Consider the following 72,089-nt stretch of genomic DNA (forward strand, 5'->3'; position numbering starts at 1 on the left):
GTACTCGCTCATCTCTACTAACACAATGTCGCGTTAGTGTCGCCGGGCCATGATTGAAGGCATGGACGGTACATGCCTCCATGGCTCCATTCACTGAGGCCAATGAGAACGGTCTGCAAAATAGACAGGAATAGGACGTATCCTGGAGTTTTGTTCCCGACTCATGGTCCATACATGGACTGTGAAAATACACAAGTGTGTGTATGGGGCCATAGAAATGAATAAGTCAGTCTGCTAGCCCAGGGTTATATGCACATAAACACAATAAATCTGCTCAAAACCCCCAGTTTTAGATAAAGGAATGATCATACCACATTTTGTAGGCTGCTCAGAAATTCCACGACTGAAGAGGAAGTGGTATTTAAGATGGTCTTCAGTTAGCATTGTTTAAGCTATGAGTAAGGGACATATCTTATTGTCCCGAAACGCATAAGCAGTGTTTGTATTTGCAATATGGATCTATTTTTGTAAAGATTTTTTAATATAATTCAGTAAAAGTCAAGTTTTATCTATTTTTTGGCGCTGGAATTTTTATTACGGAACTTGTTATATGCACATGACCAGAGTGGTTTTACTGTCTGCAAATAGTGATCCGTAAGCCACAAAAAACATGTTTGCATTGCATCAGTATGTTATCCGCAATCATGGATTCACAGAAAGACTTACATGATCTTCTACTCTTATATCCATAACTCTTTTTGCAAATACGGATGAGAATGGGACCAATTCCATAATTTGCTGATAGGTTCTGTGACTCGGACACTGATCAGTAAGAACTACTGATGTGTATATGGGGGCCATAGAAATAAATAATTCCATATATTATCTGCAAATGTGGATCCGCAATTGTGGACAATGTATGGAATACAACTACATTCATTGGCAAGGCATCCTGCATCCTGTAGTAGATTTATGGTCTGCATACACTGATCCATTATCAACACAAAAACATGCCTGCATTGCATCAATACATCATCTACTATCATGGTTTGTGTATGATTCCCTAAACTGGTCTGTGCCACAAATGTGAGATACACGTTATAATTTGCGCCCTTTGAATATGGCACGGACACACGGCAGCAAAAATTGAGGGCATGTGTCTGGGCCCATAGAAATTATTGGGACCTTACTATAATCATGTGCATGAGGTCTAATGCATTAGAAACGTATTGGCATTAATTCTTAAAAATATGAACAAACTATTGTGATTATATTTACTAACTGGGTCGTGAACATTTTGAGTTTTTGTTTCCAGGAGAGTCTCTTCCTCTGTGTCAAATACAAGTCTGATGACTGATGAATCACCCAAAAAAAATAGCATGTTATTTTTAGTTTGTTTTTTTGTTAACATATCAAAGTATAAATTTATACAGTGAATCGCAGGAAAAACTGACAGAAAAGCTGCAACAAATGGCGCATAATATGTTGCTGTTTTTCAAAAGTACTGTATATTACTGCAGCTGTTCTTAGGGCGCTCTCACACCTGCGCTCGTTGTCCAGTTTGTACATTGTATAGGGTTTCCGTCTTCTGCCCTGCCGAAACTGGACAGGGGACAGAAACCCGGCGGTCAGTTTTCAAACCGATTCACTTGAATGGGTTTGCAAAGCTGACCACCCGTGTGCGTCTGCCTGTCCGTGGGGAAACCATTTTTTTTAGCTGGACACAGTCAGACATGCAGGACTTTGTGTCCGGCTAAAAAAAAAGGACACAAAACAGTAATAGCAAGCCCCATATTCCCACACACAATTCAAATCACCACCTTTGCACCACCTAATAGATTTTTGCACCCAGATAGTAATCAGTTATTATAGCGCCTCCTTATAAATGATATTCTCTGCTAATAAATAGCGCCCTGTATAAGTAATATCCCCCCTTATCTGTAATAGTTCCCCCTTATCAGTAGCAGTCACCCTGTAAAAAAGGGATTTTTGTGTACTCGCCTGTAAAATCCTTTTCTCGTTGTTTCACTGGGGGACACAGTACCATGGGTATAGACCTGGTCATTAGGAGGCGGACACTAGGAAAAAAAAAGTGGTTGGCTCCACCTACGCGGGCTATACCCTCTCACTGGCAGAATGCTAAGGCGGTTTTGTACCACAGCAGAAGGAGAGAGTCCCCAAATGAACATTATATATGAACCAAAAACCACGAAAAAACCTAAACCCGTGAAAGGAATAAGAAAACCCCAAACCTCTGCCAAAACTTAATACGGGGGGGGACCTGTGTCCCCCAATGAGACAACGAGAAACAGATTTTACAGGCGAGTACACAAGAATTCCTTTTTCTGGCAATATTTCACTGGGGGACACAGTACCATGGGACGTCCAACAGGAGTCCCAGAGGGAGGGAAAAACCTAGACAACCTTGCGAACAATCAGCGCACTGCTGCCTGAAGAACTTTTTGACCCAAACTGATAACTTAGTGAAAATGTGAACCGAAGACCAGGTGACAGCCTTGCAGACCTGGGAAACGGAAGCCTGATGCCGAACAGCCCAGGAGGCACCAACAGCCCTAGTTGAATGAGCCACCACCCGGAAGGGAGGATCCCTACCCTTAAGCAGATAGGCTTCTTTGATGACAGACCAAATCCATCTAGTGAAAGCCCTAACTGAAGCACAACTGGAGAAACACCCCCTGATGGAGGGACCATTCGCCCAGATCGAGACCTCCCCAGCTGAGAAAGTCTGCGGCCCAATTGTCTACCCCTGGAATGTGGACCACTGAGAGGGCGGGGACATGAACCTCTGCCCATCTTAGCGAGTGAGAGGCTTCCAGAAAGGCTGCCCTGCTCCTTGTCCCGCCCTGATGGTTTAGATAAGCCACAGCCGTGGAATTGTCCGACTGGATGCGGACTGGCCTGTCCCGGAGAAGAGGGGTCCAATGACACATAGCCCGAAAGATGGCTCTCAACTCCAGCAAATTGATCTGAAGCGAGGCTTCCTCCGGAGACTATCTGTCCTGAACAGTCCGGACCCCGAACACCACCCCCAGTCCGAGAGGCTGGCATCCGTGGTGGCAACCTGCCAATGAATAGGAAGAAAAGATCTCCCCCGGATGAACCCCAGGGAGGATAGCCACCAACGAAGACCGAGACGGACCTGAGGCGGTAACAGGATTCAGCGGTCCAGGCCTTGAATGGAACAGGGCATAAGGGACGGCCTCGAAGGAGGAGACCATCAGGCCCAGAACACGCATGCAGAACTGGATGGTACATGGCGACCTCCTCTGCAGACGTGACACATTGGACCGAAGATTCCGAATTTTTGATTCCGGAAGAAAAACCCTGCCCTGACGGGTATTCAAGATCATCCCCAGAAATTCCATTCGTTGAGATGGCACCAGACAGGACTTTTCCATGTTCACGAGCCATCCATACTGCTGAAGCAGGTTCATGGTGACCTGTAGGCTGGAAAGAGTGTCCGTCCTGGAGGGTGCCTTGATCAGCAGATCGTCCAGGTATGTGTCAGGATTTGAACCTGTGACCTGCTGTCTTGCCCGGTGTCTCCTTGTTTCCTGAGCTATCCAGCTCGTTGAATAACGGGCTGTTGGACTTCTGTGTGGAGCCTACTCCTGAGGCTCATCAGCTGCTTCTAATGATTGGAACCCGCCCTATATTAACCTGATTGAGTTGCCTATATATAAGTGACTCTGACACTTCCTGTTGTGTTCAAGTGGCCACTGGTAAAATCACTATGCAAGGCCAAGCTCTGCAGGAATTGCAGACATCTATGAATATGGTCACAGTACGTATTGCACAGCTGGATGCACAAGGCCTGATTCCCACCTCTGCTCCATCCCCAAGATTGCCGCCATTTAGATTCAATGGTGAACGGGATAAATTCAGAGGATTCATAAACCAGTGCAATTTCTATTTTGATGCACATCCAAACCAGTATCCAACTGAAAGATCAAAGGTGCTGTGCGTCATTATGCAGTTAATACACAAAGCTATTGCCTGGGCAAATCCGCTAATCGAAACCGATGACATCTGCCTAAATAACTACAAAGACTTCATGGACACCATGAAAGGGATGTTTGATGACCCCAACCGAATGGTTAAAGCAGAGACCACCATACTAACATTGCAGCAAGGCAGACGTTCTGTTGCGGATTATGCCATGGAATTCCGGAGATGGATCGTGGACACTAGCTGGAATGACTCCGCAAGACTAGCTCTTTTCAAGAGTGGACTTTCCAGCAATATTAAAGACGAATTAGCAAGAGCAAAAGCTCCTTCAGTCTTTTCTGAATCTATTGATCACTGCATTCAGATTGATACTAGTCTGACAGAACGTCGACAAGAGAAATGGGGCTATGCAAATCGCATGACCAGTCAATACACTACCACATCACCACTGGGTTATAAAAAATCATCTGATCAGCAGTCCCGAGAATCCCAACCAGAATCGATGCAGATTGATGCGATTCAGAAACGGGAGAGTGCCGAGCGAAGAGAACATAGGTTTAAAGAAAATCTGTGTTTATATTGTGGAAAGTTGGGACATTTTCTTATAAATTGCCCAAACCGCTCTGCGAATCGCTCCTGGAGGACAGTGGCAGCTGTAATGGATCCCGATGCATCCAATGAGGAATCTTCAGCTTCAGAGGGGGAACAATCAGCTGGAGAAAGTGTCCATTATGTATCAGCAGTGACCTCTCAGGTTAAAAAGGAAAACAAGGATTCACATTACTTTGTCCCTCTTAAATTATTAATCAACTCCGTGTGGATCTCTACATCAGCTATGGTGGATTCCGGGGCTAGTGGAAATTTCATGGACTTTGGTTTCGCCCAGAAACATGGCATACGCTCATCTAAGAGACATTCACCTATTGTGATGGAGACTGTGGATGGGTCTCCCCTGAGTTCGGAACCTGTAGACCAGGAAACTGTACCTCTGGAGATTCAGATAGAACCTCAGCATCGTGAAACTCTCTAATTTTTACTCATTTCTTCTCCACACTTTCCAGTCATCTTAGGCTTACCTTGGTTACAGGCACAGAATCCTTCCATCGATTGGGGAACTAAGGAGCTGAGATTTCCCCAAAAGACAATGAGATAAAACACCAACCCAAACCAACAATTCCAGTCTCTACTCAAAATCAGGAACAACATCAGTTACCAACAGTATATGAGGATTTGAAGGATGTGTGTGATAAACAGGAAGCTGACAAACTAACACCTCACTGTCCTTACGACTGCCCAATAGAATTGCTTCCTGGAGCACCCATACCTTTTGGGACTATATACCCATTATCAGGACCTGAATTAACCCCTTAGCGACCCTTGACGTAACTGTACGTCATGGGTCGCATGGGGATGTATAGAGCGAGCTCACACGCTGAGCTCGCTCCATACACGGCAGATGCCGGCTGTATAATACAGCCAGGACCTGCCAATAACAGCAGCGGTCGGTGCCCGAGCCGATCGCTGCTGTTAACCCTTTACACACTGCGGTCAAACGCGACCGCAGCGTGTAAACAGCGCAGGCGGCATGGGCGCCGCCATGTTTCCCCGATCGCCGCCCTCCTGAACGTCACATGAGGGCGGTGATCGGTTGCTATGACAGCCGGAAGCCTATTGAAGGCTTCCAGGCTTGTCTCTGCACAAGATCTATTAGACGATGCCAGAGGCATCGTCTAATAGAAGTGCTGGGATTCTGCTATTCACTGCAGTACTGTAGTATTGCAGTGAATAGTATGAGCGATCAGACCCCCTAGGTTTCAAGGTACCTAAGGGGTCTGATCATAAATGTAACAGAAGAAAAAAAAAAGTTTTTAAAAGTATTAAAAAAATAAAAAAAATATAAAAGTTCAAATCACCCCCCTTTCCCTAGATTAGCTATAAAAGTAATTAAAGAACATTAAACATAAACATATTAGGTATCCCCGCGCTCCAAAATGCCCGAACTATTAGAATATTAAAACATTTATCCCGTACTGCGAACGGCGTAGCGGCAAAAAAAATAAAAACAGCCAAAAAGCGTTTTTTTCAACACTTTGCCTCCTATAAAAAATTGAATAAAAAGTGATCAAACCATCAGATCTTTCCCCAAATGGTATCAATAGAAACGTCATCTTGTCCCGCATAAAAAGACACCACAACCAGCTCCATACATGGAAATATGAAAAAGTTACAGGTGTTAGAACATGATGACACAAAAAAATTTTTCTATTTTGCAAAGTTTATCATTTTTTTAAAAGTATCAAAACATTTCAAATACTATATAAATTTGGTATCACCGCGTTCGTACTGACACGTAGAACACAGGTAACATGTCATTTGTACCAAACAGTGAACGCTGTAAAAATTAAACCCATAAGAAAATGGCGCAAATGCATTTTTTCTCCAATTGCACCTCATTCTGAATTTTTTTCCAGCTTCCCAGTACATTGCACAGCATATTGAATGATGCCATTACAAAGTACAATTTGTCCCGCAAACAATAAGCCATCATGTGACTCTGTGAACTGAAAAATGAAAAAGTTATGGCTCTTGAAATGTGAGGAGGGAAAAACGAAAATGCGAAACCAAAAAATGGCCTGGTCCTTAAGGGGTTAAATGCTCTTAAGGACTTTATTGACGAAAACAGGGTTGAAAAAAGGGTTTATTTGGCCATCCTCTTCTCCTGCAGGGGCTCCTATATTCTTTGTTAAGAAATCGGACGGTTCATTATGGCCAGTGGTGGATTACAGAGAACTTAATAAGATTACAGTAAAGAATCATTACCCATTGCCTCTAATTCCCGAACTGTTGGAGAAAGTTCAACAAGCAAAGATCTTTACCAAATTAGACCTACGGGGCGCTTACAATTTACTCCGGATAAGGCCAGGTAGAAGACTACTTTTCGTACTCGATATGGACACTTTGAAAGTCTGGTAATGCCATTTGGGCTCTGCAATGCTCCGGCTACCTTCCATCACCTAGCAAATGATATATTCAGAGATTTACTAGATCAATTCATGGTGGTTTATCTAGATGATATACAAATTTTCTCTGGATCTCTAGAAGAACATCAGGAGCATGTAAGACGTGTATTGGAACGATTGCAGGAAAATCAACTTTACATCAAATTGGAAAAATGTGAGTTCCATCAGGAAGAGATTAAATTCCTAGGATACATCATCTCTTCTCAGGGATTGCGTATGGATCCCAAAAGATCCAAGCAGTTATCGACTGGCTAACTCCAAAGGAAAGACATCGATACTGGTAGTCGTGGACCGACTTACAAAAGCAGCTCATTTCATACCTTGTACCGGTTTGCCTTCGGCAAAAGAAACTGCTGACTTAATAGTCCATAACATCTTCCGTTTTCATGGTGTACCAGATGAAGTGGTCTCGGATCGTGGGGTACAATTCACGTCTAAATTCTGGAGAAGCTTCTGTACATCGTTAGATATTAAACTTCAACTGTCAGCTGCTTATCACCCCCAGACTAATGGCCAGACGGAACATACAAATCAAACTTTAGAACAATACCTGCGGTTACATCTGTCATTTACAGGATGATTGGATAGACTTATTACCTTTTGCTGAATTGTCTTACAACAACTCTCAGAATTCTTCAGCAAAACAAACACCATTTTTTTTGCAAACATAGGATACCATCCAAGTATTCTCCCCAAAAATCCGGTTGCACCACTAATTCCAGCAGTAACAGATAGAATCACATCACTACAACAAAATCTAAGGATGTTGAAAGAAGCATTGTGAGCTGCTCAGGAGCGATATTAAAAAGCAGCAGATAAACATCGGAGACCGGCGCCTGAATTCAAAGTAGGGGATCGAGTATCGATTTCTACCCAGAATATTAAACTGAAGGTCCCTGCACCCAAACTAGGACAAAAATTTATTGGCCCCTATAAGATCTCTAAAATAATCAGTCTTCTGGCAGTACGTTTACAACTTCCGGAAACAATGAAAATTCATCCTGTTTTTCACGTGTCTCTACTGAAAGTTGCTACGGTCAATCCATTTCCTTCATCTCAACCTCCAGATTCAGTTGAAGTGGATGGATAAGAAGAGTTTGTCGTGGAAAAGATTCTGGACTCCCGTATATACAAAAATCGACTACAGTACCTTATCAAATGGCAAGGGTATGGTGTAGAAGAGAATTCATGGGAACCGGTATCTAACATCAATGCTCCTCGTTTGATTAGACGTTTTCACCAGCAGTATCCAACAAAACCAGGTTCTGTGGCGCCCAGAGGTCGCCGTTAGAAGGGGAGTGATGTCAGGATTTGAACCTGTGACCTGCTGTCTTGCCCGATGTCTCCTTGTTTCCTGAGCTATCCAGCTTGTTGAATAACGGCCTGTTGGACTTCTGTGTGGAGCCTACTCCTGAGGCTCATCAGCTGCTTCTAATGATTGGAATCCGCCCTGTATTAACCTGATTGGGTTGCCTATATATACTTGACTCTGACACTTCCTGTTCTGTTGGTATTGTGTTCTGAATATCCGAATACAGCCTGGACACCTAGGAGACCTCTTTGCTAGAGATCTTCTTTAGTTCCTCGGAACTTTACCTGCTGGCTGCCAGCATCCTGTCCGCACAAAGAAGTTTGAAGCCCTCCACGGAGGCAAGTATGTCCGGAGTGATTTCAGTAATCCAAGTCTCTGTAAACAGCATCATACTGCACTCACGAAACTCCTGTTGATGTCTGGTCAGTGCTGTCAGTTCATCCATCTTATTCACAATTGATCTCACATTCCCCATAATGATGGACGGAATCACATGCTTTTTGCATTTTTTCCTTCGCGTTTCAGTATGCCGGCTCGTTTTCCGCGTTTTTTAAGTTTTCTTATTAGTTCGTGGGAGATGGTGAGAGCATGCTTGCCCTGTAGCTTGTCCTGTAGCATGCTTCCTGTAGGCATAACATGTAACAGTGTCTCCTTAGTGTACACCAGTCTTCCTTGTATGTGTGGAGGCAGACTTCAGACAAAAGGTTCAAAAAGGATTTCTTTGAAAGTCTTTCTGCATCAATTCCAGCTCACGGTAAGTTCTTATACTAATGTTCCTTATAGTAATAGAAAAGAAGTGAAGAAAAAGGACAGGAGAGAGAAAGATCAGTTTAGTTTGTAGCAGCTGTAACACAGGCAGCCACACAAGGCGGCGCCAGGAAGTAGACCAAGACCACTATTATGCCCCATAGTGGCCCCTGCACACAGTATTATGTCCCATAGTGGCCCCTGCACACACTAGTATGCCCCATATCCTACAAAACAAGTTACTTCATATACTTGATTACCACTATGGGTATGAAAAGGACAACACAGTGTTCCAGCAGGACAACCACCCAAAGCATACGTCGACATTAGCGAAGAAATGGTTTGATGACAATGACGTAGAGGTGCTTTATTGGTTCTCAGACCTCAACCAAATCAAACACTTGTGAGTACAGTTGAAGAAAAATCTGTATTTGTACCAAAGTGAGTCAATCCGTACACACCAACATTTAGGAACGAGTAGAAAAGACCTGGGATCAGATTTCTATTCAAACTTGCATCTGATAGAGAGAATACCCAGAAGGATTCAGGCAGTGTTGAAAGCCAAAGGTGGAGTTACAAAATAAAAACTAAAATTTAGATGTTTAGGAGCAAAACAGTAACAATGCAGTTACATGACAAGAATCTACATAACTAATCATATGCTAAATAGTTGTAAATTAATGTATGAGTTAGACAAGATGATTGTGTATAAAATGGTCATCTTACATTCGAAGACGTAGAGGATTAATTTATATGGCTTTAGGAACGGCTATTTTTCCAAAGATTTTATAGATCACATATATAAGCTTGTACTCTGTGTATATATTATATATTATTTACTATATTTCCTTTGCATCCAAATACCATATTTTAAATGGTGACTGATTAAAAACAAACAATATTTGCATATCTAGTTATGAAGGTTATTTCAGGGCCAAAAACTTTGCAGTCCCTTTGGTGTCTTTATATGTTTTGTAGTCCTTCAACTGAGGGCCATTTTGTAAAACTATAGGTTATATCATATCGGTTAGTGGGCTTTACCCTTTCACACATACTATTAACATAGGGAGTGTAATACGTCTTTAGATATGTGGGTTATACCCTTTGATACCACTTGCATGTTACCAAAGGTTCCCACTGAAGTCATGGAGGTCACCTGGCATCTCCTGACCTTCTTCAAGAATTATCATTTTTCTGGCCCCCATTCATTTATGCCAGTTTTCGATCTCTGCTTCCTGTTTAAAGCAATGAGAAGTAGACTCAGAGCAGAAATTGGCCTTGATTTTGTAAGCATACTCTATTCGCTCCCACAAAACATAACATACCCATTTCTGGCCCCCCCACAAGGTATAAAGCACCCTCACCTGGACCTTACAGAACTGGACCACAAAGTTGGCAAGTATGACATGAAATAAACCACAAACAAATTTATGGGAACACACTAGCATGTATCAAATATATGTATGAAAATAAATAATTTACAATACATTTATCAAAATATAATACAAAAACAGGAAAGGACTTACAAACAAAGGTTACTGTAACAACAGTGACTGATACCAGGAGGCCATCTCCTTGGAGTACCGCGCATTGGGTGTGAGCGCCACTCCCTCCCTGGGTCTTATTGCCACCATTGTTATATTATCATGGCTTCAGGTATGTGTGTACCCTGATCTGCTATAAACTACAGAATGATTATGTATATTATCTATCGATACTGATTAAATAGCAGTTTCATATAATCAGGCTTTATTACTAGAGTTGAGCGAGTACTGTTCGGATCAGCCGATCCGAACAGCACGCACGCATTGAAATCAATGCACGCAGCCGGCACGCGGCGGGTTAAGCGGCCAGCCGCCGTCAAACCGGAAGCACCAGGTGCTTCCATTCATTTCAATGCGTGTGTGCTGTTCGGATCGGCTGATCCGAACAGTACTCACTCAACTCTATTTATTACATATATTGTGAGGTTGTTATATTATACACAAATCATCTAATAGTATATGGATTTTTACTACCATTATCTTTGATACATTGTTATATTAGGGGCTTTTTGTCCTTGTGTGTGTTCCAGGGAGAGTGTCTAGTATCAGGGTCACTGTTGTTACAGTGACTTTTTGTTGTATGTTCTATTTATTTATTTAATTCTATCTTGACACGTGTATATACAATAAATTTTCACATGATTTTCATACATTAGGGTATGTTCAAACAGAGAAAAATAAAGAGGAATTAGTCTTCATTTTCTGCCAACAGTATTTTCACCGTGGTCCAGCAGAATGCTTTTTTTTCTGCATAATTCACCCCCAAATCCATGGCAAATTCCTCCATGTGAACACAGCCTTTAGGCTAAGGCCCCATGGGCCGGAACTACAGAGCTTTGAACAAAGTTCACGGAGTTTTCCTCTGCGGACTTTCCGTTACAATTATATCTATGAGAAAGCTGCCGGCGTTTCCGTAGATATAATTGACATGCTGCGGTTTTGGAAATCGCAGTGTGTCCGCGCTGAGATTTTTTCTGCAAATTGAGGTTGGGATTCGCATTAATCCCATCTACTTTGCAATTACTGTAAAACACTGTTTTTTCAGGGTTTATTGCAATTATTGTTAAGGACTAAGTTTTTCATTAAGTAGAAGTTTTAAGTATGTACCTGTACAGCAGGTAAAGTTCTTAACGTACAGTCATGGCTGTAAGTGTTGACAACCCCGAATTTTTTCCAGAAAATAGATAAACGTTAATTTCCTTTCTGAGTAACAGAATACAAAAAAAAAAAAAAAGAAAAAAAAAGCCAAAACTCCTAAAATGGGCTGGACAAAATTAATGGCAACCTCACCTTTCATTTGGTTGTACTCCCTTTGGAAAACACAACTGAAATCAATCACTCCCTACAATTATCAACAAGCTTCTTACACCTCTCAATTGGAATTTCAGACAACTCTTCTTTTGCAAACTGCTCCAGGTCTCTGATATTTGAAGGGTACCTTCTCCCAATAGAAATTTTAAGATCTCTCCACAGTTGTTCAATCAAATTTAGCCATTGTTGGCCATTTCAAAACTTTCCAGGGCTATATTTCCATATACTTTTGGGTGCCTGACACTGGGCCCTACATTGTGACCCGAAATTCTTCCATAATCTTCAGAATTCATGAAGCCTTGCACAAAAGTAATAATTTTCTGTGAGAAATACTTTATTTTCTGGAGAAATTTCAGTACATGCTAATTATACAGGGCCAATAGGGTTCCCATATCCCAGTAGAAACCAAAAGATCAAGGGTTGGTTCAGACTAGCGTTTGTATTCCGTCCGGAAGGAGTCCGCATGGAGACCCCCAGACGGAATACAATCGCAATTGCAAGAGATGTGCTGTCAAAGCACACGGACCCCCATAGACTATAATGGGCTCCATGTGTTTGCCGCGCACTGCCCACACAAATGATTCGTGCAAACAGTGCGCAGCAAGCACACTAAGCCCATTATAGTCTATGGGGTCCATGTGTTTTGACAGCACATCGCTTGCAATTGCGATTGTATTCCCTCCAGGGGGTCTCCATGCGGACAGAATACAAACGCTAGTGTGAACCAACCCTGACCTCTATTTGCCTGGAATTAATTGGTATACCAACCAAAAATGGATAGGAAAAAAAAAAAAGATAGACTGTTTCATACAGCAATAGTTTTAACAGTGAAACATTAAGGGCAACATGTCCCACTGTACTCCTATAGGTACAAAAACCACTAGGGATTTTAAAACTAAACCTCTCTTCACCTGTTATCTGCCCTAGACCACCAAGGATTTTTAACAACAACCTTTTCTATCACCTAGACCCACCAGAAATTTTAACCTCTTAGCAACACATCATATACCTTGTACCAGGAACTGAGCTGTTTCCATACCCGGTGGTTAAGGGCTGTATTATACAGCAGGCCTCCGCCGCTATTAACCCCTTTAGACACTTAAATTTTAGACACCGTAAATTTTCACTAAAGGAAACAAAATAGCAACAGCCTCCATATTGGACCCAATATGATCTGTTGTCATGACAGCCAGGAGCCTATTGAAGGCCATAAGCAGTCAGTAGAAATTAATTTCACAATAGACAGTGATACAGTTGTATTCTAGTATATTTATATGGATAATCAGACCTCCTAAGGTTAAAGTAGCCTAGGGAGTCTACAAATAAAAAGTAAAAAAAAAAAGTTTCAAAAAAAAAAAAAAAAAAAATTACCCCACCTTTTCATAGATTAAAATAAAAAGTCTTAGCCATGTGTTCTGGTGGCATTAGACTGATCCATATGTTCCATGATGAAGCTGCTACTACAGCAATCCGTGTGGGTGTATCTCAACCTAGTAATTTGTTTATATTGTCCACTTTTGCAGTCCTTTATGAATTGGTAAGACTCACTAATGAGTTGATATCTATTCTATGTTTTTTGGATTCTTGTTTTGTAATTTTTTTTAAAAAAAATGAATTATGTACAATATGCACTTTATTATTGTTGGGTGTTCATACAGTTTTCATATCTGAATATTGCAACCTATTTTAGCAAAGTACTTAAGGATGGACTCCTGGTATCCCAGTAGCACTTGAGTGGTTTTAATTGCTGTTAAAGTGTACGTCTCTTTGTATCTCCTTTCTTTAATTGGTGGGCTGTGAGGAACGAATCCCACAGTTCAAGTCTATGGAAGAGTACCGATGGGGTGGAGCGCATTCTTCACAGCCCAGCGATAACACTAGGCTATAAAGCACTCTTCTGACAGTGGAGAGATATCTGTACTAAAATCAATAGCAGCTCAGATACCTCCAGCAGCAGGGCGCATACCAGGAAAGTGCGCTGAATTCAGCACACAGTCTGCTTTCAAGCAGTATATAATACCGCATATCTATGAGAACGTGAAAAGTCCTTTTTACATTCAGTAACTGTTTGACACATATAGAGCACCCCTGGCATTATTTAGCTGTGCCACCTTTCAAATTCTTTTCAGTTTTATTTTACCAGATATTTTGTTAAATGTACCAAATAATAGATGCCTGTTCGAGTAGAGAAATGAAGGAGATCAGGACTTCTTCAGGAGGGACTGTAAAGAGAAGATTCTCATGTGATTAAGTCAGAACCATAAGGGTCTAGCAGTATGGATATATGTAAAAGCAGCACCATTTAAGGTAAATGAAAATTTTAAATGCTCTAATAAAAAAAAAAAATCTCTATATCATACCAACAATTTACTGGTAAATACAAGAAACTAATAGGTCTCATTAAAGACAGTTTCTTCCTCTAGTTATGCAGTAAGTTTTCATATAGAAGTTTATGAGAGGGGGCGCTAGAAAACATTACAAAAGCTCCACTAGGTTGAAAACTAACTCTGCTATATTTTTCTAGATCTACCACTGTACAGAATTCTTTCTATCTATTAATATTATAAATGTGAAAGTTTGTGTGTTTGGATGTTTGTTCCTCAATCACACCCGAATGGCTGAATGGATTTCTTTGAAATTTCACACACCTACATATTGGCCAGGAAGGAAAAATAGGCTACATTAAATGTATCTCACTCACCCCAAATAGCCACCACAACCCTCAAAAGTTGTCTCCTGCTTCGCTGTCGGCCCTGGCATGACATCAGCGCAGGTAGTTACATGCAACTCCTATTGGTGCATGGCGGTGTGTGGGCAGGATAAGGAGCAAGCACAGCTGCCCCATAGGTTTACGCCGAAATGTGGGCGTGGCCAGCACGAGTACACTTTGCTCAACATGGCGGCTGCCCGCATGTTTCCAAATGGCGCTGACATGCTGTCACACATTGCCTCATACCGGCGTAGCATGCAGTAGCGCAACCAGGCCTAACGTGGCCAGACGCACGTACCTGCATACTGTGCGGCCGGGAAAACAGACGTCTTGGGAAAGACCACACAAGCCAGCTGGTGTTGCAACCACAACACACAGACCTCCCCAGCATTTACATGGTGAGTGCTGCGGGTACAGTGATCGGCGGGTTGGTTAGGGGAGGGAGGGGCGGTACAAGAGGTGGTGGGTAGGGAGGTTTTGTGGAGGTGCTGGTGGTGGGGGGGATTTTGGACCAGAGGGCCCAGGGTGAGTAGGGGGTGGGAGGAGACAGATTGCACATGTGAAGGGGGGGGGGGGGGAGATGTAGGAGGTGACTAATCTCTAAAGGGGGGGAGGGGCCAGAGGCGCAGCAGCGGGGCCGTGGGGTCCCGGCCCACGATGGTGTGGGAGGGGCCTGCGGCGGCCGTGAGGAAAGGGCCGTGGGGGGGCTGCACTGCAGGTGGTTCGCACAAGAGTGAGGGGGCCGCGGACGAAGTCACAGGTATAGCTAGTGAGGCAATAAATCAATTAATTAGATGAGAGAAGCCTCCTCCTTCCACCTCCATAGACTTCTGAGGAAGAAATTCACTCTGATTAGTTGCATATTCAAGGAAAGGAATATGAGAGCAGCTTGATCAGCGCTGAAGGAAACATTACTTTTTAGAAGAAATATTGGCAAATTATATTTATCAACACTATTGCTTTATGAAAACTGCTTCATAATTGGAAAGCTTTACGAAATTCAGAATGCAGAAATGAAATTCACATATCCATTCACTGCCAGCTAACCTCTGCATTCTGTATGTTTTAAGATGAATTTAAGAGTGACCAGAAATGGCCCATGTGATCCTCAAACATTTCTGTAATGGCAGATGAAAACTTTTCATCTCCTCGAAGAAAAGGTGTTCTGTTATTATATAGACATTGAAATGAAATACAAACAGCTATAATAGATTGAAAGTATATCTAATTTTACAGATCATTAAAACCACTTAACATATACAAAACTCAAAGCTGTACATATACATGTGGGAGTATAACCTATTGTCCAGAATGGACATCTCTTTGTGATGAAATAGCGATCTCTGTCCGGCCTCTGCTTGCAGGGATTCTTTTTGCCATCCAGGTGGCTGCAGAGCAACTGCAGATATGAGAGTGGAGTGCTCTTTAGCAGCATAGAAAGTACTCTGTATGGCCACTGCGGCAGAATCTTTACCAGAATATACTGTGTGTATATAAAGCAACAGGTGCTCATCAAAAAGATTCATCTAGGTGGACCAGGTCTTTATATTTCATAGCCTACTATGCAGCAAGTAGGCCAACATGAAAGCCAGAGTGTGGAAAAAGTGTAAAAGGGTTCCCCACTGCATTCACACTGACTTTCATAACAGTTTGCATGTCTTTTAAATAAGGGGTGTAGGCTTTTTCCCAGGCCAAGCTTCCTTTGCATACTTCTTTTTCTTGGGCTCATTAACAGTATCTGCAGTGAAGCTGGATGAAGTAGGTGCAGCAGTGATGGGTGCAGCTGTTGGTGTAGTTGGTGCAATATCCACTTCTGGTGCCAAGTTAGGAAATGGCATGCCACCCATCAGAGCTGTACCATGGCCTCCAGCTGTCTGTGCTCCAGATTCAGCATGAGTGGGAGGGAGACCTCCATACAAGCCTCCAGAATACGGGAAGTTCTGTACACGACGTCCCACAGAGTCTTCTAAACTAAGAGATCCAGATGTTTCTGTTTTCTTTTTCTATGGCAATAGAAATACAAGATTTAAGGCGTGAATGAAAAGGTAGAATAGGAAACACCACAGTTTGCCAAGTAACTTACCTTCACTGGAACTACAGCTGTTTGCACCATGTTCCTGAAGCGACCAACTGAAGGGTCGACATCCTCTGTTTAAAGGGGTGGGAGAGAGAGAGAGAAAAAAAAAAAAAAAAGAGAAAAAAAAAAAAAAAGTTTAAACGCTGAACAGTCTCAATGTGAGAGGCAGTTTTGCATTACAAGGAGATCAGGGGACTTCATTGCTTCTTATCCCCATCTATGATTTTTAATGCTGATGTACATTTTAGGCCACAGCTCAGTTTACCCGTTTCACTATACATACATTTAGTTTTGACCCCTTTTTTTTTTTTTTTGAATTGGGGGGCGGAGGGGCAGTAGTAATTATATAGTCTATTCTAATTATTGTTCCTCGTAATGTCTCTACACCTTGAAAAACCTTTTCTGAAGGTCACAAGACACAAAAGCAGTGAGCAGATGAATGGGACTAAACAGAATGGCATTAGGAACTATAGATTGCACACTTGTCTCAAAATGTCCACTGCTAGGTCTATAAGGGCTGCTATGTTTTTATTCACCTGGATTAATAATTTCATCATCTTCACTAAAGGTGACTCTGTAATTTCTCTTTTTTCTTCTAGATCTCTGGATGTCCAAGTTGCCCTCCTCTATGGTTAGTGTTGATATTCTCTTGTTGTGAGCAGTGTTGAACTCTGTAAGATTCTGCAAAAAAAGGAAATTGAATTTTAAAACGACAACTAAACCCAGAATCCAAATCAAATAGAAAATATACAAGTTCCTAAATGACACCTCACATCTCCAGATTTTTCCTGCTCTCTTTTCTTATATCTTAATTCCAAAGCATGAAAGATAAGATAGAAAAGCAGTATATTCTTCTCTTTGGCATCAACCATATTTTCCTTCATCTAATGCTATTGTTTTTGAGCCAGGAAGTTTAGGATGAGAAGGCAGGGTTTAGGAAACACTGTCTATACAGGGAGTGTGGCCATTTTGTTGGAAGGAACCTCCCAAATAACTGACAGTATGAGATAGGAATAAATAATAGTATACTTAGTACCAGCAGTAACCATGGCAAAAGTAGTGTACACACCAGCTGGCTGTCCCACACCAACTTGCAGTGATAACAGTACAGTTCTACTGAGAAAGTCACCCAACTTTCCCAAAGTAATGATTGACATAACTATATGTAGTTATGTATTGTAAATACCAGATCTCACTATTGCCCCAATACTATATGCACTAAATAATATGGCATACCACGTGAGATTTTCTTCTCTTGGACTTAGGAAAACTAGAAGCAAACCAGGTAATACTCTAATAGGGACTGCTGAATAATAAGTCATTTTTGCCAGATTTCCCTTTCAGAGTTCTGGAAAAGCTGAGCAACATACCAGGAACACAGTTATAGGGACTGCTGAATACTGAACATACATAAATTATTCTCCCTGTAATAGGTTCTGGGAAAACTTGGTATCATAGCATGTGGAGCTGTGATGGGAAATGCTGAATACTAAATAAATTCCATTCCTTGCCACATAATTGTACCATATCATGTCAAATGTGCTTTTCAGAGTCCTAGGAAGGCTGAGTAGCATAACAGGTAATGCAGTATTAACTATTAAACTCAGTTAACTGAATTTCCTCAGTGTAAATTTACTGGTGTTTTGTCTTTATCCCAGTGGTTCTTAACCTTGTTTGAGGTACCGAACCCACCAGTTTCATATGCACATTCACTGAACCCTTCTTTAGTGATAAATCAAATATGATTTTTTTTTTTTCCAAATTCAAGACATAGGTATATGGGTTTTTTTTTACTGGTACACAAAATGAACCGTGCATATGGCATAGGGTTCGATCAAACCCTGGTTAAGAACCACTGCTTTATCCAAAGCCAAGTGAGTACATGAGCACTATCCTGAAACTTTGTGAAGAACATGCAACCTTGCTTAATCAAAGATGGTCTTCTCTTTTGCCTTTCCAAGTACCAATATGTCTTTCAATAAGGAAATCCATGCATCAGTCTCTTCTCTGTTTTCCTTGCTACATTTTGTACTAGACTAGACTACTACCTCTAGCTGACCATATGATACTCTGCTGAGGCATCATCGGAATAGCACAGAGAAAAGGAAAGCAAAATAAAATCTAAAAGTAAAAATAGTTGAACAGAATCACAAAAGCAGCTGAAGTGTAAGGAAGTGATTATACTGTTGTTCTTCCTTAAACAGCCCCAGTGATCTTAGACAGGCAAAGCTTTTGAGGCTGTGCAATAATAATGCCATAATAGTATGTCAAGGTGCAGCAAAAACCTGAGACACTTTATACACTATTAAATCAAGGTGTGGGAATGGAGTATGGCTACTTCTGTATTACTTGAATGCAGATCTAAATACGTTAAAAACAGTTCTCATTAGCAACAACATCCACCTATGTAATATCACTTACATCTAGTTCTGTCTCCTCCTCTGGAAGGCCCAGAAGACCTTTCAGTTCATCATCTTCTCCAGCTTTATCATCTCCTTTTAAAGCTGATGGAAGGGTTTGAGGTTTCTCTCGAAGTGTATACATTCGTGTTGATGCACCAAACGAAACTGTGGAGTCAATGGGGATCTGTTGGGGCTTGTGTGGTTCTAAACGGATATGGCCAAGGAAAGTGCCATGGGCTGGGAGAAAGAAAAAAAATGCGATTACTTAGCAATATGAAAAACGTGATTGTACAATAACTCAAAGTTAGTCTAATCTGAATTAGAACAAATATTAAATCTTATTGAGTATGGACTTACTACTGTTGAGATCTATCAGGAAGACTCGCTTCAAATGCTTGTGGTAGACCAGTGCTGAATGGACTCTGGAGCATGACTGATGGTCGATTGTGAAATCACATAAATCTGGGTTTCTCCCAAACAAATAATATTTTTTTTCATCAATAATAAGTTTCTGCCAAGAAACAAAAAAATCAAAACAACCTGTTATAAATTTGAAAAAAAAAAAAAAAGAAAAGAAAAGGAAAAAAAAAAAAACGTGACACTGAAGATAAATGGAACATTTTTTTTACATCAAAGATTTTGGTACTCCAGTTGCATTACATAAATGAATAGTGCAGATGAAGGAAAATTTTCATAATTTCCATATTGAGAAGTTTCAGGGATCAAAACACCAGATACTCCCACAGCCTCTTCTGGCTAAGGAGCAGCTGCTGCCTATTATATGTCTGGCTGGCCCCTCCTCCACATGTGCACATGCAGTCCCCCTTGCAATCCACATGGGGGTGGCTTCTGGAGACATCCCCAAACTTCTTGAGTTGTTCAAAATTTTAAAATGCTGCTTCCAGCCACCACTAGGCTCCACCAAAAGCCTTTATGTCCACTTCCGGCTGGAAAACCGGCCACAGCATCCTTCTAGGAAGCTCCAGCAGGTGCAATGCTACCTGCCACTGCCTCAAAGGCAGATTCTCCTGCCACGATACACCTCTACCACAAGCCTCCCCAAGCCCAAAGGTGCAGCAAAGCAACTGCCCCCTGAAATCATGGAGCACCAAGGGCAGGGTCCCCTACCCACAGGGCGAGACAACCCCCTTCCAGGTACCCAAGAAGGCTGGACGTGGTAAAATTTGAGAAGGATTTAAGGACGTCTTGCAGTGGCTCCCCTATGTAGGCTTATGCCCCACCGGTTACTTAATGCATAAGTTCAAGAGTACCGGTAAAGAGCACTGTATTATTTCCCTTTGAACAATGGCAAGATTATTAGAATATTAATTTCATTTTAACACACCTGCACTATTGATTTAAAATTTTTTAAAAGGTTAGGGATACATTAATTCTAAAAATCAGCATCTATGATAAAATACATGTACAATAAGTTATAACCCAGAGCGTCACTCCACACACTGAGCTTAAATGCTTACGGCAGTTATTATAGCACTTCTAGGACCCAGATACCACAGACACACCCTGGAGATGAACCAGAGCACAGATATCTAGGTTAGTATCAAGTGCGCTGCAAAAGACATTTCTCATTTACAGTGAGAACAGAACATTTCTCAGCACTGCTGAAAAAAATTCACCCAAATAAAGCAGTAACCATACAAACATCTGTCAATAAAATAAAAGATCCTAGCATGTGTACCAGATATAGGGAAATAGCACAGAGAGCCCACCACTTTTAATGCAGTGGGGCAAGAAGATGGACCAGAAACATTACATTAGCACATACACATGCAATGGAAATTGTCAGACTTCTCAATATTCTAACGTGTATATGAGCTACTAACTGCTCTATAATGGCAAGTGTTATGGAAAACTAGGTATAGTCATGTTGGATTTCAAAGTTGGACCCTTTCTTTACCCAGAGGTGTAAGGCAGAGACTTGTCCCTCTCTCAATTGCAACAGACATATATTATGTTGCATGAACTAATCACTCTTTCAGCAATTGCACCACCACAGATGTTAAGAGCACCATGGTGCAAAGGTAAAAATGACGGTGCTGTAAAGCAGAGAGAAGAAATATGGGTCGTACAGTTATCAGACAGAATACAATAGAGCCACCAAGCATACCTACAGCTCTACATTTAATATGGTTCAGGAAATCTTAGGCTACATGCACACAACCAAGTTGGGCTATGATGCTCCATTCCAATCTGATAATTATATAGCAGGTCCTATCCTGCTTCGTGGTATCAGAATGGGACAGACTCTATAGGAATGAATCAAGTACAGAAGGCACTTGGATGACAGTCTGATCACAGTCATGACAGAGTGTTTCCCTCAACCTCCATACTTGGCAGGATGCATAAACCCTTAGGCCATGTCCACAATGGTTTCTTTAAGTTCGCTGCTCTGATCGGTCATATCATCTGAACAAAGTTACCAAAAAAAAAAACTCTTCAAAGATGCAGACAAAGCACATTCTATCTGTATCTTTAATGCACTGCAATAAACAAAATAAAAAAAAGAAGGGTCTTTCATCTTTGATCTAAGGATTCGTTCACACTTGGCTTGGTGTGTGCGTTCCGCCGGGTTTCCGTCCTCAGCCCCGGCAAAACTGGACAGGGAATGGAAACCAGGCGGTCATCTTTAAAACCCATTCACTTGAATGGGTTTGTAACAGGGAACGCCTGCTGCCTGTCTGTGGGGAAACCGGTTTTCTTAGCCAGACACAAAGTCGGATATTGTGTTTGGCAAAAAAAAACAAAACAAACGGTTTCCCCACAAACAGGCGGACACCTTTACAGACCCTTTCAAGGGAAGGGGTTTTAAAGCTGACCGCCGAGCTTCCGTCTCCTGTCTAGTTTCACCAGGGCTGAGGACGCAAACCCGGCGGAATGCACACATGGGACACTGAGCGCAAGTATGAACAAACCCTTAAACAAGATGGAAAAAAGCTTCTGTCTTGTTTTGTAAACTAACAGCACCAATATCTCCTTGCTGTCGAAAGGCAGGCCCTACAGCTCAACATCATTACTGAACTGTGAGGATTACAGACTCGTACAGTCTAGCAGTATATAGTATTGCACATCAATAAGGATGTGAAAGGTTCTCTAAACATTTCAAGGCATTCGCTTTTACGCTGGATATCGAGGCTTTAAAACACGGATGCATTATACAGCAGAGTTCCAACAGCAACACCTGTTCTGCTTAAGGACATTAACCCCTATAGATGCCTTTGTCAAACAAGACTGAGGCACCTAGTTACTGCCATGCTTGTGACAATCACCACCCAAAGTTTTGGGTGTTCAACAGGTGTTAAAACTAAACTATATGAGTGTGGCCTCACCATAATCGGAGCAATCTGCAGAATACAAGTAACATGGAATTTTGGCTGCACAGTGAACACCATAAAAAACTCATGAGGCCCCACGTTGCAGAAATGCTGCCTTTTTTTTTTTTTGTTGCATTTTTTTGAGTCAAAGCCAGGAGTGGACTGAGCAGAAGGGAGAAATATATTAACTTCCTATATACTTCCCATTCCTTACCATTACCACTTCTCCATTCCATACCTTTGGCTTAAAAAAACACTACAAACAGGCCACAAGAAAATTGCCGCTTACTTACCGTGTAAGCGGCCATTTTTCTTGTGGCCACGGGCATGCACAGTCAGCTCTGCCCGAGGCCTACAAGTTTCACCACCTGTGCCGGAAGACACATGAAGAGGATGCTCCTGAAGAAGATGGAGGCAGCACTGGAGAATTTTCTCACAGCATTGGGGACGCCCTCAGTGCTGCTTGAGTGCTAGGGCACGCCCCAAGTGCTGCGAGAGAACTCATCTGCATACTGGAGAAAACCGGTATTTCTACGGAATGGCGGAGCAGAGAAGACATTTAAAGGTAGGAGAAGAATAGCCTTTCTTAAGGCTATTCCAACGTGTGATCTACAAAAAATTAAGTTGAAATGATAGGATCCCTTAAGATACCTACACACATAATGCCAAAAGTCTGACAAGCCTGGTATTTTGGTACACTTGGAATACTATCCTTTGTGTACTGTGGTGTGCAGCCCCCTACCCCAATTACCTGTTCTGCAAATGACTTGGACATAGACACACCTAATGTTTTGTCCTGAAGGTATATCAACCGCCACTGCCTTACTCCCCTCATTGAGAAAACTACACCGTCAGCTTAACTAGGCATGCTTGTGTAATGTCGCTAAACCTAATATCGCTACGGAGTGTGCACTTGATCTGAATCAGAGCATTAGATTTTAGGGTTTGACAACGTATGAAAGAAAAGTCCCCGATCACTGTTGTAAAGTCATACACATTAGCAGTGCTGGGTCAGTACAGCACCCTACCATAAATGCCAGGCTGCCGGAAATAGTCCAATATAGAGAGCAGTCCCATACTATCTGCTATCTACTCACCTCTATCAGTTTATCACCTTTCACAACATCAAGATGCAGTCCTGGAGGAGGCTTCCCTGCCCTATAGAGAGAAGACATGCAGCATTACTGTCCCTCCTCCACATCACCATACCCAATGCACATGTCACCATTGCACCGGTATAAACCATTGCCTGCACACAACATGGCTCCAACTCCAGACCACACCTCCCCCAGATCTTCATTCTGCCGCCTCCTAAGTAGACCGGTGCTTTTATTGTATGCATTACTACAATGTGCACGGTTACTAGCAACCCGTCCTCTCAAAGCCCAGTCTCACCAGCTCGGACACTCAAATATTGGTTTGTTAGAGTTCGGATTCGCCGCCATCTTTGCTCCAGCTCCTCCTCCTGTAACATTCTGGTTAATACAAACGCTATATCCGATGTGGCGTAGGCGCATGCGCGTACGGATTCTCTCGTCTGCCAGCCATACGCACGTTGCCAATCGACGACTTACACTTCCGGTGTCGTCAAGGATGGTTGGCGCGTGTGACGTAGCTATGTAAAGTGAATGTAAAGTCACGTTCACCATGATAGCGCTCCTGGCTTCTTGACATGAATGTGGCAGTGACATAACCCTGCTTGTGTTTAGGCCACGTTATGGAGTATTTTGCAGAATATAATGCTACCTGCACATGTTGCAGTAGGAGCACGATACTCAGTATCATAGAATGTGCACGACGCTATTTTTCAGGCGGAAGCTGAGCTATACAAGTCTTTGTGCAGGTGTTTACGGTCAAGTTCATCTGTTTCAATGGTGGCGGGGTACAATTACCTACAAATTCTAGGCTATGCTCTTACACATGTATGGCGCCTAAAGCTCCAATATATGTCATGTTATATTACACTGAGGCGGCCTCTTCTCCCACACATATATAACGGTCACAGAAAGCTTCTGGCCCTGCGCGTTCAATGGTTGTCATCATCGGACATGCGCAATACAGTTAGTGGGCGGAGCTGAGGAGCAGTTAGCAGCAGCAGATAGTGAAGCCCAATGATGGAAGTCACGTCCCTAAGGTCCTTTTCTGATCATTTACATAGTGATAAAAGTATGATCTTTTATAATGATGGAGGGAGGTCCTGAATAAGAAATACATCGTTGTAAACTGCTGACTGCCCTACAAAGAACTGTGATCAGTTCATATCTCAATTATGTGCTGACAGGCCTTCATAGAGTTTTTTTTCTGCAGGTTTTTTTCTTTTGCTATTTAATGGAATCTGTCACAGTTGGGGTATGTTTATACCACTATTATTAAAGTCATTTGTTTCACCCTTTGAAATTACAGAAAATAAGCTTGTGATTCTGCAGCGAAAGCTGGGGGGGGGGGGGTTGTTTTTTTGTGCGGACACAAAGTCATTACTTGCAGGACTTTGTGTTTATGCGAAAAATAAAAAAACGTTTCCATGCGGAGAGGCTGCATACAGGCACCGGCGGTCACCTTTATAAACCCATTAAAATGAATGGGCTTTAAAGCTGACCGCCGGCAAACCGTCTCCTGTCCAGTTTCCCCGGGGTTTAGGACAGAAACCCCGTTGCAGACAGTGGCGGTAGTGTGAACGCTGCTTAAGACTAACATGCAGCTTATATGCAGTGTGTAGATGAGATTATACAAATGGCTACTTTTTTTTTTCTGCTGTGTGGAGCATTAGTCTTAAAGGAGTATTCTCACAAAAGAAATGTGTCATAAATGTCTGATAGATGCAAGTACCACCTCTGGGACCTGCACCTACCTCTAAAAGAAGCCTGACTATTACCTCACTGTGAAGTACGGCTTTTTAGAAACTCAGCTCTTTCCATAACACCCATAAAAGTGAATGGAGGATACACAAACAATGTAACAGTTCTGTTTCTATAACTGCCTTTCACTTCTACGGAAGTTATAGAAACAGCATAGCTAATAGCCAGTGTCAGCTTAAAAAAACTATACCTGCCTAGCAGATGCATAAAAACACCTCTTTTTAGCTGTTATTCAGGTGTTTAGGTTTCTATGGAACTATTCTGTAAATGCTTTGTCTCTGTGCATTCCCTGAACTTGCATACTCACAGTGTGAACATTTGGTGTATGGTAACAGCCCGATGGTAGACATAGGGGAGAAGTACCAGTCATGCATTACAGGTAGATAAGTGCTCCAAGTTCTTACTAAAGTATACATTCAGGCTCAGCAAGTTTATGGGAGACAGGGAACAATACCTATTGGAAAGTAGGATGACCCTAATGCTGTGCACAGAATTTTTTCCCTGTAAGTCAATAGAGAAGTCACTACATGGCTGCCTGTGGTCTGGTGGATTACACAACCATGTATTTTCATGGTCATCTATTCATTGAAATTGACACTGCAAAATGACCAGCCACACACTACTTTTACTAGCTGTAACAGAAACTGAAGGGCAACATCATTCTATAAGAGTGTTTTCGTGGCATACATATGAGAATTTTTTTTTATGTAGATCTCCCCTACAACAGATAGGAATGATATAAGCAGCTGAACAGTAGACGCAAAACCAGTAAGCAGTTGTTTGGGTGACAGAAACCATGCTTACATTAATGTGGGGGATGAAAGAGCTGCCTCCCAGTACCCTGGTTCCATAAACTATATGTTAAATATGGTGGAGACAAAATGGATTCTTTCATATTGCAGAATTGTGATTTTTTTTTTACTTCTTCACAGAAATAAAATCTTGCATGACGATTTATGATCCAATGTGAAGATCAACAAGCTCACTCTTATTGCCCTCCCAACATCTGCTGGTCAATGACATTGAATTTGGCACACTTTTGTCTGATGTGTATGGACAACTTGTGTGTGTTAGGTCAACTTTACTTTTGAAGCATATTGATGCTGAAGCAGCCGCTTTATCCACAACACACAAAACAAACTAAGTGAAGACAATACAGAGGGTATTTGCCGGTTTATTATTTTTTATTTTTTAACTTATATTACTACTACTCTTCTATATGGCCCATCAACATCAAAAAGTAGAAAGAAAGTTAACATGAGAAAGTATATACAAGAATTTAGTATATTAATGTTTATACACAGCACACACCTCATAAATTGTCCAATGAGTAGAAAATATTGCAGGATTCCTTTTATTCACTACTGATACTAGACTAAGGGTGCATTCACACTGAGTAAACGCTAGCTTATTCTGAACGTAAAACACGTTCAGAATAAGCGGCGTCTAAAGCAGCTCCATTCATTTCTATGGGAGCGGGGATACGAGCGCTCCCCATAGAAATGAATGGGCTGCTTCTTTCACTCCGTGCAGTCCCATTGAAGTGAATGGGGAGTGCCGGCGTGTACGCTCCGGCATGAGCAGAGCTTGCCGTATACGCCGGCACTCCCCATTCACTTCAATGGGACTGCACGGAGTGAAAGAAGCAGCCCATTCATTTCTATGGGGAGCGCTCGTATCCCCGCTCCCATAGAAATGAATGGAGCTGCTTTAGACGCCGCTTATTCTGAACGTGTTTTACGTTCAGAATAAGCTAGCGTTTACTCAGTGTGAATGCACCCTAAAAGTGGTGTTATTCTAAACACAGAAAAAAGCTATTATAGTTTATATACAGCCTAAGGGCAGGCACCAAAATGAAAAAAGGTTGGGGGTACTTGTGCAGATTAACAATGGTTAATAGGTAAGACAGTATCTACAAAGGGCTGGTCGACAGCCCAGATGTAAAAGCAGCTGAATGAAAGGTCAATGTAGTGTCGATTAGAAAGACATAAGTCAAAATGTGCTATAGTGCGCTGTAAAAATCCTCAATGTGAAGCTTCACGTGGTTCATCTGTATGTCAGCTGCATAGATAAATAACTAGTTATCCTCGGTTATGTAATTCTACTCTTAAACCACAACCTTCATACTGTTCAATAGATTCTAGACTTTCTGCATCCCACCTCTACATCTTAACATTTATTTTTGCAGGACTTTTTGCACATTAAGAAGTCAATATTTACAGCTAGGTGGGAGACATGATCAAAAGACTTGGGCCCTCCTGCAACAGGACAAGATAAGACATATGGATCAGGACTTCACAGACCACCATATAATAATAGCAAGAATGGCTGCTACAATAGCAAGGACAAGGGTTAGGATGCAAATCTTCTTCCGTGATTTTTTCTAAGGGAAGAAATAAAAGCAAAAATAGGAGTTATTCATCATACACTGCAAAGTTTTACAAAACAACTACCAAGGTCAAGCATTGCCAATCACTTACATGGCTCTTATAGCCAAGCAGTTGAGCAGATTTTAAAGTGTAACTCCCATATTATTTATTTTTTATGCTATACTTTATTAATCTATTAAACTTCCTTTCAGTAGAAAAACTGTAAGTTTCCCACTAGCAGTTCTATAAGCATTGCCAGGGCGATTCAGTCTGAATGCATGTACTCTATGTACATAGAGCTGATGCATTTACCATGAAGGGGGGGGGGGGGGGGGGAGACGAAGGGAGGGCAGGTCACTTCAAATAGCATTGTTGATTTTACCTAGAAAAAGGGTTCTGGCATCATAAGAAAGCAGAGATTCTCATATGCGGTCAAGACTGAAGTACTAGCTTAAAATAATTAAAGATATCGCTAGTTAAAACTCAATCGGGAATGTGATTTTATATGCGGCATGAACTGCTACATATTAAGCTGAAGTTCCCAACTGTGTTTTTAACTAGCGATATCTCAGGTTCTGTTCAATCTTGGCATCATATGGTGGTGTAAAACCGAAGATACAGCCATTTAAAGTGACCATCCCCTCTTTGATAAATGATTCAGCTCTGCATCATATTCATAATACAACTGTGTACGGACTTTCCCTAGTAACAGCTCAATTAGAGGGTGCCTAAGGAGAACGTTACAGCCTGTTTTATAAATAAAAAGTAAGATTGGTGATTATTTTTCTAATATTTACCCTAACACCCCTTGATACAATTGTGAAAAACACTAACTGCTCTGGAACTAGAATTGTCCATAAAAAAAAAAAAAAAAACCACTATCAATGTAATGTTATTTGTAATTTCTGAGTAACCCATAATGCCTGACTGCATTTTTTTTGAACAGCAATTCTTCACATCAAAGGAAAAAAAAAAAAAAAAAAAAAAAAAAAAAAAAAAAAAAAAACTTAAAAACCAGCCTCATGAAGCTGAATCCACAGCTTTAACATAAGCAGAATACAGGTAGTCCTCGACTTACGACGTTGATCCGTTCTTGCGGCGTCGTAAACCGAATTTCGACGTAAGTCGGAAACCTACCATACCGACGCCGCGTAGGAACGGATCAACCCCCCCCCCCTTTAAAATAAAACCCTGAAACAGAATGTGAAACTTACCGTACGGTGCAGGGTGGGCGGGCGGGCATTCAGGCCTCCTCTTCCTCCGATGTTCCGTCCTCCTCCTCCGGCGCTCGCAAGCTGATAATGGCCTGGGCGCATGCGCAGTAGCCGTAATAGAAGCATCATGATACTGCGCATGTGCCCTGGCCATTAACAGTTCGCGAGCGCCGGAGGAAGTGGTCAGGACATCGGAGGAAGAGGAGTCCTGAATGCCCGCCCGCCTACCCTGCACCGTACGGTAAGTTTCACATTCTGTTTCAGGGTTTTATTTTACAAGCTCACTTGTAACAGCAAGCTGCCAGCATTGATTTTCCGCAGGCTAGTCCTTGCTAGCTGGGAGTGCTGGCAGTTTTCTGTTACAAGGGAGCTGTCGTAACCACGAAACGTCGGAACCCGAGACCGTCGGAACCCGAGGACTACCTGTATGTTGGCACTATAGAAGTAAGCAAAGTAAATAATAAAATAAGCTGCTACTTAAAGTACACTCAGCCTCTGTCCCCTTGCTTTTAACAAAGAAAAAAAAATAACTATATATCTATATATATATATATATATATATATATATATATATATATATATATATATATACACACATACACACTCGCTGGCACCCGCGACTCCGTCTGCGGTGATTGTAGAAGTGGGTATATACAGGCGCGGGTAAGGTTTTTGTACTGTGTATAAGGTATGGGATATGAAATGTAACTGTGTATCTTGTTTTTCAACATTAAAAGTTTATTGAAAGTTTTACAATTTTTACAAAACCAGAAGGGGGAGGGGAGAGAAAAGGGGAAGGGGGGCCAGGGTGGTGTAAAGAAATATTAAACAACGGCAAAATTCGGGGGACGAGGAAAGGGGGGTAGGAAGGGGGAGGTAAGGGTGCAAGGGACAAAGAAACGCTCTGTCGCAGCAGAGTTCCGAAACAAAAAACAGATATATAAACCTAGAAAACATCGGAATATCTATTGCCAGATAAAGCAAACAGAAAAATATACGAACAGACAGCACAAGGGGACACTACACAGGGGACACAGAAGGGAAGAGGGAGCGGAAATCGGCAGAATAATTGAAATGGTTCCAAAGGAGCCAAGTCTGCTGATGTTTGGTTTCGTCTTGGTGGAGCTCAGCCACCAGGGTCTCCATAGTTCGCAGGGCAAGAATCTCACTTAGCCGTGTATCTTGTTTTTGCTATAATTCTGAGAGCACATGAGACTTTTGTGTTGAATGTAATTTGTATTTCAGCTGCTATACGGTGTTGGTATAAACTGTACATAGTGTCTTTGGGATAGAGGTATTTCAGGTTAATATACTTCAATATACGACATTGTATGATTTGTTATTTTCCGCCAGTACATGTAAGTTTTGGGCACAGGATACTCTCGAGCAGCCACATAAAGTCTGGCCCTGTGCATGACAGTTTAGTAACTCCATGCGCCTCTTAGTAATAGCAATTAACCCCATCATGTCCCTCACATTAACCCTTGTGTAAGAGTTACTGATATGTGAGAGACTTGGAGGTAATAGTTAAGTATCTTCATTATTGAGGTTTATTAGTAACCCTTATATGAGGCACACAGGGGTTAATATGAGGGACATGATGGGGTTTATTCCTAATGTGAGGCACACAGGGGTTAATATGAGGGACATGATGGGGTTTATTCCTATTAATGTGAGGCACATGGAGTTACTAAGACTAAACTAATAACTCCAAATGCCGGACATTAATGAGAACAGTAATCATAGTTACACCCCTGATAGCATGTATGAAATCAATTTGTAATGCCTAATAGTATTTATAAATGTGGGAACACCCAGTCCTGTGATTCTGTACATTGTACACTTATATACATATGGGTGTGTGTTATTCCAAAGATCAACATCATTTTCTATTTTGCAATGCTGATTTGTTTCAACATCTGTATGAGGAATATTCTAGAATAATAAAGCATAGAGCTTCATGCAGTATACGCAAAGCTCAGTATTTTAGTTTACATCATGAGTGCCATTGTCACTTAGTCCATGCAGGACTGTGCAGCTAGACAGGCTTTTAATACAACAGTTTTGCATTTCTGTTAACTTGTTTGTTGTTGCTTATATAGCGCCTGCATATTCCTTAGCACTGTACAGAGGTTACATCAGTCCCTGTCCCCTATTTACTTTCCTTACCTCAAGTCACACACTGGGGTCTATTTCATTGGAAAACCTTAAACCTACCAATAGTTTTAGTGTACTGGAGGAAACTGAAGACCCCCAACATACATGGGAGAGAACATACATCATCCATGCATATGAGTGCTGATAAGGCATTTACCGTATTTTCCGGACTATAAGACTATAAGAAAATTTGGGGGGAAAAGAAGGGTGTGTCTTATAGTCTGAATGTGGCGCCTGGCATCCGCTGTAATAGAGAGGCGGAAGCCGGCAAGTGATAGACACCGGCACAGGTGCCGGGGCCTGAGACATCGTTGCGCTCCTCTGCCCTGCATGAAGCCAGCAGCGGGAGGAGTGATGCTATTCTGCTCCTCTGTCCCCCCGCCGCTGGCTTCATGCAGGGCAGAGGAGCGCAGCGATGTCTCAGGCCCCGGCACCTGTAGCGATGTCTCAGGCCCCGGGACCTGTGATAGCGTCTATCCCTTGCCGGCATCCGCCTCTCTAGTACAGCGGATGCCGGGTCAGTATCGGCGGCCCCTTCTCCCCCGGGGCCGGTCCCCACTGGCCCCGTACCTGTAAAGTTGCAGGCCGGCTCCTGCGCGGCGATATCGCAAGAGCCGACCTGTTTGGGTGAGAGCCGGGAGCCTAGTGAAAGCTCCCAGGCCTGTCACGGCTATATATTAGTAGGGAGGGGGGGGGGGGGGGAATAAAATAGTAAAAAAAAAAAAAGCTTTAAAAATATATAATAAAAATATGAAATAAAAGTTCTAAATCACCTCCTGTCCCTAGAAAAAAAAAATAAAATATATATATATATATATATATATATGTAGAAAATCATATATCATAAACCACCGGGTTTTTTTTCAATACAAGGTGATCTAAGAAATAGATATTCCCCAAAATGGTATAACTAAAAAGTACTTCTGGCCCCGCAAAAAAAAAAACACTCTATGCATCCCCGTACAGCTGCAGGGTCACCTGTCAATGTGGCCTTGCAGCTGTTACAAAACTACAACTCCCATATATTAAATATTTTACCAGTTTTTGCTTCAAATTTTTTTTTCCCTATTTTCCTCCTCTAAAACCTAGGTGCGTCTTATAGTCCGAAAAATACGGTATACACATGGTGTCTCCTACTGTGAATTCTACCACAATACTCTTTGCTTTAACATGTTTTATATATTTACACCATGTATAAAAGACAACTAAAAGCATTCCAAATAGATCAATAGAATAGAATAGAAGCAAAAACCACCAATGCTTAAAGGAGACATTGATGACCTCTCCTTAGGATACAGCATCAATATTTGATCAGTAAATTCTGATGCCAAGGACCCCCACAGATCAGCTGTTTCAAGAGTTTGAGGTGCTTAGGTGGCTCCATTTCCTCTCCTTAGGCCAGTGGCATCACATTCATCTGTCACATGGCCATGCTGTAGCTCAATCCCATATAAACTAAAGGGACTGAGCTGTAATACGTAAAACGGTCACTATAAGCAATGAAGAGGCCACAGCACTTGTCTACACACAGCAGCGCTTTCAATCAGCTGATCCAAGATGGTTCTTTATTCAGACCCTCACCAATCTGATATTGATGACCTATAGATTGTAAGCTCTTGCGAGCAGGGCCCTCAGTCCCATTGTGTGAAATGACTTTCTTTGTAATGTATCTTTCTGTCTGTATTTGAACCCTACAAATTGTACAGCGCTGCGGAATATGTTGGCGCTATATAAATAAAATTTATTATTATTATTATGTACCTGTGTGTTTTTCAGTGTCACTTTGCTAGTAGCTTCCTCTTCTCCTCAGGGAATGTTAGCAGGATGCAGACCACTATAGCAGGCACAGACCTGAGCGATTAAGCTCCACCCCCTGGGTTTCCTGCACCCCTCTCAAAGGGAAGTGTCCTTACGCTTGAGCTCTAGCAGCCCACTGAAGAGACTCGGACTTCATTTAACTCTTGCAGGTCCTGGGCTGCTGGTGTGCCAGTGAAATATGGCAGGAGTGCCACACTTGGCATGCTGACCTCTGCTGTAGAGGGTAATATGAATTTTGTGGCTTGCTATGGTCCAAAGTGTGTGAGATTGCAGAAATAGTGATGTGAGTTTGGGTTTTGTGGGGGTCCTGGGAAAAACGTATGTGCGCTATTGTGACGAAAAGTAGCCTATTGCGCAATCGAGTGTAGTGACTATGTTTGTGGAAAATTTCAGCCAAATCGGTGGAGCGGGCTTTGCGTGATTAAGGAACAAACATCCAAACACACAAACTCACAAACATCCAAACTCACAAACTTTCACCTTTATAATATTATATATATATATATATATATATATATATATATATATATATATATATATATATATATAGCAGTAGAATGTATTAGAAAATTAGATAGAGGAACTATGCAGTCTTTCGAAAGGACTGCAGCTTCTGGAGCTTACCTGGTAATACGCCGCTCTCTGTAACTGCTCTGTACCTCTTTCTACATGAACTTCTGCACTTTCAACATTAGCTTCTATACTATCTGTATGTTAAAAAGATTACATATTAGATTTTCAGATAATTCATCCAATTAATCATTTTAATCCTAAAAAAGTCAACTTCCCATATCACATGCTAATGAAATAAACAAACTCATTAAAGGTTTGCCAAGAAAATATAATCAAATTCTTTTTTCACCTATCATCTCTCCTTGGTCATGGATCATTACTGCCAAGTCTTTAAAAATCTGATTCACATCAAGGATATCTGCCTGAAGGAAGGAAGAAAAAGTATTACTGTATGGTATCTATAGCTACATTTACAGAAAATCTTACACATTAAAGTAACAATAGTTTAATGAAACTGAACAATATTTATTTGGTAACGTAGGCATGTAATAGCATTTCACCTCTAATTTCTGGATGGCACTCTCTCTCTCTTTTATCAGTTCCAAGTCCTGCTCTGTGATTCCAAGATCTTCCACTTGGTTTTGCATCTGGTTCCACTCTTCATTACTGTAAACAAAAAAAAACCCAAAATCAAAGCATATGTTTGTATATAACAGAATATGTTAGTATATGATATGACGTTGTACATGTATGTGTGATTCTATATAAAATATCTCTTTCACACACATAGAGATCTATTTCTGTCAAGACTAGGTACAGTGGGGCAAAAAAGTATTTAGTCAGTCACCAATAGAGCAAGTTCCACCACTTAAAAAGATGAGAGGCGTCTGTAATTTACATCATAGGTAGACCTCAACTATGAGAGACAAAATGAGAAAACAAATCCAGAAAATCACATTGTCTGATTTTGTAAGAATTTATTTGCAAATTATGGTGGAAAATAAGTATTTGGTCACCTACAAACAATCAAGATTTCTGGCTCTCACAGACCTGTAACTTCTTCTTTAAGAGTCTCCTCTTTCCTCCACTCATTACCTGTAGTAATGGCACCTGTTTAAATTTGTTCTCAGTATAAAAAGACACCTGTGCACACCCTCAAACAGTCAGACTCCAAACTCCACTATGGTGAAGACCAAAGAGCTGTTAAAGGACACCAGAAACAAAATTGTAGCCCTGCACCAGGCTGGGAAGACTGAATCTGCAATAGGCAACCAGCTTGGATTGAAGAAATCAACTGTGGGAGCAATAATTAGAAAATGGAAGACATACAAGACCACTGATAATCTCCCTCGATCTGGGGCTCCACGCAAAATCTCACCCCATGGGGTCAAAATGATCACAAGAACGGTGAGCAAAAATCCCAGAACCACGCGGGGGGACCTAGTGAATGAACTGCAGAGAGCTGGGACCAATGTAACAAAGCCTACCATCAGTAACACACTATGCCGCCAGGGACTCAGATCCTGCAGTGCCAGACGTGTCCCACTGCTTAAGCCAGTACATGTCCGGGCCCGTCTGAAGTTTGCTAGAGAGCGTTTGGATGATCCAGAAGAGTATTGGGAGAATGTCCTATGGTCTGATGAAACCAAACTGGAACTGTTTGGTAGAAACACAACTTTTCGTGTTTGGAGGAAAAAGAATACTGAGTTGCATCCATCAAACACCATACCTACTGTAAAGCATGGGGGTGGAAACATCATGCTTTGGGGCTGTTTCTCTGCAAAGGGGCCAGGACGACTGATCCGGGTACATGAAAGAATGAATGGGGCCATGTATCGTGAGATTTTGAGTGCAAACCTCCTTCCATCAGCAAGGGCATTGAAGATGAAACGTGGCTGGGTCTTTCAACATGACAATGATCCAAAGCACACCGCCAGGGAAAAGAAGGAGTGGCTTTGTAAGAAGCATTTCAAGGTCCTGGAGTGGCCTAGCCAGTCTCCAGATCTCAACCCTATAGAAAACCTTTGGAGGGAGTTGAAAGTCCGTGTTGCCAAGCGACAGCCCCAAAACATCACTGCTCTAGAGGAGATCTGCATGGAGGAATGGGCCAACATACCAACAACAGTGTGTGCCAACCTTGTGAAGACTTACAGAAAACGTTTGACCTCTGTCATTGCCAACAAAGGATATATAACAAAGTATTGAGATGAAATTTTGTTACTGACCAAATACTTATTTTCCACCATAATTTGCAAATAAATTCTTACAAAATCAGACAATGTGATTTTCTGGATTTGTTTTCTCATTTTGTCTCTCATAGTTGAGGTCTACCTATGATGTAAATTACAGACGCCTCATCTTTTTAAGTGGTGGAACTTGCACTATTGGTGACTGACTAAATACTTTTTTGCCCCACTGTATAAATTACTTGAGTAGAACCAAAGTTACATGATGTGGGTAAGATCTATCAAGACCACAATTAAAAGTGCCAGTCTACGGAAAACTGGCATAATTTTTTTTGAATCTGGGCTGATGTCAATGCCGACACCATGCCCCCTTTTAGAAAGTGGGAAGGGCAGCGTACAAATGGAACTTGACTTGGCAATCTTTGGTTTGGCAAAAGCAGTCATGGTCAGAATTACTATGTAGCTGCAGCCCAAAATTTAAAATTTAAGTTTGACCCCCAAGAAGACATCTTGGGATTGAACACTGGAGTGGTGTTAAGGCCATGGAACTCTACTTATTTTAGAGTTTATATCTAGTATTATGAACTTGTCCCACTTTAAGATTTCCTCTATTAACGTCTGCTCTTTACACAGAAAGTCTTGTGTTCTGCACTTACTTGTCAAATGAAACAAGTGGTTCTTCCTTATGCCTTTCATCATTCTAAGTAAAAAGTAGAAAAAACAAAAAATAAGTCAAAGGGAAGTTTCACACTATAGAAATACAACTAATAATAGATTAAGAATGCTGTGGCAATGGTTTTCCTAGGCACATATGGCATCTACCGATATTATTAAATAAGAAATTCACTTAAAGAGGCCCTTTCACCACCTCCACCAATTCAATTCCTTAACATCTGTGAACAGGCGCTACTCCATTGATTCCAGCACAGTTAGAATTATCTCTCTAGCCCCCTACCATTCCCAAGTAATAAACCCAGATACTCTGATGCCGGATGTTCTATTTAAACTATGTAATGTCAGAGAGGAGGGGCGCAATCAGAGGGAGCCAGTATCAGAGCTTAGAATCACACCCCTTGTCTGCTCCTACCTGACACCACCCTCCTGACAGTACTTAAATAGCATATCAGGCACCAACTAACAGCATTGATTGCTTAGAAATGGTGGGAGCTAGAGAAAGATTTCCGACTGTACCAGAATCAGCAGAGCAGCGCCTACTAGTTGATGTAAAGAGATGGACTTGTTGGAGGTGGTGAAAGGTCCTCTTTAAAGTGCACCTCCAGTTACAAACAACTTTACATAAATAAATAAATAGTACAGGTGAATATTAGAAACTTTGGAATATATCTTATAAATAAGTCTTGTTCTCCAATTTTCAGGCAGTTACTCTCTACATATAAGTCTGTTAAGAGGGGAGGGTGAGGAGAAGATAGCACACACAGATAGCTACTGTCACTATACAATAAGATAGCTCTTTTGATACTGCTATGTTTTTCAAGTAAGACCTTCTAACTCCACCAAATGAGCGATTAAATCAGTTGACTAGCTGGAAGCAGCCTCCTCCATGTAACTTGACTGTAGTCTGCAAGTCTAATAATCTGTGTGCTGGAGGACCCTTTTCTATATGGTAAGGACACATATCTAGTGCAGTAACTGCACTATGACAATGCTGATCTTTATTATGGTCCAGATCACTGAATTTATTAGAACATGGACATCTTTTTTTACAATTGCGCTGCCCAACTAGGCTCAGAGGTTTCCATTACTTTTCAAGCCACTCCTGACTTGAGCTCAAAAGACCGCAACAAGATCTGCAATAAAAAATGCTGCGTTTCTGCAACGTACTGTCACGGTGGATGTTGGGAAGGGGTTAAAATTTTGCTCAAATCTTTATTTATTCAGTGCACAAAAATGGAAATGAGAAAACTGGATAGGACTAAACATATATCAGTCAAGTGTTTATAATAAAGACAGGATTCCACCATTAGTCCTATTTTTTTATTTTTTTTATTTTTTTTTTATGGACATGTCTTGTGTGCTAACCAAACACATGTATGTTGCGTACTAAAAGCTAAGGCTCACATGACGTGTCACATAACCAAAACCACGTTGGCCCATGGATGTATTACACAAGACTGATTCATAGACTATACCATTGTGCAGAAAGACGTCTGTGATAATATGATACATGTATGTGAGTGGAATTTTAAATAAAATGTATATTAGTATAGAGTTTGCATGTAAATGCATAAAGTTTTACAATATCCCATTCTAAAAAAATAAAAACTAGAATAACCCTGTAAGTTGTGACACCACCAGCCCTAGTTCACCCTCACTGCCCAAACATTGAAGGAAAAGTCGTGAATAGCCTTCAATGATTTTCTCTTCCTGTTGCCATGAGCAGGAGGCTGACAGAACATTCAACAACTGCAATAGGGTTTGTTAACCATATCTTTCTGTATACATTTTCAGCTCTCTAAGGCCTTGTTCACATGGTGGAATTTGTCACCGATTTTGAGAATGATTCCTCCTAGTTTCTGTCCCCCTTTGATTTAGTCTCAGAGCCCTAAAATGGGGCGTAACAATGGAAAGCACTTGTAAGTGACAAAAAATTTGGATACTGTTACAGGGGAGCTAACATTGTACCTTAAAGGGATTTTCCATTCTCAAACATTTTTGTCAAATATGTCAAAGATTTGGGTCCCATCTAAGGACCTATACCGTATATATTCGAGTATAAGCTGACTCGAATATAAGCCGAGACCCCTAATTTTACCACAAAAAAAACTGGGGAAAACTTATTGACTTGAGTATAAGCCGAGGGGGGGAAATCCACCATTGCAGATAAAAAGTCTGGTCATGTGCATTGCTGCTTAGTAACTCCATGGGGATCATGGTAATAGCAGTTAACCCCATCATGTCCCTCACATTAACCGCCTGTGTGTCTCACATAAGAGTTACTGATATGTGGGACATATGGAGGTAATAATTAGGTATCTTCATAATTAAGGTCCTTCATTAGTACCCTCATGTGTCTCACATATTAGTAACCCTTATATGGGGCACACAGGGGGTTAATATGAGGGACATGATGGAGTTAACTGTTATTAATGTGAGGCACATGGAGTTACTGAAACTAAATGAATAACCCCAAATGCCTGACATTAATAGGCAGAGTAACTAAAGGAAGGTCCCTGTGTGTGTCACGTTACTGTAGCTTCCTCTCCTCCATACAACAGACATCTTCCATAAGACACAATGAATCCTGGCCACTCATCTGCAGGGTAGATGCTAAATCCTAGTGTGCTAAAGGACCTCTGATGATGTCATGACCATGTGATCGGATCTGGTGTGGGCGGAGCTACTAGGATTTAGACTCAACCTTATCTGCAGATGTTACATACCAGTGGCTACAGGACCTTTGATGACATTACAGTTACATGACCTCATAACAAGCCAATCACAGAGCAGTAGCACTAAAGGACCTCCCCCTTCCAGTTTTCTGTGCTCCGTGGACCCTGACTCGTGTATAAGCCGAGGAGAGCTTTTTCAACATGAAAAATGTGCTGAAAAAGTCGGCTTATACTCGAGTATATACGGTAAGACATCCTAAGGATTTCAATCAATATTCAACTTCTTTAAACACCATAAAAGGGTCTTCCGGGTAAAATATTTTTTCTTTTATTTAAAAGTCTGTTAGTGTTATTAATGGGTTAAAAGTGCACCCATATACTTTTAGCAGTGTTTTAAGTGATTTCTCAGTGTCTGGTATGTTCTGCATTTGTTTACATGTGTAGTTTCCTACTATGTAACCTCCTGTGTACCTGTGCCGCTACCTTCATGTCACTGCTCCTCCTCTCTCACTGTGTTACACTCCCCTGCTTGTCTCCCTAGCTAAACTACACTAAACTATCCCGCCCTAGCTAAGCTAGCTATCCTGACCACTGATAGCCCCCATCCCATAGCATCAAACTTACTTAGCTTCCAATGTGGGAGCCTACTCCTCTTCCCTGTGCACAGCCTGAAAGTAACTGTGAGACGTGCAGTAGAGATGGATTGCCATCTCTACTGCGCATGTCTACAACTCATCTTTCAGTTCTCGCTCGAGGAGAAGAGGTCCCATTCCGGAAACAAGAAGAGACGCAAGTATTGATAGGGATGGGGGGGGGGGGGAGGAAGGGAAGTACTGGGTTTTTTTTTTGTTTGTTTTTTAATTGATGTATATTAGAAGTTAGGTGGGGGGAGGGAGTTTAGTTTATAGGTAGAATTTAATTTTATCCCGGACAACCCCCTTAAGTCTTACATGCAGTACATTAAACAAGGGATTTCCCAAGACAAATACTGGACTGAACTTACAGACAGACGGGACCCAGCTCTGGCACGTGCAACTGTCTCTTTCTCCTTTTGTGACACTTGTCTCTGGACAGCTTGGAAATGGTTCAATGCAGCAGAAAAATCATTCATAAGACGCTCCTTCTGCAGTTTTTGCTGACGCTAAAAGAAAGGATGATAAAGAATTGATATGGTCTTAATTCACGTAGTATTTATTATATTGTAAGTTTAATAATACGAGAAGGTTACCTGCTCTGTGGGAGACAATGGAGTGGGAACGGAAGCAAGATCTTTCAAGTAAGTGTTGGTTTCCTTGGCCAAAACATTAGTGGAATGCTGAATCTGTTGACTGCAAATGGGAAAAATAGGAATTAAACCTTAATATTTTATGAGAGATGCACACTTAAGGAAATCATAAGCAGGACCTACAACTTACAGGTTCTGTTGGAGTTTACTAGAATCTTTACTAGTTCCAAGCTGATTTAACAAGGTCCGAATCTGAGCAGCTAAAAAGATTAAAAAGAACACACTTTAAAATAGGACAAGCTAAAATACAAGAAAGCAAATCAAGCACAAGTTAAAGGGGTTTTTCCAGGATTTGCCTTATGATAGGGTGAGCAGCCATTCTAAACTGCTGCAAACACAGTGGAAGGAGCTGAAGGCAGATGGTTTTATTCACCATGTAGGTTACTGCAGATCAGTTCTCATTTACTCAGACGCCTGATGAGAAAAGCTAATTGTTGGGGGTGTCAAAACCCCACAAATCAGAAAGTAATGACCTATCCTCGGTGACTAGCACTGGTCTCTAGGATAAATACCCACAGGCAGCCATCCATACATTTCTCCCTGAAATAAATGGTCATTTTTTACCACTGTACCTGGAGCTTAGTTTTCTCCGGTCAGCACTTATAGGAATTTTCATAATCAATGGCGAGATGGCAGGAAGTAGATTGATTTCAATGGTAAAAGCAACTGCTGATGGTCATCACATGATGGCTCTCCCGACACATCAGAGTATTTGTCATCAATAACTACTTGTACTCCCCAGAATTTATAGAATTCTGGAGCAGCTTTTCTTAAAACTCTACATTACATTACAAAAGAAAAGTCTGTGTTAAGCTGGTCATACCCAAACTTTGGAGGTGCGCCATGCAGCTATCCAACTTATGATGGAATTGTTCATATGAATCCGTTCACAAAAAAACCACCATCAACATTAACAAATAAACTGCTAGATCAGGAGAGCATTTAGTTAAGAGAAAAAAAAAAAAAGTGCAAGTTGTACAATGATCTTGCCAAACATGGATATCTAAATGTCACCAATGTTAATCTAATGTGTATGCCATCTGTTGTAGGAGTGTCCCTATACTACCCAAACAGACCTGACCATATCAGACTGCACGGACACACCCTACTAACAAGAGCAATGGTAACACCTAGTTGTCAATTTATTTTAGCATCTCAAGGAGGAATAACAGAGGGATGTTACAGCTTATAGCACTGAGAAAAGTTTCTCCAGAATTATTTCAGGTGGAATACAAGTTCTCACTATCTGACATGTGAGGAGAGGTGACAAATATGAAAACAGGTGTGTTGTCCACCTTCACACATTCATGCGGCTCTACGGCTGGTGAAGGTTATCTGATTTCTGCCGCTAGCAGAGCATTACAGGAACAGTGGTCATTTGTAGGTCAGACATTTTCCATCATAAACAAAGCCTTGTTCTTCATGCGCACTACTAGCACAGGACTACTATTATGATCACAGGATCCATCCCTTTAATTGGGACTGATCACAAGATTCACCACCAGTGAAACAATGAATGGGCTGTAGATAATATCATATACAGCACATATAAGATATAGCTATAGCTATGGATATATATATATTACACATGTATCATGGAAGCTGATAGCAGTTGGGATGTGGAGCTTTCCTGTATCACTTCCTGACCCTATAGGTGTGGACACCCAGGCGGCAGCTAAAACTATGTACACAGGCTTCCCTAGAGTACACGGTCATCCTTTACAGCAGTCACACGTGAGGCCGGTGTATTGGCCCTATGACATAGGTACAAGCCCGGAGATTCCCAGGCCCGGTGACAGATCATAAGACCGCCCATCCCAGCTGTCACCAAGACAACGCTCCCGCTGTACTCACTGTTGTTGGTGATCCTCTGGATATTGCCACTGCATGTCTGGATGATGCCATTAAAGTCTCGCCCCCGGGCTGAGTTGTGTGGCCACTGGCCGGACATGATGCTATCTGCTTGGCCTGGATCTTCTCTGTCTACCGTGCCGGTCACAGGAATAATGCGCAGCCGCACAACAACGCCCGAGGGTGAGATGACGTCAGGGTAAGGCGTGGCCAATCACCATCCGCTGTTTCGGGACGTGCCGTGATGTAGCAGTAGGCGTGGCTATGGATCAGCTGATTAGGCCTTCGTACTGTATGACTACTTGGCTGTTCAGACTTGCAGTTCTCTGGAGTTATCAGCATTACTAATAGTTGCGGTATTGGCTAAGGGTCCCTTCACACGGTCAGTATTTTGCACCAGTGTTTGATATTTAAACCATGGAAGAGGTACATGCCTGTCCCAGTTCTGGTTTTGACTTACAAATTCTAGTGCAAAATACTGACCAAACACTGACTGTGTTAAAGTGGCCTTATGCAAGGTTTTCAGTATGCCGAAATTTATAATGTGAAGACTTGCTGCTTTCCTTTCATGTGAATTTGGGTTCTTCAAACCTGTTCACATGTCCATTAACCCCATCCCACCACAGCCAGTTTTTGAGTTCCAGACAAAGATTGATTTTTTTTTTAAAGGGATCTTATCATTCAATCACTTTTTATCGTTAACACGTTGGAATAGCCTTAAGAAAGGCTATTCTTCTCCTGTCTTTCGTTGTCTTCTCTGCCGAGCGGTTCGCCTAAAATCCTGTTTTTTGTTGATGTGTAAATGAGTTCTCTCGCAGCACTGGGGGCAGGCCCCTGTGCTCAAACAGCAATGGGGGCATCCCCAATGCTGCTAGAGAACTCTCCAGCGCCGCCTCCATCTTCTTCTGGAATGAGGTCTTCACCGCGTCATCTGGCAGTGGCTTGTAACTTCTAGGCCTAGGGCAAAGCTGACTGCGTATGTCCGACAGTCACGAGAAAATGGCCGCTTACAATACTGTGTAAGCGGCCATTTTTCTTGTGGCCGTGACCATGCACAATCGGCTTTGCCCTAGGCCCGAGGCCTTAGAAGTTACAAGCCACCGCCAGAAGACGCGGTGAAGACCTCATTCCAGAAGAAGATGGAGGTGGCGCTGGAGAGTTCTCTAGCAGCATTGGGGATGCCCCCATTACTGTTTGAGCGCTGGGGCCAAAAAACAGGATTTTAGGCAAACGGCGGCGCAGAGAAGACAACGAAAGGTAGGAGAAGAATAGCCTTTCTTAAGGCTATTCCAACATGTTAATGATAAAAAGTGATTGAATGATAGGATCCCTTTAAAATCTGTCATGTGTCACTCCATATGGTAATAATTTTGCAACAATTTAACTCACCAAGATGATGCTAAGGTCCCATGTTGTGGAAATACAACTTTTTATTCTGAAGATTTTGCTTTGGTTTTTAGAACCAAAGCCAATAATGGCTACAAAACGAGTAGAAAAAAATGTAGGAAGTTCTTATACTTCTACTTTCCATTTAATCCATTCCTGGCTTTGTCTCAAAAAAAAACACAGCAAAATCTGCAACATGAAAAAACTGTGTCTATGCAACCTGGGGCGTGAGCCTGAGACTGTTTGTTCGTGACACATTGTATTTCAACTTAGGGCCCATACACACAACCATGATTTTCACAGTTCTATAATAATGGAACATTTTTCTTAAGACGCCATTATTTGGGGAGGATAGTTGTTTATATGGGGATAGTGCATGGATCCGACGGTTAGTTTATGGCAGACCTGGGCAAAGCACGGCCCCCGGGCCATATCCGGCCCTCTGACTGATTCAGACCGGCCCGCACAGCTTGTCTAGGGGGCCGTGTCATAGTGCCGGCAGGACAGTGCAGGAAGATGGAGACATGTAGTGTGTGTCATAAGGTACTGGGGAATGTGAGATGCAGGGGGGAGTGTGTGTGTGTCTATATGTGTCTGTCTGTATGTGTGTGTCTGTCTATATGTGTCTGTCTGTCTGTGTGTGTCTCAGTAACCTAGGGTCAGAGATGGAAGGGGAATGTTATACTAGGGCAGAGATGGCAGATGGAAGGGGGGACATGAAACTGGGGGAGAGATGGAGAAAGGACATTAAATGGGGCAAATGAAGGGGGATATGAAACTGAGGGAGACATGGAGGGGGGGACATGAAACTGGGGGTAGATGAAGAGGGCACTTAAACTGGGGGGACATTAAAATGGGGACAACTGGAGGGGGCATTAAACCATGGAGGTAGGTGGAGGGGGACCTGTCTGCCTCTAGTTGCCCCCAGTTTAGTGTCACCCTCCAGCTACCCCTACGGTTTAATGTCTGCTTCCAGCTTCCCGATTTTAATGTCCCCCTCTAGTTGCCCCCAGTTTCATGTCCCGCTCCAGCTGTCAATTTATTGCCCCCCTCCAACTACCCCTACTGTTTAATGTCCCCCTCCAGCTGTCCCAGCTTCATGTCCCCTCTAGTTTCCACCAGTTTAAACTGAGGCACCAGGAGAGGGACTTATTACTGTGGGGCAGTTGGAAGGGAACATTATAATGTGGGGGCATATAGTGTACGGGTGACTGCAGGAGGATTATACTTTGTGGGGGCACATGGAAAGATGATTGAGAATGGGCGGAGTCAACGTAGAAGTGGGTGGAGCTAAATTTGCCATGGTGCGGCCCTCTAGCATAGTTTCAATTTCTTATGCAGCCCCATGGGAAAATTATGCTTAAACGGGTTTTATTAAGGATTTTTCAATAAAAATACAACACAAATAAACAAAGATAAGTTGAGCATCAATAAAAAAGGCACATATATCAGTAGGCGAGAAGGCCAAAGAAGACCTCACACCACATTGATCAAAAATAGCTCAATGAGGGGACGAAAAGGGAATAAGGAGGAGACAGGGAACGAACAAACAAACACAGGACAAAGACAGTGAGACCACAAACAGAACTAGAACGGGAAGAGGAGGAAAGGGAAGGTAAGAAAGAAAAAGAGGGAGGAAAGCAGACGGCCATGTCACACTCAAGCGAAGGCAGTAGAAAAAGCAGAGGACTCCTGAAACAGAATCCAAGGGCGCCATCGAAGTTCAAACTTGGAATAAGCGGGAGAATCCTCCGCTACCAGGGTCTCCATCCTCTGTATAAGCAGAAACTCCTGGAGGAACTCAAGCAGGGAGGGTGGGGTGGAGCTGCGCCAGTGTCTTGGAATAACAGCCCTGGCGGCCGTAAGAAAATGTCTCAGGAGGTCCTCCTTAATCACCGACAGCTTGCCAGGGATGACTGACAGAAGCGCCAGCTGAGGAGAAACAGTCACAGAGCGCCCACTGACCGTGGAATACAATGAGAACACCGCATCCCAGAAAGGCCGCAGAACGTCACAATCCCACCAAATGTGTAGCATGGTACCCCTAGTGGAGCCACAGCGCCAACATAAGTCCGAAACAGCAGGAAAAATCCTATGAAGAAGCACCGGACACCTGTACCACCGGGACAGAATCTTAAAATTTTTCTCCTGAGCGCTACACGGGAGGGCCAACTTATGAGAAAGCAGGAAGGACCTGTCCCAATCCGCAGAAGACAGACTCACAGGAAGATCGGAATTCCAGGCAGTAACATAAGAGGGGAGTCCTGCAGTGACATCCGAAAGGAGAACGTCATACAACAGTGAAAGAGCGTGAGGCGGGGAGGTCCGTCGCCCAACCAAGGATTCTAAGGCTAAGGCCGGAGGGGAGAGGTGAGAAGTAAGCGAGAACTGCTTCAAAAAGGACTGGAGTTGGGCGTATTCCAACCACGAGAGGTGTAAGTCAGGGTGAGAACTACATAACTGGGCAAAAGGAGGGAGCGGGGAGTCGCCCGCCACCTCCTGAAGATGAGTGCAATTCTCTCTCTCCCAACAGAGGAACCGATCCACTGAGCACCCAGGGGGGAACATAGGATTCCCGAAGAGAGGAGTCAAGGGGCCCGGAACACGGGCCAAGCGACCAGAAGAGCAGACCAAATCCCACACCTTCAAGAAGTGCGAAGGGAGAACGTAAAGGCCAGGGGGTTTGGGACGAAAATGCGGTGGAATCCACGGCCAAGAAGAGAGCGAGGATGATAACAGGTCAAATTCGATGGACACCCACTGCTTGTCATGGCGACGGAATTGCCAGTCAAATAAATGAAGCAAAACCGAGGCGCGATAATACAGGCGCACATCCAGAAGGCCAACGCCTCCCCTGGACTTACGCCTGACGAGAGTACGGAACCCAAGTCTGCTCCGAGAGGAGCCCCAAACAAACCTCCCAAACAAGGATTGTACCTTGGCCAAAAAAGTGCGTGGAAGAGGGATAGGAAGGGCCTGAAATAAATACAAAAACCGGGGGAGGATATCCATTTTAAGGGCATGAATTCGACTGAACCAAGAGGGAAGACGGGCGCCATAAGAGCGTAAGTCCGTAGTAATGGCATCCAAAAGTGGGAGATAATTAAGTTGGAATAGAGAAGCAGGATCAGGGGAGATACGGATCCCTAAGTACTTGAAGGAGGAAGGCTGCCACCTAAAAGGGAAAGTCCGCGCCAAAAATTCAGCCTCAGAGGGTGGAAGTGAAACATTAAGGGCCTCACTCTTAGATAAATTAACCTTAAAGTTACTAAGGGCACCAAAACAAGAAAATTCGCGCAGAATAGCCGGGAACGACACCCGCGGATTGGAGACATACAGCAGAAGATCATCCGCGTATAACGCCGCTTTGACCACACGAGACCCCAGAGGCATACCGTGAACATCTGAGCAATGGCGCAACGCCACCGCCAGGTGCTCCATCACCAAAGCAAAAAGCAACGGCGAGAGGGGGCAACCCTGGCGGGTACCGTTACGGACCGAAAAGGGATCCGAAATTACTCAGTTCGCACGGACGCGCGCCGACGCATTCCCGTAGAGAGCCAAGATCTTGCCCAAAAAACCGGAGCCAATACCGATCTGCACAAGGGTCTCCCGAAGAAACCCCCAATGGATGCGATCAAACGCCTTTTCGGCGTCAATTGAAAGCAAGCAAAGAGGGACTCTAGTGGAACGGGCTACAGAGATGGCCAGAACAGTTTTACAGACATTATCACGTGCCTCCCGCCCCGGAATAAAGCCGACCTGATCACTATGAACCAAAGCAGGCATGAAAGGAGAAAGACGATTTGCCAACAGTTTCGCATACAATTTCACGTCTATATTGATTAAGGAGATAGGCCGGTAACTCGCAGGGCACACAGGATCCTTACCAGGCTTAGGAATCACAGTGATCAGAGCCGACAAGGATTGCGCAAAAAACGGCGACGACTCCCCCAAACTATTAAACACCCGTGCCAGGTCCGGGGAGAGCAGAGAACCGAAGCATTTATAAAAACGAGCAGTGAACCCGTCCGGGCCCGGCGCCTTACCCGCAGGCGTCGCCTGAATCGCCGCGGCGACTTCTTCCGACGAAAATGGTGTCTCAAGGGCTTCCGCATCGTCACTAGAAAGGGAGGGGAGAGCAGTCTCCGTAACATAACGACGGATCTTATCCCGGAGCGCCGACGGATCTACCCATGGGAAAATTAATTGCCCACCCCTGGTTTATGGGATGATTTATAGTAACTTATAAATAGCCAGTAGTTTATTGGTACGGTACCTATAAATAGCCACATGCTTTATTGTTTGCCTTTTGTACCTCTGCGTCGTGTTTGTATGTCATGTGTTCCATGTTACATGTACATTTGTATTGTTTTGCAACTATCCCTGTGTTGTTTCTCTGTAATTTCCCCCTGTGTTTGAAACCCCTACCCTTGGTACAGCCCTGGCCTATCACGGGCCACTGAGTGGGGTCTGGGAGACCTATGTCTCCTGAGGAAGCTATTAAGAGTCCCAGTATAGATTTGAGTGCAGTCTAGAGCGTGCTAGTTTGTGGTTTGACAGTGTATGCTAGCTCTGTACACTGAGGCCTAACGGTTTCCTACACAGCCCCTGAGATGGAAGGATGCAGTCTAGAGACAGCCCTGAGCCTGAGAGTTTCAGTTGTCAACATTTTGCATTTTGTGCCAGGAGGAGCAGTGGAGTCCATTGACAGGAGGTGTTGTCCCGGTACCCTGAACAAGTAGAACTCCCAGTATTGCCTGCTAGAGAAGGCTGAAGAGTGGAGTTAAAGTCAGAGTAAAGTCCAGGAAGAGAGGAAGGACCTGTTCCCCGGACACAGGAAGGAACGTCACCTGAATATCAGCAAGTGTCCCTGCAGTGGTCACATGACCACTGCAGGGATATGGGTAATTATAGATTTTTTTTAATTGATGTAAATTAGAAGTTAGGTGGGGGAGGGAGTTTAGTTTAGGGGCTAAGTATCAGTTTATCCTGTCTGAGCACATCCTGACCACTTTCCTCTTCAGCTGATCGAAGAAGTGCAGAAGTGCCAATTACACAGCTTGGAGTTCTCTTCAGTTGGATGACATCATCCTCTCATGGGCATTCCAAAACCCCCAGACAGGTACTTTGTCTAGGTGAGCTCCCAAACCTGAGAGCGATGCGTCTGTTGTCAGCAGGGTCCAATGAAGTTGCACCATGGACTTCCTGTATTTCAGATGTATCTACCACTTGAGAAAGGGAGAATTTATGTTCTAACCCGCTGGGACTGTGATTCCAAGCCAGTGGTACCTCCCTCTGAAAGGGACAAGGATGCCAGAGTGCCCAAGGAATCACATCTACGGCGGTGAACATTGGCCCCAAGCTTTTATGCCCATCCTGATGGTGACTAGACGGAAGACTAATAGAAACTTTGCAATAAGAAACTCTGGCACTCCTGAAATAAATGCTGAAATACTCCAATTTTATTGTATCCATACAGTCATGAGACGTTTCAGTCAACACTCTTGACCTTCATCATGTAATAACATGCAACAATATAAGGTATCCATTATAAATGTACATAATGTGGGAGGATTGGCTCAGTCGTAGCAGCGGCAGACCCAGACAGTGAGAGACAGATACAAAAATGCTGGGATAAACAGGGTTTTGCACTGTACGTTTATTTTGGAAAAACTAGCAGAAAATAAACAAGCCTTCAGGCAAAACACTCACAAAGACACCTGCTCGTCTAAGCTTCTAGCTAAACAGGTAATCTCCTAACTATACATGTAGCTTACTCCAGGCAAAACACTGGCAGCAGTTCACACTGGAGTCTCACCAATATCCGCAAAGGGTAAGGGGGTATCATCACTCCTTGGGGAGAGACCACCATATAGGTGTGTAGAGACTTATTAAGCCTTTAGCACTCCACTTTGCAAGGGACTATGGGAAGAATATGCAAATCTGTCTTCCATGATGTAATTAGGAAGTCAGGTGCCTCAGTGTTGCAAATCAATAGAGGGTGCTCACTGGGATGTGCAAGCCTGTCTTCCCTGATGTAATTAGGAAGACAGAATCTCAGTGAAATAGCCCAATAAAGGCTGCTCCCTTTAACATCATGCGCTGGGATTATTACCACTTACCCCTTTATTGGGCTATTTCACTGAGATTCTGTCTTCCTAATTACATCAGGGAAGACAGGCTTGCACATTCCAGTGAGCGCCCTCTATTGGTTTGCAACACTGAGGCACCTGACTTCCTAATTACATCATGGAAGGCAGATTTACATATTCTTCCCACAATCTCCACAAAGTAGGACAGAACCCGGCTCCTCCTCTCTCCCACAGGAGCTGCTCAGGACTGAGGACTTTTCAACTTTTTATAGGCCTTTAACATACCTCCCAACTTTTGAAGAACCGAAAGAGGGACAAAATGTGCGGCACTCGTAGCACACCGCGGCAAATTTAGCCCCGCCCACTTTTGTGTTGACTTCGCCCATTCTCATTCATTTTTCATGTGACCACACACAGTATAATCCTCCTACAGTCACCCGTAAATTATATGTTCCCCCTCTATCTCTCCCCCAGTTTCATATACACCCTTCATCTGCCCCCAGTTTCATGTCTCCCCTCCATCTCTGCCCCCAGTTTCATGTCCCCTCCATCTCTGTTCCCAGATTCATGTCCCCCATCTCTGCCCCCAGATTCATGTCCCCCCATCTCTTCCCCCAGATTCATGTCCCCTCCATCTCTGCCCCCAGATTCATGTCCCCTCCATCTCTGCCCCCAGATTCATGTCCCCTCCATCTGTGCCTCAGATTCATATCCCCTCCATCTCTGCCCCCAGATTCATGTCCCCTCCATCTCTGCCCCCAGATTCATGTCTCCACATCTCTGCCCCCAGATTCATGTCCTCTCCATCTCTGTCTCTCTCTCACTCGCACACAGTTGTAGAATCGATGTGACGTCATCACATCGCGTCTACACAGCCAGTAGGCGGCGTGCAGCGGCAAAGCACCGGTGAGCGTTTTATGCGCTCCACGGCGAAAGCGTTTTTTTTTTTAACCGGACACAAAGTACTGCATGTCCGACTCTGTGTCTGGTTTTAAAAAAAACGGTTTTGCCGCAGAGCGCATAAAACGCTCACCGGCGCACACGACCAGAGACTTTTCAAGCCCATTCAAATGAATGGGCTTGAAACTTTCTGGCAGGTTTCCGTCTCCTGCCCCTATTTTGTGCAGAAAACGGAAACCTGCAGAACGGAGACCCCGGGCGCAGATGTGAACGAGCCCTAGCATGTGAATGAAAACTGACTTAGTCAAACACTACTGAGGCAATTTACATTCAAAAGGTACATATGGAATAGCCTTTCTAAAGGCTGTGCAAGGATGTGATTAGTTAAAAATGACTTTTGCCAATGATAGAACCCCTTTAATGAGGCCCAGATTCGACCTGTGTTTGAAGGCTCCTCCCTAGCAGGACAAGAAAAGGTTAACAGAAAGGCCTTCTCACAGCAAAGGTTTTGTTTAGAGATGTCTGAATCCTCACTTACCACACATAATTGAGGAATCTGGAGGATATACATTGACCTTCCAGAATTTTACCAGTCACCTTCTCACAATATTTATACAGACTTCAATACAGAACATATCACAAGACTAGAACTTTAACATATATTATATTGCATGACTAGATAGGTACGTAGTAACATTAGTGTCAGGAAATAAATCACAACGTGTTGCAAGATATCAGGATACAGGAAACCACATTAATGATTAGAGGAATGGGGCCCAGCTTCCTAATACAAGAAGTAATACAGCCTGTAATAAAACATAAAATGCCTATACAATCTTACTGGATTAGGAGAAATTGGATTATCCAAGATGGAGTGGTAGTGAAGGTAAGTATCCCTGCGGATTTAAATATGCATTTCTCCAGCCAAAAAAGGTCGTCAGACCTGAAGTGACGTCACGGGAAGTGACATCACTGCTGATCCAAGGGTCATGGAATCAGACAGAAAAATGAGGAAAAATAATCGTAACCAGGAAGGGAGAGAGGGACAAAACATACTTCCAGGATTGGCACTATCTCTATCTCCAAAACACTGTTTGTAAATTCGTAAAACCGGAAATGACATCACCAGAACTGACATCACTTCCGCTTTGCTTGTCATCTGGGTGAAAGAAACAAAGGGGAATAAAATGGGAAGTACTGGGATAGAGGGAATAAAGGGGGTAATGTGAAAAAAACGCTCAAAAAATGTGAGCATTCACTTCACTTGTGTGCGCTGGAAGTTACATCATGCATGTCACCCAGATGAAGCACAATAGATAGAAGAAAATGATCAGGAGAACCATAGAGATAAAACAGGGAAAAACAAAAATAGATTGGAATAAGCAAATATTGTAAGAATCAGCCAAGGAATAAGGATAAAGAAGTAAAAGTAAAGACAAAAAGAAAAAAAAAAACAGGAAAAATAAATAGAAAATTTGCGGCTGCTATAATCAGCGCCCCACCTCCCATGAGTCGACCTGAAGCGACCGCTTCAGGTGGCGCTATGCCAGGGCCTCGGGAGGGCGGCATTTTTGCTGACCTAAGCCAGTCCAGGACAAGCTGTCCTGGACTGGCTTAGCGTCACCGTGTCTGCAGCCTGACACGGGAAGCAAGCGGTGTAGCGGCCGCCCCTCACACTCAAGCAGAGAGCAGGTCCTCTCCCTGCCTGCTCTCTGCCTGCGAACGCCGCTCGCTCCGCTCGTCCACACCCCCTTTCCGCTCGACCCCACCCCTTTCGCTCGGCCCCGCCCCTTTCTTGCGACCCCCGTCCCCTCAGCTCCGCCCCTCCTCCTGGGGGGGTGGCTTTCTGACGCCGCTTCAGGCGGCAGAAAGCCCAGGTTCACCCCTGGCTATAATCCTCTCCTTCCTTGAGGTTGGGAGTGAGATCTTCATCAGGCCAGAATCTTTAATGAACCCGAGAACTGTTTCTGGATTGCTGGAGTTATAAGGGACCTTCCCAATTCATAATCCAACATACACTAGCTATTGGAGGAAAATGACAGTGGTAATCAGATATTGCTGAAGTCCTGCCCTGGAGAAAGCTTTCATCAAACAATCGTCCAGGTAAGGGACAATGGTGATCCCATGGACCCTGAGCATTTCAGCTGCTGAGGATACCACCTTGTCAAAAACATAGTGTGCTGCCGTTATTCCAAATGGGAGAGAAGTGAACCTCAAATGTCCCCTCCAAATGGGAGAGAAGTGAACCTCAAATGTCCCCTCAGCTCCGCCCCTCCTCCTGGGGGGGTGGCTTTCTGACGCCGCTTCAGGCGGCAGAAAGCCCAGGTTCACCCCTGGCTATAATCCTCTCCTTCCTTGAGGTTGGGAGTGAGATCTTCATCAGGCCAGAATCTTTAATGAACCCGAGAACTGTTTCTGGATTGCTGGAGTTATAAGGGACCTTCCCAATTCATAATCCAACATACACTAGCTATTGGAGGAAAATGACAGTGGTAATCAGATATTGCTGAAGTCCTGCCCTGGAGAAAGCTTTCATCAAACAATCGTCCAGGTAAGGGACAATGGTGATCCCATGGACCCTGAGCATTTCAGCTGCTGAGGATACCACCTTGTCAAAAACATAGTGTGCTGCCGTTATTCCAAATGGGAGAGAAGTGAACCTCAAATGTCTTAAGCAATCCTCTATGTGATCCTCTGGTATTTCCTGTGAGAAGGAAAAATTGGGATATAAGCATCCTTGAGATCTAGCGTGGCCCTATAATCTTCCTGCTGAAGGATAGAGTGAACTGATCTTACAGTCCTCATCCAGAAACTTCTTTTTTCTTTTAATTCAACAAGTTTTAAGTTTTGAACGATAAATGGCAAACATAGAAAAGTACAATGAATTGAGTATGGAATAACATAGTACTATAAACAGAATGAGGGTATAGTTAATGAAAAAAAATAACTATATGAAGAAATGCGTCAATCAATACCTACACAACGTGCAGTACGGCACATAGAAAAAGGGAAGTGCGATGATGGGTGTTGAAGAGCAAAAATAGAGACAAGAAGAGCAGAATATGAGAGTGAGGCATGTAGATTACATGTCAATGGAGAGAAGACAAACAAGAATAGGGGGACGCGGACCCCAGAAACTTCTTTTTATGATATATCAGTTGAGATATCTCAGGTCGATAATCATTCTCTCGTCCCCTGAAGGTTTTGGTACCAGGAAGACCGGAGAATAGATGCTAGCTGGATGTTGAAAGTCTGGTTTTCTTGACTTCTTGTCATCTCTGGGGTTGCGATAGATTTCTTCTTTAAACCTGGAACATCCTTGATACTGACCCCTAGCATGTTGTGACTTCTGTGGAAATTGTCCACTACGGCGTTGTCTGCCACGGCCACGAAAGGACTGTGGAAGGGATTTCCACTTTTTGTCTGCCTTTGATAATTGTATCCAGCTCCTGGCCTAACAGTTTGCTTGGTTTGTAAAGCAGACCACAAATGTTAACTGTCCCACCACACAGGACAGAAAAAAAACACAGTTGGGGATGGTACTTCCATCCTTATATTGAGGAAGAGGAGGGTCTCTTTTAATTTAATTAGTTAATTTATTAAAAACTAGCCTCTGCCCACGACTTCCTCTGCATGTTGTTTGCGCTAATGATCTGCTTATATTCACCAAATTGCTGCCGTTGATGGTTTGCCTGCTCCGGTGTTTCAGCAGCTTTTTTTTTTAAACTGTAATTTTTATTAAGGTTTTCAATAAATTTACATAACAAAACACCACGCAAAAAAAACCCCAATAAGATCAACAAAAAAAAGTTCTAAAATATCCATAGCAACCTAGGACAATATAGCTCAACCGTTATAATCGAAAAAACAAACAAAAGACATTAGACAAAACAAGGGAAGGAGGGGGAAGGAAGGGGGATAAGACAAGGAAAATAAAAGTGAGCAAAAACAAAAGCAGTCAAAAGCCATGAGTGATATAGTAAGCGTCCCAGGACGACCAAATAGAGTTGAAGCCTTCTACTGTGTGATTTAATGTAGCTGTCATATATTCAAGACTACAAATGTCCTTCATACGTGCTTTCAATTCAGACCTCGCGGGCGGGAGCACGTCCTTCCAGTGACGGACAATGAGTATTTTCGCTCCAGTACACAGATACAAAAATAGACGAGAGGTCTTCTTACCTAGTTGCCTGGGAGGGAGATTAAGCAGGTAAACCTTTGGATCCAACGAGACTCCCTGGACAAAAAGACTTTCCGTAATGAGCTGTACCTCCTCCCAAAAAGGAAAGAGGAGAGGACAGTCCAAAAATATATGGTACACCGTGCCCAATGAGGACTGACAACGCCAGCATAGAGGAGAAATAGCAGGGTTAAGCTTATGCAACAATGTAGGTGTATGATACCAAAACATTAGAATTTTATACGGGGTTTCTTGGTAGGTAACACATGAGAAGGACTTAGCAGCCCAAGATCAGATTATTTGCCAACAATTAGGTGAAATTCGACATCCCTGCGCCTCCTCCCATCTGGATATGTATTTATGTGACAGAGAAGAGGACAACTCCGACAAAGAGAGGAGTCTATAAATAGCAGAAATGAGACCTCTAGTAGAAGTACCAGCTCAACATAATTTTTCAAACTCCATGGGAGGTGAGACCCGCAGGGAGCCCAATTGCGCTTTAACAAAGTGTGCTATCTGTCGATAATGCAGCCACTCATTAACCGACATACCCAATGTAGAGGTAAAATATTCAGAAGGCCTGAGCTCCATCGTCAAGGGGTCAACCAAATCAGCAATGTGAAATAGACCTTGTCTGCTTCATGGGTGCTCCATAGCAGAGGAGAGCCCCCCCAGGAGGAGAGGGTTGTAGAGAAACGAAACCATTGAGGACGATCGGGAGGCTAGCAGAAATCGCTTGGAGCACACATTCCAAATATCTCTAGTAAACCTAATTGGACCAAGAAGCGGAGTGGCAAGCGAAGGGGGGGAACGAGACCACAAGAGAGCGTTGGGATGGACAGGGGCCAACCAAAGCTTCTCCACTTCAACCCACTTAGTGTAGGCCTGTGGCGCTGCCCAGAACGAAATAACCGGAAGATGGGCTGCCCAATAATGAAGCAACAGATGCAGGACAGCAAGTCCCCCCTCTGCTTTGCCAGCAAGCATCACAGATCTAGGGATGCGATGACGTTTAGCATTCCAGATGAATTGAAACGCTCTTTTGGAGAGCCCGAAGCTCGCTTCTAGGAACCACAACAGGAAGAGTCTCGAAATAATAGAGAAGTTTGGGAAGGAGAGACATCTTGACTGCTGAGATTCTCCCAATGTTTCGGCAGCTCTTAAGCTGTCCTGCTGTTGAACTTGTTCCGCACACTATGCCTGTGATTGTGATTGTTCCAGCTTCTCAGCAGCACGCTGGGACGCCATATAATGAGCGTGTTGTTGGCCTGAGGGTTAGCTGAGTGTTTATATAGAGAGATAACAGACCTTCCTTTATCAGAACCTGAGATAGGCTGCTGCAAGAGCAGTTTAATAGTATGTGAACATAAATTCATAACAGTTGTGAAGCCATGTCATTTACCGGGATAAAAAGTAGCCTATATGTTAATTGAGGTTACAAACTATATATGTGCAAAATGTCATTCAAATCCGTTAAGCCGTTTTTGCGTGATTGAGTAACTAACATCCAAACACACAAACTTTCACATTTTTAATATTAGTAGGATTCCATTCTGTCCTACCATCACACAGGGGCAGAAATACCCAATTATTGTTCTGCTGGTGGGACATAAGAAAACTATCATTTTTATCCTGAACATGACAATACCCCATATGTGCTGGTACCCTGATGTACCATGTACGGGCACATGGCAGCACTTAAAACGGAAAGAGCACTAATTGGCTTTTGGAGGGCAAAACAGGGGCGATCCCCAAAATGTGACCCAGTTTTGTAAATAAAACCCCTTAAGAAATTTATTGAGGGGTATAGTGAGTACTACAGGTCTTTCACAGATTTGGGCCATGAAAATGGAAAATAACTGTAACATCCTCGCCTGTCAGGGCTTTGCAGCCATCCTCCAGACGCCTGTCGTGGTGCAGGAGACGTGTCCAGCTGTGATTTCTTCTTTTGTGTTCTTCTTGTATTTTCTAAACATTGTACTATTCCCACACCTTGGTAATTGATTTTTCCACCACACCTATTTCCTTTACCTTGGTTTCCCTCTACTCCTCTAATAGTTAATTGTAGCCTTATCTGTGTTATTCATAGCCTATCTTCCTATCAGGTCTGGGGCAGGTTCTTCCTCCCTATTTATTCTTGGCTCACATTCACATTGGTGCTTGCTATTGCCTGGTGCTTGCTGGCTATTTTCTCTTACTGGGTTTCTGACCTCTGGCTTTACCTTTAAATATTCTCTTGGATTACAATTTTGTACTGCATTGCTAGACCATTACCAACCTCTTGGCAAGCTGACCTCCCTTTGTTGTTTGTCTTGTCTGTGTTCAGTGTCATCCTACTAATATAAATGTGAAAGTTTCTGTGTTTGGATGAGATTTTGCACCTACTGAGATATTGATCAGGAAGGAAACATAGGCTACTTCGGCAGCCGCGCACTCCACCGACAGGCCCACCACGACCGGCTAAACGAAGCCCCTGCTCCGCTGCAGAACCTGAGATAACGTCAACACAGCAGGGCTCCGATTGGTGTGTGGCAGGCTGTGGGCATACCGGTGGGCAAGTGGCGCGGTCCGATATGCCCGCAGCAGTCTGTGGGCGGGGCGATGTCCGATGTGCGAGCCGGCCAACATGGCAGCTGCTGTGGGGCCCGACGAGGCTGTCGGCAGCAGCGTGACAGTGTCACAGCTCAGGGAGCGTCGAAGATGGGTGAAGCACACAGCACTTGGCTGTGCCGGTAGACTGGAGGGTGCAGGTACATCGGCCCAACCGTGAGGCCGCGGCCAAGGTGTGCAGGGGGCCTTGGCAGTGCACAGGGACTCTAGGATTTGTGGACTGTGGGCCAGCGGGCAAGCCATTTAGGGGCCTGGGGAGTGCGCAAGAGGATGGTGCACAGGACACAGTTTATGGGCTACAAGGGGGGTGCCTGGGGCCGTGGGCCAGGGCAGAAGGGTTTCCACGGTAGCACAGGGGCAACCGTGTGGATAGAGGGTGGGCTGCAGAAGGGGGGCACAGAGGAGGGTGTGGGGGCCACCGTTGGATGGGGGGTCGCGGGAGAAGGGAGGGAAAGGGGTCCAGGCGGGCATGGGAAAAGCAGCAGGATGGGGGGGTGGGGTACAGCAACACAGGGGCAAAGGGGGGCTGCCTTGGCGCACGCCAGATCATCTCCGCCAACAATATGCCAACTGTACGCGGTTCAGCGCCACCACAAACCCGCAGACGAAGTCACGAGCAGATGCTAGTAACATATATATCTAGGAAGAGCTTTGTCGACCAGAGATGCTCAATAGGATTTAGGTCAGGGCTCACAGAAGGCCTATGTGTTTTGGAGCATTATCCTAATGCAAGACCCATGACCTGTGACTGAGACCAAGCTTTCTGACACTGGGCAGCACATTTCTCTCTAGAATCCCTTGATACTCTTGAGATTTCATTGTACCCTGCACAGATTCAAGACACCTTGTGCCAGATGCAGCGAAGCAGGCCCAGAACATAAAAGAGGCTCCTCCATGTTTCACAGTGGGGACAATGTTCTTCTCAAGATATGCTTCATTTTTCCGTCTGTGAACATACAGCTGAAGTGCCTTGCCAAAAATTTTGATTTTTGTCTCATCTGTCCATAGGACATTCTCCCAGAAGTTTTGTGGCTTGTCAACATGTAGTTTGGTTATTATTACTTTTGTTAGATTCAAGTTATTTCTGTGACCATTGTGGGTTTTTCTTTCATTAAATGAGGGGTACCAACAATTTTCTCCACGTCTGTAAATTTCTTCAGTGGCACACAGCAGGGACGAAGCACTACTAAGGTAGCAGTAATCTACATATCAGAAAAAAAATGCTTGACTTTACAATACAGTTTTTATTGAACCAATGTAATTTCACATGCAAAATAGAAACCAAAATATCAGCAGAAATTAAAAGTGCTTGACATTAGACTGTCGTTGATACGATTTTTCAAAATCATAATAAGAAAATTGTAATAACAAAAATGCTTCTATCTCAGAAATTTTATGTGATAGAGCAAAACTAAGCATATTTTGGGAATCAGCACATCAAACTCCACAAACAGACATATTACCTTTGCTGATGTTTCTTTGTGTTAACCAGTGTAATGTTTTATTTTTATTGCTTGGTTTTTTACAGATGTAGTGATACCAATAGGGGACCTAAACCAGTGATCTTCTGATTGCTGGTTCAGTAGGTATACACCGCAGTGTATAGGAGGCTGTCAGCCTATGCAGATGCATAGGTTCACAGCCTCCATTATGGGCAGTATCAACCAGGTATGAGGCGTGGCAGAATCAGCGTCACTGATCAGATTCAGGGTTGCCAAATCAGAACACCAGCATCTCCCAAACACATCACAGAGGAGGGTTATCGGAGGCATAATACATAGTAAACCCCTGAGATGGTGCAGTCATGTTTGTCCGCTGAATATCAGGGGTTAACACCCATGATCAGAGCTCAGCTCCAACTGTAGGTGTTAGGGTCCAAAGCCTCCCATTGACTTCAAAGCTAGCAGAACCCATTGAAGTCAATGGGAGACTTTTTTTTCAGCACTGAAATTCCACACCAAATTCCTCACCATTTTCTTCCGTGTGAATGGACCCTTAGAGGAAAGTGTCAGGCATGGTGCACACACAGTTTCTGTATGCGGGAAGCCATTCCCGGCTGAGCCATACTATGATGGCAGATGTGAAAAAAGGGTTAAATAAAACCTTCGAGAATAAGTACCATGGAAAAATTGGCATATTAGTCACACATGCCTTATAGGGGATTTTTATAATAAATAATTGGTGATTTATCCATAATCTTATCCTTTAACACCCATGAATGGACAACAGAAATCTAAGTGTCAGCCACAATCCATGTAGTAAGTTGTGTCCCAATTACATGTAAAAATATACCAATGTACCTTGGGCAAGGAAAGTTACAGTACAAGAAGATAGACATAAAATCTTCCTGAGTATAACCTCACATTGAGGGATAGACATAAAATCTTCCTGAGTATAACCTCACATTGAGGACACAAGAGTCTCTTGTTTAAATTAGTCAGAGTCTGCCTCTGCTGCTTGATCCCTAGCTCTGGTGTTGGTCACATGTTGTCTGCTGACTGCCATTCGCTATCACATGATAATCTGGAATTCCTTCTGAATTTATTTAGTAAAGAATACGTAGCAATAATAATAATAATAATTAATAATAATAAATTAATTGCACAACATCAGTGAGGGCCCAGTTCTCAATCTGTGAGATAGGGGTGAGATGAGTTAAAAGTGCTTAAGCAGTGATCCAATGATTTTTATAAGATAGGTTAATGCCATTAAATAAAGCTGTACAGTATGAGCCATCCATAGCCAGTGTTTTTTGTATGCACAGCTTCAGCAACAGAAATATTGTCAACGACAGAGATGTTATGCATGGACTGTATCTTCTGATTAAGCCACATCCAGAAAAGTCACCATGGGACAATGGTAATGGAATCAGCTGAAATATTGACATGTGCAGTGTTCTCTTCTTATCTCTGTGAAATCCTTACAAGTACTCGTATGTAACCAGCAGAGGGCAGCATAATGTGCCAAACTGAAATCTGGCTGCTTCTTTTTTCTGTACATTTGTGGCCAAATGTTTTCAGACTGCCGCAAATTACAGTTTTTAGAAAGTTTGTTGCTTCAGTGTTTTTATATTTCTTAGGCTCCGTTCTCACGGAGTAACGCGCCGCTCATTTACACACATATACACGTGTCAGAGCGTGGCGCTACAAAACAGATCCTATTGATTTGAATGGGTGCCGGCTTACACGCATAACAGTTTGAAATCAATGGGTTACAAAGCCTCCCATTGATTTCAATGTGTAGTGCGCGTAAGCCAGCACCCATTGAAATCAATGGGATCTGTTTTGAAGTGCCGTGTTCTGACACGTGTATATGAATGTAAATGAGCGGTGCGTTACTTCTTGAGAACGGAGCCTTAGTCAGATGTTTCTATGGTAGACAGAAGTACGAGTATACCGTAAGTGTTTTAAACCTGTATTGACAAATATATCAAATTTATGCAAAGATTCACTATTTACTGTTTTAGATGAAAAGAAACCGCACACATGCTATTGGCATGGCAAAGGACATTCTCTTCTCTAGACAATCATTCTTCCAGATGCCCAAACAGTCTCAGGGGGGCTTTATCAAGGAAAATAATTTTACCCCAGTCATATTTCCTGCAGAATGTCAGTCTGTCCTGTTTTTGTTGGAGAGAGAGGAATCTGGAAGAATGATTGTATTGTGCCAATGGTAAATCATACTAAGACCATTCACGTGTTGCGTTGCTTTTTATTGAAGGGGGTGCGTTCACTCACAATTTTGCCTAAGAACATTGTTAAGAATAAAGAATGGTATCTATGCATCCACCAAGAGCAACTTTTCCCAATGATCTAGGAGCAATCTGATGAACAACGCTTTTTCCACCATTATGGAGCACCATGTCACAAGGCATAACCATACCTCCCAAATTTTGAAGAACTGAAAGAGGGACAAAATGTGCGTCGCGCACAGCGCGCCGCAGCAAATTTAGCCCCACCCACTTTTGTGTTGACTCCGCCCATTCTCATTCATTTTTCATGTGCCCCCACACAGTATAATCCTCCTACAGTCACCCGTAAATTATATGTCCCCCCTCCATCTCTCCCCCAGTTTCATGTCACCCCTCCATCTCTGCCCCCAGTTTCATGTCCCCCCATCTCTGCCCCAGATTCATGTCCCTCCATCTCTGCCCCCAGATTCATGCTGTTCTCCCCCCCCCCCCCTTCATCTGCCCCATTCATCAGCCCCCTTCCTCCGGACGCAGATCTCAGTTGAAACCGGGATATACCTCCCACCGACCGGGACCACGGGACAGGACACCAAATCCGTGAATGTCCTGTGGAATCCGGGACGGTTGGGAGGTATGCATAACTAATAACTAAGTGGATTGGCTAACAAAACATTGAAATTTGGGATCCATGACCAGGACTCTGCCCAGATTTCAATCCCATTAAGAATTTATGGTCAATTTTCAAAAAGAAGATGGGCAAGCAAAAACACTGACATTGTGAATGGATTAGGCAAGAATGGGTGAAGATAATTGAAAAGTTTTGCTTCTGAAGTTTTTAGTTCAACAGACAAGGCTTGTGTAAGGTAATTCATGTGCATTGTTTCAGATGGGTACACCCTTCATCAGGCATTAAGAAAATAGCCAACATGTATTATGACCCAAGATATGTGGTGGAAGTCTCAGAAAGGACAAAGTTCACAGGGAGGAATGCACTGGAATGTACTATTGAGGTGAATGATTTATCTGCAGATAAGAATAATATTTATATAAAAAGGTTTTACAAGATTTACACTATGCCCTATAATTTACAGTGAATTGAGGATCTACTGTGCCACCTAGCTTCTCTGACTTTGGGCTACTCCTAAAGGCACTGTCTTAATGGTCTCATAGTTTTTACACTTTAACCCTTACACAGGGATCTGATTTTTGCTGCAGGGGACCACGAGGTCGCCACCTCTAGGAGTAGTCCAGGGGTAGGTGGCAGCTGACCCAAAGGCCAGTGTGACGCTACTGTGGAACACCAAAGGGTCAGGCAAAGGTATAGTCAAGTTTAGTCCAAAGGTCAGTCAAGCAGAAGGGAGGAAGAGTAGTGGTAAGCCAAAAGTTCATACACGAAGGATCAGCAGGCCAGGAACAGAATCAGTAGAAGAGTCAATAAACAAGCCAAGATGAATGCATGAATAATCAGAAACACAAGCAGGAAACTTTTACAGGAATAAGGAACCATGAACCTATGTTTCTCAATTGCAGCTCACAGGTGTACTCATTAAACCTTAAAGTTGTTGAGAAGGAGGGTGTACCCGCCCTGTGTGCAGGAGGAGGATGGCTAGATGAAGTAGCACAGGCCGCTGGGAGTAGTAGTATAATGGTGATTGTAGTCCTTACCTGGATGCCCTACTGCTTGGGAGGTAAGAACATTAATAAGCAACAGGTTTAACGGTTTTCTATATGTATTCTGCTTTATAGGCATAAAGTACTGCTATATAAACACATATCTCTATATACCAGTACGTTTTTAGTAACAGAAAATGTTGAAAATTAAAACTAAGAATTTTATTTATTTGAGCAGTTACTGGATTAGATATGGAGATTGAAGAACTGAAGGGACATCAGGGAGAAAAGGCAAGGAGTTGGGTGAATACAGCTAGGAGGGATGAGAGGAGCCCATAAAAAAGGAACGTCACTCATTTTTCTGTTCTGTTTATCCAAACAAAATTGCCAAGATGGGAGGAGAAGAATCTAGGGGGTTCCGATCTAGTATGCCAAGGCAGTTATTGGTTATAAGGGATTCTATAATCAGAAAGATGGAGAGAATAATTTGTTGCCAGAACTGCCTCAACCAATTGGTTTGCTGTTGCCCTAGTGCCAGGATACAGCATACGGCGGAAAAGATGGACAAATTGATGGGAGTGTCTTGTGGGTACCAATGACAGAATAAATGGTAGGCGGAGGCTCCTCAGGAATAATTTTATAGAACTAGGTTCCAAGCTGAAGGAAACGACCTCCAAGGTTGTATTCTCTGGAATATTGTCTGTGCCATACACTACACAGGCAAGGCAGTGGGAGATTAGGGGTTTAAATGCATGGTTAAAATCTTGATGCAGGAAAGATGGGTTTGGGTTCCTAAAGCACTGGGCTGACTTCATTAGGGTATATGCGGTTTTCCACCTGAATGGAAAGGGATCTGCTGTGCTGAGAAAAGAATTCAAGCAGGGGTGACGTAGCATTATAACTAGTAATAAGGGGAAGGGACAAGCGGATATAGGGGTAGATAGGTCAGAGAGGGGATAGAATATTGTTGAACGGAGAAGTGGATTGTGGTTGGTGGATAAGAAAAGTTGATAGAGAGATCCGTTTATTACAACTGAACAGTACAGATGAATCTGTTAAAGTGTATGTTCACAAGTGCTAGACGCCTAGCCAGCAACCTTTCTCGGCAGAAAAAAAATTATTACGATATATGCATTTTTAAGTATACTTTTTACAGACCAGTAAATACCATGGATATATTTGGTATCCTCATAGTTGGATAAACCTGCACAATATAGTAAACCATTTCATTTATGGTGATTGTCAAATTATGTAAATAAAAATGTTGCAATTCTTTTTTTGTGTCTGCTTTTTTTGTATATAAATGACAGGAAAATATATAGACAAACATCAAAAACTATCACAAAAACTCTCTGAGCCATTATTAATGTATATTAGGATGGGGCTACCCGGTGATTTTACAATTCTACTCAAAGTTGATGTGGTCACAACTCTTAATCCTCCCCAAAAAAATCAATCAGAGCCCAAATTGTCCGTGTTTGCCACTTAGGTTGCATTCATGCGACAGTAAATGGCAAAAATTCAAGTGCGTAAGTAAAAATTCAGTATGTGTGATTGGGGCATATTCACAAGATGTATGTCTGTTGGTACAGGCTGTCATAATATAGGTCATGCCCTATTGTGTCAGTTTTCACAGATACCTCCTTAAGGGTGCATGCACACTACGTAACGCCGGGCGTGTATGAGAGCCGTACACGCCGGCGTTACAGCAGGGCTGCCGAACACTTCCCATTCACTTCAATGGGAGCGCTCGTAAACGCCGCTGTTACGAGCGCTCCCATTGAAGTGAATGGGAAGTGTTCGGCAGTCTGCTGTAATGCCGGCGTGTACGGCTCTCATACACGCCCGGCGTTACGTAGTGTGCATGCACCCTTACATTGTAATGTATAGAGTATCCGTAAACACTGGCGCTGCTCAGGTGGAAGACAGCCATGAAAAACAAACATTCTTCATGGCCATTTTGCATCTCAGTTGTGTGAATGTAGCCTTAATCTACAAACACTTCACTTTCACAAACTTTTATGTTCTGTACTTATGGGGTATAAGTATGTAACAATATACATTTCTAGATATATGCCAGTACATTGCTACTTATTATTCATTCCAACATTGAATGTTGGACTAAAATAACTCAGCCAAACACCTCTGCTTCCTTACTGAGAAGAACAGTAAAACAAAGGCGGCTAGACACTACAATGCTGTTTGCATCTCTGAAAACAACAGGCTGAAATACCTTTATTTTTAGAATCTCTCCTGCTGGGTGCAGGCATGTGCTCAGAGCATCTAACAATATTCCGCATTGTCTTTTGTACTAAAATGACATGGTGTAAGCAGTAAAAATGATCCTGTAATATCATTGCCAATATTATTGTTTTGTATGCTTGTATATATGCATTGCATATGGAGCATTAAATGCCTGTCCTTTATGGATGATTCAGTGTGTAATGCAATGATAAAGGGGATTTACTCTTCTCAGTTATTGTTAGAATTGCTACTGAACATTAGCAAGAACAAAACTATCAATAATAGCATGAATTCTTCTATTCACTTATTGTTGAATGATACTAAAGCATTGTTTTCATGTGTATGGCTGAATAATGTAAATGCATATCATCTGATTGATCATATTTGTATTAGAAAATAAATATTATTCTTTGTATAATGTACAAGCAATGTTTTCAATGGGATGGAGAGATCATAGAAAAATGTGGAAAAAAAATAAGTGTCCTGCTCGATCTAGCCACAGATGGAGATGCCCTGCAGTTTAGGCTTATTCATATGGCTTTGAGATTGGGGGAATTAGTTTCTGGTTCTCGGTCCAGGCCTAGGGGTTTGCAGTGGGAGGAAGTGCAGGTGTATAGGGACAGGATCGATTTTCGTCTGGGAAAATAAAAAACGGATCAGGAAGGCCAAGGCTGTTGGGTTCAGCTGTTTGAGGTGCGTGGGTTTGAGCTTTGTCCTGTATCATGCATGAAGAGGTTTGTGGCGTCCCCGGGGTGGAGGACAAGGTCCGTTGTTAGTTCATCAAGATGGCACCTTTTTATCCCGCTTCCAATTCGTGGCAGTTTTTAAGAGGTGTTTGAGTCATTTGAGTTTGGCTGGGGTCTGGGGATCAATTCGGAAGTCATTCCTTCCGAATTGGGGCGGCTACCGAGGCGGCAAGGCGGGGTTTGGGGGAGGAGTTAGTATGTCGGATTGGACGATGGGAGTCTGTCAGGTTTAGGTCCTACGTTCGTTTGGGCATGGATGTGTGAGGGAAGAGATGGGGTGCTTTGGGCTAGTTTTGGTTGCTTATTGTTGTTGATGGTTGTGTTGTTGTTGTTTTTCAGGTGCCGCCCCGTGTCTGGTGTGGGTGTTAGGACACTCGGTCATCTTTTGGGGTGCCTTGAGGGCTTCGGTGCGCTAAGAGGGTCGCCAGCTAGGGTTCAACAGGAATGAGGTGGTACTTCGGTGGCTTGGGATGCGAGGTGTGCTGTGGGGCAAAGTTTTGCCCGAGTTTAATAGATATGCTTGGTTGGACAGACCTCCAGATGTGTTAGTCTTGCATGTGGGGGGTAATGATTTGGGGATTAGGCCAGTTTGTGAACTAGTGAAGGACATTACGTTTGACCTTCTGCGCCTGTGGGCCATGTTTCCCCATATGATTACAGTACAGTCAGACATTGTTCCTCGTAGGTCATGGCGAGAGGCTCGGTCCATGGAGCGCATTAATAAGGCTCGAATCAAAGTGAATAGGGCTATTGGTAAATTCATGGCCAGGAATGGCGCTGTGGCGGTCAGGCATGTAGATTTGGAGAATGGAGAGGGCGCCTTTTGGAGAGCGAATGGGGTGCATTTAAATGCAGTAGGCATCGACATGTGGTGTTTGGGCCTACAATCTGGCATTGAAACGGCACTTAGAGTGTGGAGGGACGCCCTCCAGTAAGGTGTCACAGGCAGGGCGTTGTGGCAGTGGGTGGTCTTCGAGGTTGGTATATGGGAATGCTCTTGGTGGAGGAGGGCTCCATGGTAGGGGCTGGACTCCCCAAAACCATTAGCAGGTTTTGGTAGTAACCTGGTTGGGGAACAGGTAATGTTATAAAAGGGGATGGCCCATTTGGCCAAAGGATTGGAACATAGCACCAAGGCGCTTTAACTTGGTGCCCCCGAGCTGGTGCGGAACGGCTGGGGGTAACGTTGCCAGTGCTAATAATTGGGACTTCTTGTACATGGGCTTTGGGGCCTCGAGGTGGTTTAGTCTAGGGTAGGGGAATGTTGGCATTTTTGGGGGTTTTCAGTTATTCCATTTATTTTTTTATTTATCAATAAATGGCTGCTGTGGCCAATTAATCCAAACACTTGTTGTCGAGTCTTTATTTCAGGTATTCAGGTATGAAGAACATGAACCGAGTTGGCATTACCATTGTCAAGAGAAGGGGGGGAATTAAAAGGAAACTGTCACATTAGAATTGCTGTTCAATCTCTAGGTATACAGCAGAGGAAGCCCAGAAGATTGATATATACTTTTGTGGGAAAGGATATGGTATAACCCAACCTTTGCAATCTCTTATCTTTCTATGTTGAGAAGTCACAAGTTGTCCTTTCAGTGAATAAGCGCTATCTATATTGTTTATTTTGCGCTATCATTTTCTGCAGTGCTTACAGCTAGCGTCAACACTGTCTCATATAGGGCTCACAATTTCCTATCAGTATGTCTTTGGAGTACTGGGGAAAACTCGTGCAGCCGAAGGAAAACAGCGCTCACACAGGGAAAGCATACAAACTCCATGCAGGTGTCCTTAACTGGATTTCATCCTAGCACCCATGGCCAGTTTTAGACAAAATGTGGCCTTGGATAAATGACAGGTTATGGTGAATATTTTGCCACAAACTAATAAATAGCAATTTTCTCATACAAAATTTGTATTTTTATATGTATTTATTTGTATATTTATTTAGCACTATAAATGAAATGGGTTGTCTAGGATTAGCCATATTTTTCTACTCTAGATCAGACTCTTTAAATGGCTATACCTCTATTTTACGCATATAATTCTGGTTGAAAAAAGCAATAACGGCATCACAACTGCATTGTATAAACAAGGTCTAACGTGATATAGTAGCGATTCATATACAACATAATAAGTGGAAAATTCTACTATTGATATGAGGAGAACAGAGGGCAACTACATATAACATGCTTCTGTCTGACTGCAGCATTGAACCATACACAGTGGCACAATTGGGAGTGTAGCCCACATGAGCCAGTACAGTATGTGATTTGTCTATTATAGTTTAGCTGATGAAAGGGTATAAGATCTTTATGTGTTTAAGGAGGATCAATGGCTCCTAAGGAAAATAGACATCATGACTCCCAAGGCAGCAATTCACATGGGTCTGTAGTCACAGATGTGTGGCTGTGGTTGTAAACAAAGCAGAAGCAATCAGGAAGTGCTCATCCTATTTCCACTACAAGAACACAATCTAGAATTATCTCTCCTGCTGTTTAACCCCTTCCCACCGCTGGCATTTTCATCTTTCGTTTTTGACTTTCCATATTCCGAAAGCCATAGCTTTAATTTTTCCATACACAGAACCGTGTGAGGACTGAAATCTAGCAATGGATCGCTGATCCCAGATCTCTGTCCAAAAGCTGATGAGCCATCCCAAATGGGAAAATGGTGTCTCAGTAAGCTTTGGCCAACTTTCCTGTCTGCATGATTCGTGCAGGCAGTGCGTGGCAAGCACACGGACCACATTATAGTCTATGGGGTCTGTGTGCTTTTACTGCACAGTGCTTGCAATTGCATTTGTTATTCCGTTCGGGGGGGGGGGGGGGGTTGCATGCAGACTCCCCTGGACCGAATGCCAATGCAGATGTGAACGAGGGGTTAGTGTGTTCCAATACCATCAACAAGCAGAGCATCACCGGGTTCTGGCCTTTTTTTTTACGCAAGAACTTTTTGCCTTATTTAAAATAAATTGTTATTTAGAGTTGTTATAAATTGTTCTGTTTTTATTTTATTTACATGTTTATTAAAGGGTTCAACAGTTTGGTTTTTATGATCTCTGCTTTGTCTACCTCATTTTGGTGTGTTGCATGTGAGGTGTGTGTAGTGTATGTTTGTGGTTAATATATGTGTGATGTAGGTTTGACAGTAGAATACATGTGATGTACGTGGTTAGTGTATGTTTGCTGTTGACAAGTTAGGTCCCTTGAGTATACTGGGAAAAGTGTACAAACTAGGGCACACAATCATTTTTTTTATTTTGGTAAAACATTTCTATATTGTATCAGATTTTGTAGGCTTTAACGATTTTCTTTTTTTAATCTTTTTAACTTTTTAAATATTTTCCTTTTTTAAAAAATTTTTTTAAAGGACACAGACTGGTGATGACATAATTTATATGCATGATGAAAATAATCGTTACCACAAATACGTCTGTAATGCCTCATTTTGTCTGTACTTGAACCCTACAAATTGTAAAGTGCGACAGAATATGTTAGTGCTAAATAAATAAAATGTATTATTATTACACTGTATAGAAGACACTATGGGATATAATACTGTGTGCAGGGGTCACTATGGGACATAATACTGTGTGAAGAGGCCACTGTGGGATATTATACTGTGTGGAGGGGCCACTATGAAACATTATTCTTAAAGGGGTTGTCTAGGAATTGGAAAAACTCCAGAAGGGCCTGTGGCAGGTGGCGGTCTACAGTCACTAGTACTTACTATATAGCAGCCTGTAAAGGAGCACTTACTGCATGAATACCTATAAAGAGGCAGTATACAGTACAGAACATACAAGCTCCTTGCAGATTCGAACCCAGGACTCCAGCGCTGCAAGGCTAACCACTGAGCCACCGTGTTGCCTGGGATTTCTATATATGACCCCTCCGTTTTACAAACCCTTGTTTGCAGGGATTGTGTAAGTTCTCTAATTTTGGTTTTCATTCTACTAATTTCCCCAATACAGAGATCCTGAACATATGCCTACATAGTGTCAAAGACATATTGTAATGAGGCCAGCTCTTTTATTGACAGCAAAATATTCAACAAGTTTAGTAGCAAGTAGTTCCCCCACTAACTGTATCCAAAGGAGATTTAGTCTCCTTAGCAATTGGTAATATGCCTGAGATCCTCCTTTTGCAACTGAACATGTATAGAAGAGTGATCTGATACACTTCTTGTTAAAGGGATTCTACCATTAAATTACTTTTTTTTCTGGTTGACACGTAGGAATAGCCTTAAGAAAGGCTATTCTTTTCCTACCTTTAGACGTCTTCTCTGCGCCGCCGTTCCATAGAAATCTTAGTTTTCCTCGGTATGCAAATGAGTTCTTTTGAGAGAACTCTCCAGCCCTGCCTCCATCTTCTTCAGGCCCATGCTCTACACGTGTCTTCTTCCAGTGCAGACTTCAAGCTTCTAGGCCTTGGGCCTAGGGCAAAGCCGACTGCGCATGCCCACTGGCCACAAGAAAATGGCCGCGCACAATATTGCGCAGTCGGCTTTGCCCTAGGCCCGAGGCCTAGAAGCTTGAAGCCTGCACTGTAAGAAGACACATGAAGAGGACGTTCCTGAAGAAGATGGAGGCGGCGCTGGAGAGTTCTCTCGTGGTATTGGGGTTGCCCCCAGTGCTGCGAGAGAACTCATTTGCATACCAACGAAAAACGGGGTATCTACGGAATGGCGGTGCGGAGAAGACATCTAAAGGTAGGAGAAGAATAGCCTTTATTAAGGCTATTCTTACGTGTCAACCAGAAAAAAAAGTGTTTTAATGGTAGAATCCCTTTAAGTATTCCAAAGACCTAATCTATGGAAGCAAAAGGCTACTATTATAACCAAGTCTATTCTTGAAAAGACGAATGTGATGAGGAATAACAGACAAATTGTTTTGCAGTGTGAAGCCAAATGCATAAATCTACCATTTCTGATAGTACTTGAGATAAGGAGCTGCTGGCTCAGGGATAGTTTGTAGATTCAGGGGTGTAACTTAAGGGGGTGCAGAGGGTGCAGTCACATCGGGGCCCAGGAGCCTTAGGGGGGCCATAAACACTGGCATCAGTATTGAGATTGCCGCTTCCATCTGGCCCAGAAATCAAGGAGACCCACAGAGCACTCTAACCTCACTAAGGCTGATTAAACTCCTTAGCACTCATAACCATCACTATCAAGAATTCGCTGTAGGGATGAGGTAGTGGGCCCCGGACAAAAGATTGCATTGGGCCCACATGACTTTAGCTATGCCACTGTGTAGATGGAATTGTGGAATTGTGGCAAAGCATGAAAATTGCTGTTCACAGACGCTCTCTGTCCAATCTGGCTGAAGAAGAATGGGCAAAAATCTCAGTCTATAGATGTGCAAAGCTGGTAGAGATATACCCCAAAAGACTTACAGTTGTAATTGCAGAGAAAGGTGGCTCTACAAAGTATTGTAGAGTATTGATCTGCTACTTTGAGTTGGTCTATCGCTTAATATCTCAATAAAATACATTTAAGTTTGTGGTTGTAAGGTGACAAAATGTAAAAAAGTTCAAGAGGTATGAATACTTTTACAAGCCTCTGTAAATGTGAAAGTTTGTGTGTTTGGATGTTTAGATGTTTGGATGTTTGTTCCTCAATCACGCTAAAACGCCTGGACGGATTTGCGTGAAATTTTCCACAAACATAGTTTTCGCTTGAGATTGAAACATAGGCTACTTTTGGTGCTGCTAAGCAACATGCTTTCTTGCCAGGAGAGTCACAAAAGCAGGACTACCAACCCCAGCTGTAGAATCACACACACTTCCTCGCATTTCCAGCCACAAACTACCTGCACACTCCTTATTGTCGCCTAAAGGGTAGCCCTAACCCCACTCAATGACATTTACATGTATTTGCTGACCTTAGACAGTCACGTTACGGTAATATACCTCAGCAGCCTACCAAAGCCGACGTTCCGGGACCGCCATGTTTGCTGAACATCAGTGAGACACAGCTTGGGCAGTGAGACGAACTACACTGCACTGAGGAGGTCACTACAGCGCACACACAGCCTGGGCCGCACGCCAGCATTCCACAGTCATCCCTCACCCTCGAATTTACCTTAACTGGCTTGCTTTTTCCGTGATCTCCACGCCCAGCGGTAAGTTCGCAGCACACATTCTTCTACGGACAGCTGCTCCATATATAAGCTGCCCTGCTCTTTGTCCTGTGTCCTCCGCCCCAGCCATACAACACAGCCCAGCCGGCCAGCCGGCACATTACATTAGCTGCTATCTGCCGAGGGTCTTCCAGTGCCCTCTTCCTCAGTTTCTCCTCCAGCCACTACCACATACAACTTCACTGCATGTTCTGGCTTATAACACGACTCCCCCCCCAAAAAAAAACTTTCCAGAAAACTTGGGGGTCGATTTATACGCCGGGTATACGGTGGGGCAAGGGGTAGAGGAGCATGATCGCAACCTTCCTGCGACCGCGGGCTTCCGGCAGCGGCAGGTGTGGAGCGATGCTGCGGCCCGGCCCTCCACGACATCCTCCGGGAATGTAAGGTCACTTATGCTATATAGGAAAACCATACATGTGCAGGAGTTAATATCCAAATAGCAATTGAGCCATTGTACAGAAAAGAGGCATCACCAGAACTCCCATCAATACCCTGCACATAGGAACCAACATGTAAATAGCT

At 43.0% G+C, this 72,089-nt stretch overlaps 2 protein-coding genes and 1 non-coding gene across 3 annotated transcripts; all 3 read right to left on the reverse strand.

Moving 5' to 3' along the window:
- Positions 1–15,726: 15,726 nt before the first annotated feature.
- Positions 15,727–23,836, reverse strand: PPP1R8 (protein phosphatase 1 regulatory subunit 8). The gene is made up of 7 exons (XM_075264568.1): positions 23,760–23,836; positions 23,462–23,522; positions 19,390–19,543; positions 19,052–19,269; positions 17,167–17,311; positions 16,637–16,701; positions 15,727–16,556 (listed from the first exon to the last, which is right to left on the reverse strand). The coding sequence occupies exons 1-7, from the start codon at positions 23,807–23,809 to the stop codon at positions 16,215–16,217; spliced, it is 1,035 nt and encodes a 344-aa protein (XP_075120669.1). The 5' UTR covers positions 23,810–23,836; the 3' UTR covers positions 15,727–16,214.
- LOC142196408 (small Cajal body-specific RNA 1) lies at positions 20,452–20,603 on the reverse strand. Its single transcript, XR_012715236.1, has one exon.
- Positions 23,837–26,947: 3,111 nt separating the features above from the next.
- STX12 (syntaxin 12) lies at positions 26,948–42,126 on the reverse strand. Its single transcript, XM_075264448.1, has 9 exons — positions 41,966–42,126; positions 40,242–40,311; positions 40,055–40,154; positions 39,830–39,967; positions 36,133–36,176; positions 33,851–33,956; positions 33,640–33,712; positions 33,402–33,484; positions 26,948–27,602 (listed from the first exon to the last, which is right to left on the reverse strand). The coding sequence occupies exons 1-9, from the start codon at positions 42,060–42,062 to the stop codon at positions 27,507–27,509; spliced, it is 807 nt and encodes a 268-aa protein (XP_075120549.1). The 5' UTR covers positions 42,063–42,126; the 3' UTR covers positions 26,948–27,506.
- Positions 42,127–72,089: the final 29,963 nt, after the last annotated feature.

The sequence above is a fragment of the Leptodactylus fuscus genome, chromosome 2 (genome assembly GCF_031893055.1).
Source record: "Leptodactylus fuscus isolate aLepFus1 chromosome 2, aLepFus1.hap2, whole genome shotgun sequence".
NCBI lineage: Eukaryota > Metazoa > Chordata > Amphibia > Anura > Leptodactylidae > Leptodactylus > Leptodactylus fuscus.

Excerpts from the sequence above, each read along its gene's own strand:
- PPP1R8 (XM_075264568.1), bottom strand. The coding sequence starts at position 23,809 with ATGGCGGCGAATCCGAACTCTAACAAACCAATATTTGAGTGTCCGAGC. Across the intron at positions 17,312-19,051 it reads AGGAGGAGACAGAACTAGAT|AATCTTACAGAGTTCAACAC; the intron begins GTAAGTGATATT and ends CTTTTTTTGCAG. Across the intron at positions 16,557-16,636 it reads CAGCTGTAGTTCCAGTGAAG|AAAAAGAAAACAGAAACATC; the intron begins GTAAGTTACTTG and ends CTATTGCCATAG.
- STX12 (XM_075264448.1), bottom strand. The coding sequence starts at position 42,062 with ATGTCCGGCCAGTGGCCACACAACTCAGCCCGGGGGCGAGACTTTAAT. Across the intron at positions 33,957-36,132 it reads CCACTTGTTTCATTTGACAA|TAATGAAGAGTGGAACCAGA; the intron begins GTAAGTGCAGAA and ends TTTTGTTTACAG. Across the intron at positions 27,603-33,401 it reads AGAGAGCGGCGTATTACCAG|AAAAAATCACGGAAGAAGAT; the intron begins GTAAGCTCCAGA and ends TTCTTCCCTTAG.